Below are 69,420 nucleotides of genomic sequence, written 5' to 3'. Positions count from 1 at the left end.
CCAAGAGCTTAGGCCTAAGCTCTTATTTTTCGCAAGCAACACTGTGGGATGCCCATGAAAATATGATTATGGAATCCTCTCCATAAAAACAAAGTAGCAAGACCTTCAGGTGCTTCTCACTCTTATTCATGAATAGCCCCTTTTTCTTTCTGTTGACATGGAGTCAAGCAAGTGATTTCAGGGACATCTCAATGAATCACTGACCGGGTAGAGACTTGTTTCAGGAGCAGGCTTCCTAGGGGCAGGATGTGTGCAGGGCGGGCAGGAAATGAATGGGCAACGAGAACGGCATCTGGTCAATGGCACAACCATCTTTTTCTTCTGTTACTTCTCTTTAGAGCATTTGCTCATTCAGCAAGAAAGTAGAGAACAGCTGCCGCATCTTCAGGGCTTCCTGGTTATGCTGCAAAGTGACTAGGGTCATTCAAAATGGGTCCCTGCCCTTAAGAAACTTATGCTCTATACAGAATCCCAGACATGTTTCAAGGACTTGAGAAATAATTACAAGGTAACTCACAATGTCTCTTCCTTTGAGGAAAAGATCAAAAGGGCTGTAGTACAATGAATCATCATGTTGGTGCCTGTTTGGATTGCCTAAGTGTTCCAGGGAGGCATTTGGACTGGAGGTGAACAGGAGCCAGGACTAGATTTGAGAGGCTCTTGACTTTCCCACTCCCTGCCCTGGATCTGATTCCTCCCCAGGAGCCTGGGAATTACAGTGTTGGTTCTCTGACTCACTAGGATGTCATAAAGATGGTGAGACATTGTCTGTCCTGCTCCTTCCGCCCTTTGACAGAAAGGCACCTCTAGAGATGAATACAGGGTGTTAATGCTGATTATAGCAGTTTCGATTTGCATTTCCATACACTAGACGACCTAATCCACTCTGTCTAAACATGGAAATCCCATAACTCTGCCCAACTCATCACTCCATTAATCCACTTAACCCCTGGCCAATACATAATCTAAATATTTAATCATGTCTATTTGTTATCTGTGTTTATTCCATGTTCATTCATGGTCTGAGTCTCCTCTCTGTTTATCCATCTCAGTAGAATCTAGTCTAAACCAGGAGAATCCCAAGGAGAGGAGGAAGAGTGTCTTATCCATTTTATTCTTTTCTGGCACATAGTACTGAACTTGGCACGTAGTAGGTGTTTGATGTTAACTGGCAACAATCTCTCAGAATAATTTTTTTTTTTTTTGCATCTTCAGAGAAATATTTTATTATCACTATCGGAGAATCTTACTGTTTCCAATGCCCACCACAATGCCTGGCACATACTGTTTAATGAGAAGTTGGATAATTAATCTTGGGTCATACAATGGGAGCAGGAGAATGCGAAAAAGCAGAACTGGTCTAGAAGGGAGAAGACTTAGAATCTGTTTTTGGTTCTGCAATAGGCTAGTATATGAGGTTGGTCAAGTCTTTTGAAGGCTCTGGGCCCTGGCTTTCTTGTTAGTCGTGTGGATGGATAGGATTAGAACCCCAATCTGCTTTGGCTCCAATATTTTGCCTAGATCTGAGGGCTATGGTATAGAAAAAGGCACAAGGAGGCGGGGGTTCATCAAATGTCAGAATGAGCGCTTCTTCCCACCATTACCACTGCCACTTAAGGACCAGGAAAATGGGCTGGAAACCAGGGCATCTGTTTCCCTCTACGCCTCCTCTTCACCCTCACTGGCTGTCCCTCACAGCCTGGGGTGGGGGGACTGCAGACATCTGCTCATTCCATCTGCATCAGCTAATGTTTATGCAGTGCCCCTGGATGCACGGGCCTGGAGTCACCTGGGGGAGGGCGTGCATGTGTGCAGAGGGCGGGAGGTGGGTCCTGATCACGCCAAAGCCTCCATATGGACTGTATTTTTCCCCATGCAAAACGCAAGTATGTGGGAGGTAGAAGGAGAGTGAAGGAGATCATAATTTATTGCTCAGTCATGTTTATTTTCACTCTTGGCTGGTTTAGGGCATTTTTCTTAATGTATTAGGGTCACAATTTTATCGACTTCAAGGATGCCTGAAAGCTCCGTGTCTGTGTGTGTGTGTGTGTGTGTGTGTGTGTGAGAGAGAGAGTGAGACAGAGAGAAAGACACAGAAAGAAAGAGAGAGAGACAGAGACAGAGAGACTGTGTTAAGATGACTTGGGTTTCTCTTTTTTTGAAAATTTTTCCACTAAACACTGAATTTGAACCTAAAGCATTAGCCATCCCTTCAAAAATATGATTTCCTTCTCACAGACTACTCACTATGTCTATCACCATCCTGTCATGATCACTTTAATTGGCTTAGATAAAAAAATCAAGATCTGACTCAGCTATTTTTTTTTTAAGAGATGGCGGTCTCACTATGTTGCCCAGGCTGGTCTCAAACTCCTAGGCTCAAGTGATCCTCCTACCTCGGCCTCCCAAAGTCCTGGGAGTAGAGACATGAGCTGTGAGCCATCACACCCAGCCATTTTTTTTTTTTTTTTGAGATGGAGTCTTGCTCTGTTGCCCAGGCTGGAGTGCAATGGCGTGATCTCAGCTTACTGCAACCTTCGCCTCCTGGGTTCAAGCAATGCTCCTGCCTCAGCCTCCCGAGTAGCTGGGACTACAGGCACACACCAGTACGCTCACCTAATTTTTGTATTTTTAGTAGAGATGGGGTTTCACCATGTTGACCAGACTGGTCTTGAACTCCTGACCTCAGGTGATCTGCCCGCCTCGGCCTCCCAAAGTGCTGGGATTACAGGCATTAGCCACTGAGCCCGGCCTCCAGCCATTGTTTCTTACCGATGCTTAATAGATGTACATATTTGTGGGGTACGTGTGATGTTTTGATACATTTATATAATGTGTAATAATCAAATTAGAGTAATTGGAATACCTATCACCTCATACATTTTTCTTTTCTTTATACTGGGCACATTTGAAGTATTCTCTGCTAGCTATTTAAAAATATACAATAGATTATTGTTTATTGTAGCCACTCTACTAATTTATCAAACACTAGGTCTTATTTCTTCTATCTACTGACTTAGCTATTTTTCCTTTTTTTTTTTTTTGAGAAGGAGTCTCACTCTGTTGTCCAGGCTGGACTGTAGTGGTGCCATCTCAGCTCGCTGCAACCTCTGCCTCCTGGGTTCAAGCGATTCTCTATCCTCAGCCTCTCAAGTAGCTGGAATTACAAGCATTCATCACCACACCCGGCTAATTTTTGTATTTTTAGTAGAGATGGGGTTTTACCATGTTGGCCAGGCTGGTCTCGAACTTCTGACCTCAAGTGATCTGCCCGCCACAGCCTCCCAAAGTGATGGGATTACAGGCATGAGCCACCAAGCCCGACCTGATTTAGCTATTTCTAAAAGAGACTTCCTCAACTTCTCCTTTCCTTCACCCATCTGTATTGCTGGGATTCCTTTGTTGTCTTTAATTATAACAGTACTAGCTGCTACTTATTAAGTACTGTTAGGCCCTATGTGAAGTAGTTTATATAACTTGATGTTGGAAAGAAATATTACCCTTTTTACAGATGAGGAAATTACAGTTCAGTGAGGTTAACTGAAATTGAAACACAAGTGTGACTGTATCTGTTCCTCCCCTGCAAATGAAGTTCTGAGAAAACAGGATTTTGTTTTGGTGAGCAAATGTCAGAGTGCCGGCGGGCCTCAGTGGACCGTGGGCCCAACAGGGGGCCCAGGCAAAATTAGGGCTCTGCATTCTTAGGAGGAAAAGCAGCAAAAAGGAGGAGGCGGTGTTGAATGCAAAGAAGGGATTCTAATGTTCCAGTGTTTTCCCAAGGGCTAATCCTTAGTGGTCAACAGAGGCAAGTTCAGGTCTTGGGAAACAGCTGTGATGGCTATTGCTGTCCTGAAAGATCTTTTAGCATTGGGGAAGCTCATCTTCCAGCAGGTGAAACTTTTGATGGTGCTTTAGTTCATTCATCCAGTGTTAGGCCCTGTGCTAGGGACAGTGGTTGCAAGGATGGGTAAGTTCGGCTCCTTGCTGTAGGGACAAGCAGGGAACACTTCTTTGTCCTCTGAAGGTTTGCTGAAAAATCAACTCACAAAAGGCCAATTTATAGGAGAAAAGGCATACTAATTTATTTAATCATAGTTTTTCATGACACAGGAGACTTCAGAATGAAGAACCAAAGATATAGGGGAAATTGCCTATTTTTTTTTTTTTTTTTTTTGAGATGGAGTCTCGCTCAATTGCCCAGGCTGGAGTGCAGTGGCATGACCTCGGTTCACTGCAACCTCTGCTTCCCGAGTTCAAGTGATTCTCCTACCTCAGCCTTCTGAGTACCTGGGATTACAGGCACCCGCCATCATGCCTGGCTAATTTTTGTATTTTTTTGTAAAGACGGGGTTTCACCATGTTGTCCAGGCTGGTCTTGAACTCCTGACCTCAGGTGATCCACCCGCCTCGACCTCCCAAAGTGCTAGGATTATAGACGTGAGTCACCGCGCCCGGCCGAAACTGTCTATTTTTATGCTTGGGCTCAACAAAGTATGCACAGCCATGTCGAAATAATGATTGGCCAGAAGTCATTATAATTAATCTGTGCTAATAGACTGAGTGGGGAAGCCCAGCAGGGCCTGTCTGTTTAGATTCTTCTTGGGTTCTCTATGCAGCATTCCTTCCTTGTGGGAATGGGGCCTGGCTGTCTCTGGAATGGGGGTCTTATGACCTACAGTCAAACAAGATAGGTCAGATAATTTCTTTTGTTTTCTTTCTTTTTTTTTTTTCTGAGACAGAGTTTTGCTCTTGTTGCCCAGGTTGGAGTGCAACGGCGCGATCTCAGCTCACTGCAACCTCTGCCTCCCAGGTTCAAGGGATTCTCCTGCCTCAGCTTCTCAAGTAGCTGGGATTACAGGCACGTGCCACCACACCCAGCTAATTTTTTGTATTTTTAGTAGAGACAGATTTTCACTATGTTGGCCAGGTTGATCTCAAACTCCTGACCTCAGGTGATCTGCCCACCTTGGCCTCCCAAAGTCTTAGGATTACAGGCGTGAGCCACTGCGCCCAGCCCAGATAATTTCTTTATGACCAGTTTTTACACAGAAAGGCAGGGGAAAATTAGAGTAATATTTGTAGGTTTTATGGCTGGTTTGGGGAAAAAGGGGTTCTGGTTTCTATGATCCACTTTGAGGAAGAGAGATTCTAGTTTCTATGGCTAGCCCAGGGGGAGAATGAGGGGCTGGAGACAGGAAGGCAGGAGAAGCTAAGAGAAACTCTTTTGAAGCCTTCATTTGGGGTATTGCTTTCTGAGCCCCAACATTGCCCTTAAGTGGCTCACAGTTTAACTCAGGATTCCTCAGCACCCAGCTGGATTGGGAACTTGGTATCTACTCATGGGCTGTGTGGTCCCCATGGTCCTAAGAGAACCTCAGTTTCCACACAACTATGACCCTAGTTCTCTTTCCAAGCACAGAGTTTTGCCATGGCAGCTAGCCTGTGATTTCAAATATACACAAATGTGAGCCCCCTCCATGGCCCTGTTCAGTGGCCATTCAGTAGTAACTTGTTCTGACACCCTATGACAAAGTTTTTCTTTCTTTCTTCTTCTTCTTCTTCTTCTTTTTTTTTTTTTTTTTTTTGCTTATATTTATTTCTTGAGACAGGGTCTTACTCTGTTGCTCAGACTGGAATGTAGTGGCACGATCTTGGCTCAGTGCAGACTCGACCTCCCCTGGCTCAAGTGATCCTACCTCCTCAGCCTCCCAAGTAGTTGGGACTACAGGCACATGCCACCGTGCCCGGCTAATTTTTTTTGTATTCTTTTTTTTTGAGATGGAGTTTTTGCCCTTGTTGCCCAGGCTGGAGTGCAATGGCACGATCTTGGTTCACAGCAAACTTCGCCTTCCAGGTTCAAGCGATTCTCCTGCCTCAGCCTCCAGAGTAGCTGGGATTACAGGCATGCACCACCACGCCCAGCTAATTTTATATTTTTAGTAGAGACAGGGTTTTTCCACGTTGGTCAGGCTGGTCTCAAACTCCCAACCTCAGGTGATCTGCCCGCCTCGGCCTCCCAAAGTGCTGGGATTACAGGCCTGAGCCACCGCACCCGGCCTTTCTGTATTCTTTGTAGAGATGGGGTTTCACCATGTAGCCCAGGCTGGTCTCAAACTCCTGGGCTCAAGGGATCCTCCCAAGGCACCTCAGCCTACCAAACTGCTGGGATTGTAGACATGAGGCACCATGCACGGCCTGACAATGTTTTTTCTGTATTAAATTTATGCTCTTATGGGAAGGATAATGTCTTCCAAATGATCAAGTTATTGCCAAGGTGGTACTTTTTTTTTTGAGACAGGGTGTCTCTGTGTTGCCCAGGCTGGAGTGCAGTGGAGTGATCCTGGCTCACTGCAACCTCCACCTTTCGTGTTCAAGCAATTCTCATGCTTCAGCCTCCTGAGTAGCTTGGATTAAAGGTGACCACCACCATGTCTGGCTAATTTTTGTAATTTTAGTAGAGATAGGGTCTCACTATGTTGCCCAGGCTGGTCTCAAACTCCTGAGCTCAAGTGATCAGCCTGCCTTGGCCTCCCAAAGTACTGGGATTATAGGCATGAGCCACCGTGCTCAGCCCTGATACTTTTAAAAATCACTTTTTGGAGTGGGCGCAGTGGCTCACGCCTGTAAATCCCAGCACTTTGGGAGGTCGAGGCAGGCAAATCACCTGAGGTCAGGAGTTTGAGACCAGCCTGGCCAACATGGTGAAACCCCATCTCTACTAAAAATACAAAAATTAGCCAGGCGTGATGGCACGCACCTGTAATCCCAGCTACTTGGGAAGCAGAGGCAGGAGAACTGCTTCAACCTGGGAGGCGGAGGTTGCAGTGAGCTGAGATGGTGCCACTGCACTTCAGCCTGGGCAACAGTGTGAGACTCCCTCAAAAAAAAAAAAAAAGGAAGGAAGAAAGGAAGGAAGGAGGGAAGGAGGGAAGGAAAAAAGGAAGAAAGAAAGAAAGGAAAGAAAGAAAGAAAGAGAGAGAAAGAAAGAGAAAGAAAGAAAGGAAGGAAAAGAAAAGGAAGAAAGAAAGGAAGGAAGGAAAGAAAGAAAGGAGAGAAGGAAGGAAGGAAGGAAAGAAAGAAAGAAAGAAAGAAAGAAAGAAAGAAAGAAAGAAAGAAAGAAAGAATCACTTTTTTTTTTTTTTGAGATGGAGTCTGGCTCTGTCGCCCAGGCTGGAGTGCAGTGGTGCAATCTCGGCTCACTGCAAGCTCCACCTCCTGGGTTCACGCCATTCTCCTGCCTCAGCCTCCGGAGTAGCTGGGACTACAGTCGCCCGCCACCACGCCCAGCTAATTTTTTTTCTGTATTTTTAGTAGAGACGGTGTTTCACCATGTTAGCCAGTATGGTCTCGATCTCCTGACTTCGTGATCCGAAAAATCACTTTTTGGGGTGGGAATGGTGGCTTACGCTTGTAATCCCAGCACTTTGGGAGGCTAAGGTGGGAGAATTGCTTGAGCTCAAGAGGTCGAGACTAGCCTGGACAACATGATGAGACCCCATCCCTAAAAAAATTTAGAAATTAGCTACAGGTGGTAATGCACCACTGTAGTCTCAGCTACTTAGGAGGCTGATATGGGAGGATCACTTTAGCCCAGGAGGTCAAGGCTGCAGTGAGTTGTGATGGAGCCATTGCAGTCCAGTCTGGGCAATCCAGTCTGGGCAACAAGACAGACTCTGTCTCAAAAAACAAAACGGAAAACCAAAAAACTTGGCCGGGTGCGGTGGCTCACGCCTGTAATCCCAGCACTTTGGGAGGCTGAGGTCGGCGGATCATGAGGTCAAGAGATTGAGACCATTCTGGCTAACATGGTGAAACCCCGTCTCTACTAAAAGTACAAAAATTAGCTGTGCGTGGTGGCGCTCACCTGTAGTCCCAGCTACTCCGGAGGCTGAGGCAGGAGAATTGCTTGAACCCGGGAGGCGGAGGTTGCAGTGAGCCGAGATGCGCCACTGCACTCCAGCCTGGTGACAGAGCGAGACTCCGTCTCAAAAAAAAAAAAAAAACCAAAAAACCAAAAAACTCCACTTTCTGATCATGGAAAAGATGTCAAACTTTCCTAAATCTTGAACTGTCCCCTTCATTCTTTTTACTACCAATCCTTTCTCTCTTACTCCTTGAAAACAGCAGGAGAGAAAGAGTGTTAGGGTAGCAATTTCAGGGTGATAAAGATGTAGCCGCATGTATAGCAAGGGACATTTGGGCATTTACATTAGCAATAATTCTGAAACATCAGTCAAACTACTTATTAATTCTAATATTATAGGGTTTTTTTCACAGTTGAATTTAATCAGGAAAGGTGAGCATAATTTAACTTTTGGTCCTTCCAGATTTATATAGAGGATATTATTTCCCTTTCTTTCTTTCTTTCTTTCTTTCTTTCTTTCTTTCTTTCTTTCTTTCTTTCTTTCTTTTCTTTCTTTCTTTCTTTTCTTTCTTTCTTTCTTTTTCTTTCTTTCTTCCTTCCTTCCTTTCTTTCTCTCTCTCTCTTTCTCTCTCTATCTCTTTCTTTCTTCCTTTCTTCCTTCCTTCCTTTCTTCCTTCCTTCCTCCTTTCTTTCTTTCCCTTCCTTCCTTCCTTCCTTCCTTCCTTCCTTCCTTCCTTCCTTTCTTTCTTTTTCTTTCTTTCTTCCTTTCTTTCTTAGATAGGTTCTTGCTGTGTCACCGAGGCTGGAGTGCAGTGGCGTGATCACAGCTCACTGCAGCCTCGAACTCCTGGGGTCAAGTTTTCCTCCTCCCTAGTAGCTGGGACTACAGGTGTGCACCAGTACACTGGCTAATTTTTTTATTTTTTGCAGAGCTAGGGTTTTAGGTTCTGCCTTGAACTCCTGGGCTCAAGCGATCTACCTGCCTTGGCTTCCCAAAGTGCTGGGGTTACAAGGCATGAACCACTGCGACTGGCTGGATCTTGTTTCATGACCCCTGTGCATAAGCATGTAGAACAAGCTTGTCCAACCTGTGGCCTGCAGGCCGCATGTGGCCCAGGAATGCTTTGAATGGGACTTGACACAAATTTGTAAACATTATTTAAAAATTATGTGTCTTTTTGAGATTTTTTTAAAAGCTCGTCAGCTATTGTTAGTGTTAATGTATTAAAGTAAATTAAATTAAGTCATTAATTAATTACTATTTTTTTGAGATGGAGTATTGCTCTGTTGCCTAGGCTGGAGTACAGTGGCGTGATCGTGGTACACTGCAACCTCTGCCTCCGAGGTTCAAGCAATTCTCCTGCCTCAGCATCCCAAGTAGCTGGGATTACAGGCCCCCGCCACCATGCCAGCTAATTTTATATTTTTAGGAGACACGGGGTTGCATCATGTTGGCCAGGCTGGTCTCGAACTCCTGACCTCAAGTGATCCTCCCACCTCAGCCTCCCAAAGTGCTGGGATTACAGGTGGGAGCCACTGCACCTGGCCAATTAATTAGTTTTTAGACACAGAGTCTTGCCCTGTAGCCCAGGCTAGAGTGTAGTGGTGTGATCTCTGCTCACTGCAACCTCCACCTCTTGGGTTCAAGTGATCCTTCTGCCTCAGCCTCCAGAGTAGCTGGGATTACAGGCATGCGCCACCGCACCCAGCTAATTTTTGTATTTTAGTAGAGATGAAGTTTTGCCGTGTTGCGCAGGATGGTCTCAAACTCCTGAGCTCAAGTGATCCACCTGCCTCAGCTTCCCAAAGTGCTAGGATTACAGGTGTGAGCCACTGCACCCAGCCATTAGTGTATTTTATGTGTGGCCCAAGATAATTATTCTTCCAATGTGGCCCAAGGAAGTAAAAAGATTGGACACCCCTGAGTAGAGAGTAAGTCCCTATGGGTGATATTAAAAACTAGTTCTAAGACATTGGATGGGACATTTACTGGGACTATATTTAGAGGTTTATTTTGGTTTTGTGTATATGTAGAGAGTTCTGAGGAAAACTTGGTCAGAGAAAACTGACTCATATTTCTTTTGGTATAGGACATGCTATGAGACCATGCAGATACTGCTCCACCACAAGAATGGAGTTTGGCCAGGCGTGGTGGCTCACGCCTGTAATCCCAACACTTTGGAAGCCTGAGGTGGGTGGATCACAAGGTCAAGGGTTCGAGACCAGCCTGGCTAACATGGTGAAACCCCGTCTCTACTAAAAATACAAAAATAGCCAGGTGTGGTGGCAGGCGCCTGTAATCCCAGCTACTTGGGAGGCTGAGGCAGGAGAATCGCTTGAACCCAGGGGGTGGAGGTTGCAGTGAGCTGAGATCGTGCCGTTGCACTCTAGCCTGGGCAACAAGAGCAGGACTCCATTTAAGAAAAAAAAAATGGGGCTTATTGGGTACAGTGTACACCACTATAGAATTCATACATGCAACCAAAAACCACTTGTATTTCTAAAGCTATTGACATAAAAAAAATTAAAAGAAAAAAAGAATAGGCCTAATGAGAGAAGGGGCCTGGGGCCCACTGAAGAAACATTGATTAAGGAATTGCTGTGTGCCAGATTATGACAAATTATTAAATAGTTGTTAGGTTGAATAACACATTTTCCTCCTCAGTTCTTCCTATGTGTCCATCAATGAGAGATGAAACAGGACTACACTAGTGTTTAGTTTCAATGAATGATAGTCACAAAGTACTTTTGAGGTTTCTTTGCTTATTCAAAGACTTCTGAATCTTGCTTTGGAAAACCAAAATGCAAAGGTATACATCTGTATTAGTCCGTTTTCATGCTGCTGATAAAGCCATACCCAAGACTGGGAAGAAAAAGAGGTTTAACTGGACTTACAGTTCCACATGGCTGGGGAGGCTTCAGAATCATGGTGGGAGGTGAAAGGCACCTCTTACATGGCAGCGGCAAGAGAAAATGAGGAAGATGCAAAAGCGGAAACCCCTGATAAACCATCAGATTAGCCGGGTGTTGTGGCTCATGCCTGTAATCCCAGCACTTTGGGAGGCTGAGGCAGGCAGATCACCTGAGGTCAGGAGTTCAAGACCAGCCCGGCTAAATGGTGAAACCCAGTCTCTACTAAAAATACAAAAATTAGCCAGGCGTGGTGGTGGGCGCCTCTAATCCCAGGTACTCAGAAGGCTGAGGCAGAACAATCAGTTGAACCCAGGAGGCAGAGGTTGCAGTGACAGGAGATTGAGCCATTGCCCTCCAGCCTGGGCGACAAGAGCGAAACTCCCTCTAAAAAAAAAAGAAAGACAAAAAACCGTCAGATATCATGAGACTCATTCAGTATCACAAGAACAACGTTAGGAAAGCCCCGCTCCCATGATTCAATCACCTCCCACCCGGTTCAAACTGTGGAAGTTACAATTCAAGATGAGATTTGGGTGGGGACACAGCCAAACCATATCAATGTCAAAGTCAAATTTTTGTATACCTCTTGACTCAGCAATTTTGCTACTGTAACTTATCCTGAGGAGATAACTGTGGATGTCCCCAAAGTTTTAGCTGCAAGGATGTCCATCTTAGTATTGTTTATAATAATGAAAGTTTGAAACAACTTAAAGGCTCAGCCACAGAGGGTTGGTTAAATAACACACAGTAAGTCCGTATAGTGGGATGCCAAAGCATCATTTAAAATAGTGCTGAGGAAGGACATTTTCATGACATGGAAAAATGCTGACACTATGCTGTTATTAAAATTAAAAAAAAAAAAAAGGTTAAGCCAGGCATAGTGTCTCACGCCTGTAATCCCAGCACTTTGGGAGGCCAAAGTGGGCAGATCACTTGAGGTTAGGAGGCAGAGGTTGCAGTGAGCTGAGATAGTGCCATTGAAACCCACCCTGGGCAACAGAGCCAGACCTTGTCTCAAAAAAGAAAAAAAAAATTCAAAAAAGGTTAAATACACGTATGCATATGATTGTATTATTGTTAAAGAATGCATATTCTTGCATAGGAAGAAAAAGACTAAGTATCTGTGGCAAAAATACTAATGGCTATCTTCGGTTGGTGAGGTTATGAAAAAAATTGTCTTATTTTTGAATGTTTATAATGATTACATCTTTCTTTCTGAGGCTGAGGTGGGAGGATCACTTGAGCCCAGGAATTAGAGGTTACAGTGAACTGTGATAGCACCACTGCACTCCAACATGGGCAACAGGATGAGACTCTGTCTCTAAAAAAATGAATGCAAAACCAAAAAACAAACAAACCAAAAAAACCACAAAACACTGCATAGAAAAGCATCAGATGAGAAGCTCCTTTTGGTTGGAAGCTGGATCTATAGTAACCTCCAGTAACCCAAATTGATTGTAACTTGAATGGTAATAACATATGTTGAGGGAAGATGTTTGACCTCAGGGCCTCTATATGTTCTAAAATTCAGAGTTTTGTGTTAATATTTTAAAAATATGTTACTTAGATACAGTTTTTTTGTGTTTGTTTTTTACTTCTGTACAACTCTGAGAAGCACCCAGGGATGAACTCTATTACAATGAGGCAGGCAAAGGGTCATGTCTGTGACCTTGGTGGGCATAGCAAGTGCAAGCAGGGTGTAGGTAATAAGACAAATGGTAACGATGAGGGATACAAGGATGCTTTTTTAGAACAAATATGCTATTTTATTTCTTTTGTTTGCAAGATATGAGATGACAATCCTGGTAAGAACTAAGCAGTGAGTTTTTTGAGTCTATCACATGATTCTGATGGTGGGTTTTTATTAAAAAAATATTTGAGCACATGTCAACTGCTAAGCCAGCATTAAGGGATTTATGGTGAAGACGTATCTTTTGTACAAGCTCTTTTGTGGGGAGCTACTTTTTGTTTCTCTCAATGGGGCATCCTCATGGTAAGAGGGGTGCAGAGGCGGCAGACGTTTCCAGTAGGATTGGGGGTGTTTCCCCCACTGCCCACACGTCACCCTAGTTAAGGTTTCTTCTTTTTTTTTTTTTTTTTTTTGAGATGGAGGTTTGCTCTTGTTGCCCAGGCTGGAGTGCAATGACACAATCTCCGGCTCACCACAACCTCCGCCTCCTGGGTTCAAGTGATTCTCCTGCCTCGGCCTCCCAAGTAGCTGGGATTACAGGCATGTGCCACCACAACCTGCTAATTTTGTACTTTTAGTAGAGACGGGGTTTCTCCATGTTGGTCAGGGTGGTCTTGAACTCCCAACCTCAGGTGATCCGCCTGCCTCGGCCTCCCAAAGTGCTGGGATTATAGGCGTGAGCCACCATGCCCGGTGGTTAAGGTTAGTTCTGGTTCTTGACTAGCTGGCTAGACTGTAATACCAAAGTGCTGGGATTACAGGTGTGAGCCGCCAGGCTTTCTTTTAAATTTTTCATAGTACAGGGTCTCACTATGTTGTCCAGGCTGCCCTGGAACTCCTGGCCTCAAGAAATCCTCCTGCCTCAGCCTTCCAATATTCTCTCTAATAGAGAATATTTCCACAGCGTCTTTGCTTCTGCTTGCATTATTACATTCAATCCTCTTTGCAGTATTGTGATTATTATGATTTAGAAATGAGGAAAACAAGTTAACCCAATATGGAGGTCTGTGAGTGACACAGCTGAGGTTTGAACCCACGTCTCTGACATCAGATCTTATTCTTTTCTATAATTTTCTGCTGGCTGACGTCTCAGGGACAAAATACTATGTAATATTTGGCCAGCAATTTTCTAGCTTAAGTTGACATGGTTAGCTTTTATAGGTCGAAAAATAATAAAATATATCTTTTATCTGGTATATTTTAAATAAATATTTTAGTTCTTTTTCAAATGCTTATTTCATATTGTCTACAAAATTTTACATTGTGATATAATATAAACCTGATAATATAAACGTACTTTGTATTTATAGCATCCCTAAAAAATTGCAAACATTCTCAATGGAGTGAATTTTTAATCCATTTTTGCATCTTGAGAATCTGAGACTGGACAAATAGATAAGACTCTGATGACAGACATGGAAATAGAAGACATAAATCTTGACCAGGTGCAGTGGCTCATGCCTGTAATCCCAGCACTTTGGGAGGCTGAGGCAGGCGGATCACGTGAGGTCAGCAGTTCGAGACCAGCCTGGTCAACATGGCAAAACCCCGTCTCTACTAAAAATACAAAAATTAGCTGGGTGTGGTGGCAGGGGCCTGTCATCCCAGCTACTCAGGAGGCTGACGCAGGAGAATCGCTTGAACCTGGGAGATGGAGGTTGCGGTGAGCCGAGATCACACCATTGCACTCTAGCCTGGGCAACAAGAGTGAAACTCAGTCTCAAAAAAACCCCCAAAAGACCCCATAAATCTTGAGAACCTAATTCTATGTAAGAAATTATCCATTTGCTTCACTTGCAATAGCTTTTCTGTGATTAGAAAATCCGTTTGGATACGTATTTGGCAAGTGATGTGTTAATTGGAGTGGCGGGCTATAATTGGAGTTCTTGGGAAAACTCGACATCATTAAGGTAACATTGTTTTTTGAAATGAATGTCTCTAGGGAATGGGCACATATTATCCCACTACTCCTAAAATGACCTTTGTGGGCTAGCTATTCCATGTGTGCCCCTTATTGCCATCACTGGGACTGATGATGGTGTTAAGGGGAAACTGAGGCCTTGCATTGAGAAGTGAGGTGGGCTGGGTGCAGTGCCTGTCTGTAATCCCAGCACTTTGGGAGGCTGAGATGGGAGGATTTCTTGAACCCAGAAGTTTGAGACTAACCTGGGCAGCATAGCGAGACCTCCGTCTCTATTTTTGTAAAAAAATAAAAATAAAAATTAAATTAAAAATAAAAGAGAAGTGGGGTGGGGGGAGGGGGAGGGATAGCATTGGGAGATATACCTAATGCTAGATGACGAGTTAGTGGGTGCAGCGCACCAGCATGGCACATGTATACATATGTAACTAACCTGCACAATGTGCACATGTACCCTAAAACTTAAAAGTATAATAATAATAAAGAAAAGTTAAAAAATAAATAAATAAATAAAAGAGAAGCGAGGTGTCTGAGGCCCCCTGGAGAGTGAAGGCTCCTGACCACATACTCTGAGTGAGGATGTATAGGACCTAGATGGGAGATAACTTAAGCACTCAAGCCTTAAGAGTCAAAGGCAGACTAGAGTAATGGCCTCAAACTTTATGAGGGTGAGGACCCCTTGTTAATATCAAAGAGTTTAATGAGCCTCATGTGATAGTCGTTATACTTTTAATTACCTTATTGCTGGAAACTACTGAGTATGGATTTGCAACCTCATTGCAATTAACCCGTAGGGATCTGTGTCCTACAGGGTAGGAACCAATGGCAAGGAGCAAGGGGCCCTGGATTTTTGGTACCCAGCCTGGATACTAACATCCCCAATTCCTTTACTTTCAACTGGCTCTCCTTGGTTTTCCTATCCTATTTGCTCTGAGCATGTATAATCAGGATTATGTGAGTGAGCTCTCTGGGGAACCTTCCATTTTGTACATGTGGATATAACCTCCCAGAAAACTCCAGTGGAGTCCATCGCACTAGATACAGTTGCTCTTAGTAAGTTCATAGGGAGATAGTTTGGGCTGATTAATTTTTGTTCTTCTTTGTATGAATGAACTTTTTGATAATCACCAAGAAGCTGGATCTTGTTAACTTATCTTCTGAAATAAAATTATGCAGAAATATATATTGGTTTCCTGACCTGGAAACATATTCCCCTCCATCTGTGTTTATTATTATTATTATTTTGAGACAGGGTCTCTCTGTTGCCCAGGCTGGAGTATGATGGCACCATCATAGCTCACTGTTACCTTAAATTCCTGGGCTCAAGTATCCTGTTGTCTCAGCCTCCCGAGCAGCTAGGACTACAGCAGGTGCATGCCACAACGCCTGGTTAATTTTTTTAAAAAATTATTTATTTATTTATTTATTTGAGACAGGGTCTGGCTCTGTCACCCAGGCTGGAGTACAGTGGTGTGATCTCAGTTCACTGCAACTTCTGCCTCCCAAGCTCAACCCAACCTCCCACCTCAGCCTCCCTAGTGGCTGGGGCTATAGGCACACACCAGCATACCTGGCTAATTTTTATCTTTTTTCTAGGGACGAGGTCTTACTATGTTGCTCAGGCTGGTCTCAAACTCCTGAGCTCAAACGATCTGCCCGCTTCAACCTCCCAAAATGCTGGGATTACAGGCATGAGCCACCATGCTTGGCCCTGGCTAACTTTTAAGTTTTTTTCTAGTACAGGATCTCATTATGTTGCACACGCTGCTCTTGAACTCCTGGCCTCAAGCAATCCTCCTGCCTCAGCCTTTCAAAGTGCTGGGATTATAGGCATGCGCCACTGTGTCTGCCCCCCATCTGTGTTTTCTAAATTTTCCATCATCATATGTATTTATTTGAGGAATACAATGAATTTAAAAGCATACCAGCTTTAATTTCTGCACTTGGGACTCTGTGGATTTGTTCTCCCCTGCCATTCTTATTCTTCTCTACTGACACTAATAGAAGCAAGCACACTACGAATCATGATGTCGGTCTAAGACCACAGTGGCCTGGTAAAGGACTGTGCACCCTTGGGGTATGCTTGGATCCAAGCGGGTAGGACTAGAGACCGTGTTCGTGGGTGGGTGGATGTTTTGGAAACCATCTACTGAATGATCTGTATTGTGTATAAAAACAATAATTTTCCAGGCAGGGCTTTTTGTTGTTGTTATTGTTATTGTCTGTCAAGCTCAGTAGTGGCTCAGCGTGAGCTCGGTGATGACAGGAGCAGTTGACAATTGGGATGGAAAAGGGAATGGCTCACCTCTGAAACGCCGGCTCCATGGGAGGCTGGGGGTTTGTATAGCAGTGACATGATAATCAGAAGTGCAATTTCGCCCCAGCAATATAGATACTGTACCCAGGTCTGGCTGGGTCTTCTCTCTTTGAAGGATAAATTAAGCTGTTTACTCCTGTGCTGTTTATTAACTGCCTGACCTGATTTCCATTACCCAGCATCTGGAAACTTGGTGTCTTAAGTTCCCCGGCTGAGGCATCACCATGTCCTGAAATAAACGTTATTTCACACTAGTCTTTATTCTATAGGGAAATATCATGACATAGGGAGCTTTTTATTATTTTTTTAAAATTCATGGCACTTCAGAACAGAGCACAGAGGGAGATAGAAATGCCAGTGAACTTACTTTTTAGGTCAAATTCCATCTATCCTGGTCTTTTCCAGCCAGGAACAAATTCTACTGTTTGGTTTTCTAGGAGAAAAACTTTTAGTCTCAAGAGAGGCTAGCGCAGGCCAGACGTGGTAGCTCACGCCTGTAATCCCAGCACTTTGGGGGGCTGAGGCAGGCGGATCACCTGAGGTTGGGAGTTTGAGACCAGCCTGGCCAATGTGGTGAAACCCCATCTCTACTAAAAATACAAAAATTAGCCAGATATGGTGGTGTGCGCTTGTAATCCCAGCTACTTGGGAGGCTGAGACAGGAGAATCGCTTGAACCCGGGAGGCGGAGGTTGCGGGGAGCAGAGATGGCGCCACTGTACTCCAGCCTAGGCAACAAGAGTGAAACTCCATCTAAAAAAAAAAGAGAGAGAGAGAGACAGAGGCTAGCACCAGATAATGCTTCCAAGTTTTCAACACTACAATCTAGCCTAAACTGCAGTTGGTGTCCATTCACCTGACTAACCTGAGCATCTGCGGGTCTCGCTGGCTGGCGGTGACGGAGTAAATTCTGCTGGTGCAGTCATCCTGCCTTGCCTCACAGCCATTCCTCTTGGATGTTCTCTGTCCTTCCAGTTCCTTGGTGGGTGCCTTGCTTGTAACCCCTGATGGCGCCTGTTCCTTGCCATCAGCGTCTCCAGGGATGCTGCCTTATTTGCTTATTATCTTGCTTGCTGCTATTGCTTGGACCACGCTAGGGGCTACGATGTGTTCCTGCCACGTTGGGCTGGTCTTCCAGGGACACTAGCATTTCCTTGGTGGGCTGCTTTCGGGTGTAGTTATGGCACACCATTGCCCAGACCCCTTGACGCGCTATGTGTGCTGCTCCTGGTGCTGTTGTGTTGACAGGTTCTCTCTCTCCTCGTGCACTTCTGCTCCTTCTAAATGTTGACACTGTACCTGCCACGTACCAGGAAGCGGTGCTGTAATTGTAATAGGTTTGTTACCCAAAGCACACAGCAGGTCAACATGCTGAGACACTCAGTTGCAGCAGAGAAAGAGGGTTAATGGTAGGGCTGCCAAGTGGAAATAGGAGGAAACCATCTATCCAAGGAGTCTGGGGCAAGGGTTTTGGAATGGGCCAAAGTGTGGAGATGATTGACTGGTGGGAGTGTGCAGGGTAAAATCAAGGACTAGGGAGAGGAAGAAGCTGTATTCTCATGCTGATCCCATTCCTCTGTGGGGGTCTTCGAACTAGTTGCTGGAATTCTGGGTCTGAAAAACATCATAAGTCATCCTTAAACAAAAGCCGTATGACCCTAGTATCAGAGATCCTGTCTCTAGGAACAAGGCGGATGCAAATGGTCACTATCTAGTGCTACATGACTTTTAGCAACAAGGAAGTGGGCCACAGTGCAGCCTGATTAATGCTTCATAATAACTCTACTTCTTTTTTTTTTTGAGACAGAGTCTTGCTGCGATGCCCAGGCTGGAGTGCAATGGTGCGATCTCGGCTCACTGCAACCTCTGTCTCCTGGGTTCAAGCTATTCTCCTGTCTCAGCCTCCCAAGTAGCTGGGACTACAGGCGTGAGCCACCATGCCCAGCTAATTTTTGTATTTTTTATTAGAGATGGGGTTTCACCATGTTGGCCATTCTGGTCTCAAACTCCTGACCTCAAGTGATCCGCCTGCATCGGCCTCCCAAAGTTCTGAGATTACAGGCATGAGCCACCATGCCTGGCCTATAACTCTATTTCTGTCCAGACCTGGCATGCAATTCTTTTCAACTCTATGGGGACAGTTTCAGCACCCTGATGTTCCCTTGGGCCATCGCCATGTCCCTTCCTCCTCAGCCTCGGGAGTATGTCCGGAGAATGTGGCACACTCAGGGCAAGACAATAGCAGGGTGCTTAGTGGCCGGGCCCAGGAGCCACTGCCTGCCTGGGTTTTAATCCCAGCTCTGCCATATTTTATTTTATTTTGTTTTGTTTTATTTTATTTTGAGATGGAGTTTCACTTTGTCACCCAGGCTGGAGTGCAGGGGAGTGACCTCAGCTCACTGCAACCTCTGCCTCCCGGGACCAAGCAATTCTCCTGCCTCAGCCTCCTGGGTAGCTGGGATTACAGGTGCCACCACCATGCCCAGCTAATTTTTTGTACTTTTAGTAGAGATGGGGTTTCACCACGTTGACCAGGCTGGTCTCAAACTGCTGACCTCAAGTGATCTGCCCACCTCGCTTCCCAAAGTGCTGGGATTACAGGCGTGAGCCACTGTGAGGCCCCAGCTCTGCCATCTACCATCTGTGTGTCCTTGTGCAGTTTACTCCCTCTCTGTGCTTGTCTCCTCATCTGTGAAATGAGGCTAGCACCAGCGAATCTCCTCCACAGAGCTGTGAGAAAGAATAGTGCTTGGCACATGGTCAATTTTTTTTTTTTTTCTGAGACAAGGTCAGGCTGGCTCTACTGCCCAGGCTGAAGTGCAGTGGCACAATCTTGGCTTACTGCAACCTCCGCCTCCTGGGCTCAAGTGATCCTCCCACCTCAGCCTTACTAAGTAGCTGGGACTACAGGTGTGTGCCACCATGCCCAGATAATTATTGTATTTTTTGAAGAGATGGGGATTTTACCATGTTGTCCAGGCTGGTCTTCAACTCCTGAGCTCAAGAGATCTGCTTGCCTCGGCCTCCCAAAGTGCTGGGATTATAGGTGAGGCACTGTGCCCAACCATGGTAAGTTTTTAAGACACAATTAACTATTGTTATTATCCTGCTCTTCACGTTATTGAACACTTTTTCCTGCAGTTCTAGGTTTCCAGTGATTGCTTTGGTCTCACCAATACAGACATGACCTTCCCTTTCCTTTTGTTGTATTTTCTTGAAAGGGCTCCCCCAGCAGACAGACCAGGGCTCTAATGATGCTGCAGTTTTAGTTTTTTCTCCACAGATCTTTTTTCCTCTAGAGTAGCACTGTCCAGTTCAGTAGCCACATGTGATCAGTGGCTACTGAGTCCTTGCAATGTAGCTAGTCATATCTGAACTGTGCTGTTAGTGTAAAATGCACACTGGAATTCAAAGACATAGTATGAGAAAAAGAATGTGTGTATGTGTGCATATGTGGAGATATATATATATATATATATATATATATATATATATGAGACAGGGTCTTGCTGTGTTGCCCAGGCTGGAGTGCAGTGGCACAATCATAGCTTACTGCAGCCTCAACCTCCTGGGCTCGAGCGATTCTCCCACCTCAGCCTCACAAGTAGCTGGGACCACAGGCGCGCACGACCATGCTTGGCTAATTTTTGTATTTTTTGTAGAGATGGGTTTTTGCAGTGTTGCCTAGGCTGGTCTTGAACTCCTGGGCTGAAGTGATCCACCTGCCTTGAACTCCCAAAGTGCTGGGATTATAGGTGTAACTCACTGCACCTGACCAAAATAGATATATTTTAAAATTTTTTATTCTAATAGAGACAGGGTCTGGCTATGTTGCCCAGTCTAGAGTGCAGTGGCTACTCACTCCCACTACTAATCAGCATAGGAGTTTTGGCCTGCTCCACTTCTGACCTGGGCTGGTTCACCCCTCCTTAGGCAACATGGAGGCCACCATAGTGATGCTGAACTTAGTGCGGACACCTCATCGGCATCATGTGTGACAGTTCAGAACTCCTAGGCTCAAGTGGTCCTCCCACCTCAGCCTCCCAGGTAGCTGGGACTACAGGCACGTGGTTATTAATAATAACAATATCAATAATAATATTGATTGCCTGTTGAAATGATGTTTTGAATATATTGGGCCAAGGGAGATATATTATTAACATGAATTACTGCTGTTTGTAATTATCCTTTTTTTTCTTTTGAAACGGAGTCTCGCTCTGTCACTTAGGCTGGAATGCAGTGGTGCAGTCTCGGCTCACTGCAACCTCTGCCTCCAAAATTCAAGCAATTCTCCTGCCTCAGCCTCCCAAGTAGCTGAGATTACAGGTGTGCGCCATCACGCCCAGCTAATTTTTTTTTTTTTTTTTTGTATTTTTGTATTTTTAGTAGAGACAGGGTTTCACTACGTTGGTCAGGCTGGTCTCGAACTCCCCACCTCAAATGATCTGCCCGCCTCGGCCTGCCAAAGTGCTGGGATTACAAGTGTAAGTCACCACGCCCAGGCTGTTTATAATTATTCTTAATGTGGCCACTAAAACAATTTTTAAAATTACAGTAAAATATATATAATATAAAGTTTGCCATTTTAGTCTGGGTGCGGTGGCTCACGCCTGTAATCCCAGCACTTTGGGAGGCTGAGGCAGGGTGGATTACCTGAGGTCAGGAGTTCAAGACCAGCCTGGCCAACATGGTGAGACCCCTGCCTCTACTAACAATACAAAAAAATTAGTTGGGCATGGTGGCGCACATCTGTAATCCCAGCTACTGTGGAGGCTGAGGCATGAGTATCACTTGAACCTGGGAGGCAGTATTACTTTGGGCTAAGGTTCTTTGATTTCTGGAAATGTTTCATAGCCCACGGTGGTCACAATTAAATGTGGTCAGAACTACATGGGGAGCCCAATATTATTCTAATTGCTGTGTGAATGAGGGCTGAAATCACAGCCCAGCCTGACAAATCCTCTTTGGTTTCAGGGACTTTAACAAATCTTTATAGATAAATGTGCGTGGCTCGCTCTCTCTCTCTTTTTTTTTTTTTTGGAGAGATGAAGATCTAGCTATGTGCCCAGGCTGGTCTCGAACTCCTGGCCTCAAGAGATCTGCCTGCCTCAGCCTCCCAAAGTGTTGAGATTATAGATATGAGCCACTATGGCTGGCCCTGGCCCAATAACATTTGCCCTTCCTTCCTTCCTTCCTTCCTTCCTTCCTTCCTTCCTTCCTTCCTTCCTTCCTTCCTTCCTCTCTCTCTCTCTCTGTCTGTCTCTCTCTCTCTTTCTTTCTGTCTGTCTTTCTTTCCTTTTTGAGACAGGGGCCTAGCTCTGTCACCAGGTGGTGTGATCATATCTCACTGTAGCCTCAACCTCATGGGCTGAAGCAATCCTCCCACCTCAGCTTCTTGAGTAGCTGGGACTACAGGTGCATGCTCTGCACTCAGCTAATTTTTGTATTTTTAGTAGACATGGGGTTTCATCATGTTGCCCAGGCTGGTCTCGAACTAATAATCTCAGGTGATCTGCCTGCCTTGACCTTCCAAGTGCTGGGATTATAGACATGAACCACTGAGCCCAAAAACATTTCTAATATGAAGAAGTAGAGTCTAACCTAAATACACCTGTCTTTCACTATGAAAATATTGCTCATTTCTTTTTTTTGAACTCTTCAAACATTTTTGCTTGCCCAGTTGGGAATTCTCAGTATATGTATATTTACTAGTTTTACTCTCAAATTGCATAACACATTAGTAAAATTAATGTAATTTTTTTTTTACAGAATATAATAGAATACAGTAAATAAAATAGAGGTCTAACTCTGCCCTTTCTGGGTCTCAATGGGTCATCTTGCACACAGTCTGGGGTTTAAGAACCCTACTTTGGAAACTATTGCATCATGCTTCTTCCATTGGAAAGATGCAAAATCCCAAGAATGGAATTTGTTCTTCTCTTATTAGTGGTAGGGCAGAATTATTATTACAGTCAAAACTGTCCATCTACTTACACCAAAACCTACAACAAAGTTTTGGCAATACTGTAATATTGTATGAGAATGATCCACAGCTGGGTTTTTCTTCCCAGATGAGCAGGACACTGGCACAGGGACAAGATGTTGACGACATAGACTGTTTTCATTGTGTTTTTCTGTGTAAACTCATTTACTGTCATTAGTAATCATCACTGTATGAGAACTTCCAGGCTGGCAATGTTACAAACAGTAAGGCACAGAAGACTTTCTCTCAGGCTCTGTTTGATGGAAAACACACAAACCATGGGCCAAAATGGCAGGATCTGCTGGGCACAGTGGCTCAATCCTGTAATCCCAGCACTTTGGAAGGTTGGGTTGGGCGGATCACTTGAGGTTAGGAGTTTGAGACCAGCCTGACCAACATGGTGAAACCCCGTCTCTACTAAAAATACAAAAATTAGCCAGGCATGGTGGCAGGTGTCTGTAATCCCAGCTACTCAGGAAGGTGAGACATGAGAATCACTTGAACCCAGGAGGCGGAGGTTGCAGTGAGCCAAGATCACGCCATTGCACTCCGGCCTGGACAACAGAGCAACACTCCATCTCAAAAAACAAAAAAAGGCTGGGTGTGATGGCTCATGTCTGTATTCTCAGCTCTTTGGGAGGGTGAGGTGGGTGGATCACTTGGTCAGGAGATTGAGACCATCCTGCCTAACATGGTGAAACCCTGCCTCTACTAAAAATACAAAAAAAAATTAGCCAGGCGTAGTGGCAGAAGCCTGTAGTCCCAGCTACTCAGGAGACTGAGGCAGGAGAATGGCGTGAAACTAGGAGGTGGAGCTTGCAGTGAGCTGAGATCGCGCCACTGCACTCCAGCCTGGGAGACAGAGCGAGACTCCATCTCAAAACAAAAACAAAACAAAACAAAAAACCAAAATGGCAGGATCGAGGTATATGTGAGTTACTAGCAAGACACTGAATACATAATTCCCACACAGAAGAAGATATTGAAACCTTTGTGTATTATGCCTGACATTAATTATTTGTGCTTTAAAAATATGTGTGTGTGTATATATGTATACATATACGTATACATGAATACGTACACGTATACATGAATACGTACACGTATACATGAATACGTACACGTATACATGAATATCTATACCTATACGTATACATGTATATCTATACCTATACGTATACATGTATATCTATACCTATACGTATACATGTATACACATACATATATGTGTATACACATATATGTACATGTGTATATATACACACACATATTTGTGTATACATACATATACACATGTGTATACATATATATGTATATGTGTATATGTATATACACACACATATTTTTACATACATATATATATGACTTTCCTAGGAATGTTAGATTTCGGAAGTTTCTAGATGCAGCCCTCAGCAGGCAGACCTCCCCAGACCAGGACAGGATGTGCTTAGATGGCGAGTTACACAACTGGAAGTGGCCTCTCTCTGCTGCTCCCTGTGTGTTGCAAGGATTAGTTTAATTAGAGCCTGTGCTTGTACAGCACTTTGACATTCTCAGACAAAAAGTGCTAGATGAGCACAAAATTTTATAACTGTAATGGAATCCAAGCAAATAGCATTGTAATAAATGGGTCTTGCTGCTGATACTGCATTTAAGAGTCCCCTCTTTATAATTGCATGTTTACTCTATGTGATGAACTGAGGTGATTAATAACAATGATAATAATTACTCCTACAGCATTTTATGCTTTCAAAGGGCTTTACAACTTGTTTATTATTAATCTTTAATCTTCCCAGTTGCTGCTCTGCTAAGTCAGTGTTGTTTTTGTTTTTAAAATTTTCATAGAAATGGAGAAATCAGAGGACTAGAGAGCGGGGCTGAGGTTTTGAAGTTCCCACGGCAAGTCAATGTGAGGAGCTGCTGGATTTTGATTTGGAAAGGAGAGATGTTGAATGAGCTGGAAGAGAGGGTGAGGCAGGTCGGGGAGAAGACAGGTGGAGCTCACCGTGGTAACCTTGCAGGGTTCGGTGGCAGATTGCTATGATCTGGGTGTGAGGAACCAAAGCAAGGGTGCTTGGCGAGTCTAAAGCAAAGGCAACTTGATGCAGAATGCGTAGGTGGAGGTTCCCACCTCAACACCCGCTCTGCTTAGGCCGGGTGCTCCAGTGGCATTTGTGCTATCGCCTGCGTTCATTCAGCTGGTACTTAACACCTGGTCAAGGTTGATCAAGGGGAGTAGGGCTTTGTGTCACAGCTAATTGGGTGCTATAAGGAAAAGACCCCCAAACTGTAGTGTAAGCAACTGGCATTGCATAATCAGCTGCTTCGAATACCCACTGGGGGATTAGACTGCGATAAGCAAGTGCTGTAGGTATCTGCGAGACAAGCAGTGTGTCAATTACACTGTGGATGGCCAGATTTATGTGCTTTTTGGCAGTGCTGCTGAACTATTAATCATATCTCATGAACAGGCCCCATGTAAACCAATAGCAAATGGCACATCTTAAGGAGCATCCCAGCAAAAAATGTCCCATTTCCCTTATATCTTCTGCTGATGTCTAAGGTACTGAAAATGAGAATGAATACACAGAGCCATCAAGCAATAATCAAGAGCCAAGCTACCCTTCCCCCCTTCCTTCCTTCCTTCCTTCCTTCCTTCCTTCCTTCCCTCCTTCCCTCCTTCCTTTCTCACTTCCTTTCTTTTGAAAAATAAAAACCTAATCATGTTTTCTGAGCCAGCGAGACCGGATTTCCAATCAGCATCTGGAAATGGCATATTTCACATAAAAACACACCCGTTAAACATTTTCTTTTAATGACAAAGTGAGGATTTCATGACTTTCCTCTACTTTTATTTCATGGTGGTTTAGATGGGCCATCCATATAGATTTCTTATTCCTTGCTAAGTTACATATCTCCTGAAGTGCGATACATCTACTGTCATAATTAAATGTCGTCAAGCTGATGTGTATGAGTGTTTTGAGCGTTATCACTAATTGCTGTGTTAGCATGAATTAGACAGTAAAGTAATTAGAGGCCCAAATGCAGCTGTGTCCTATGTGGTGCAGTTTCTGGGTTGGGCTGTGTGTTTGTGTCTGTGTGAGTGAGGGTGCGGTTGTGTGAACCAGCTCTGTACTCTTCCCCTTATACCTGGATTATCTCAAGGTGCTTGCTAGTCTCTCTTGTTTGTGCGGAAGTCTCTGAAATGATGTCCGGAATGGAAGCCATTGTCTGCAAGAGAGAGTCCAGGTTTCTTTAAATAAGCAATTTTCTGTAATCAGTCAGCAGGGAAAGCTTCACTCTCCAGACTAGCATTAATGGAAGACAGGTTTTAGAGTTTAGAAAAAGCATGTTTATCTTCAAGACAGATTAGTTGGGGTTGGGGTATATAAGTGTGTGGTGAGAGGGGCTGGGAGTTTTGTAAAGAAAATGGGAAGACATTTGTTTTTGTTTTTAGCCCAAGATCTTTTCTAATCTTCCCACATTTGTCAAACCCATAAGGACTCGTTCTGCTGATCGTGTGATGACTGGTCTGGACTTTTCCTCCACCTCCTCTCCCCAGTTCCCCACCCCAACTCCTCCCTGCTTTAGTACTAAACAGGAGTCAGAGGAGAGGCCAGCAAAACTCATGTTCTGGCTTCTGGCTGTCACAGTTCTCCCCATGAAGCTAAAGGCACATGACCAAGTCTTCATCACTGTGGCCTTGGGTTCAAGGGAGCCCCTGTGACCCTCCCCGGCCTCTCTCCACCCCAGGGCTCTCTGGGCATTCCCCTAGTCATCCACGCCTTTTCTTTTTAGGGTGTAACTGTATCCACGATGCAGCTGATTTTAATCTCTATGGGTTTCTGCATCATGGAGCTGAGGAAGACAGCGTAACCGCCTCAGAAAAAAGTCTGTCCTCGGATAACTTATCTGACAGAGAAGCGATTACCACCTGCTTGATTTCTCAGGCAATTTTAATTCACTGCTGCTTGGCGATAGGGATTCGAAAGAGAGAGAGAGGGAGAGTGAGAATCCTTCACTCTATTGAGTTACTCCATAAGCTGTTTCCACAGCTCCAAGATATACTGTGTGCCCGGCCTGTATCTGTTTTATTCATCCAGATTTAAAAAATAGATGTGATGGATTTATGTGTGTGCCCTGCTAATGTGTAAGCAGCTTTCACGGTAGTTTTAGCTCTTGTCCTTGAAGGACTGGCATGGCCCCTGGAGTTGCTCCTCTCCTGTGATAGAAACAGGAAAATGAGAAAGACTCTGCTTCTGTCTGGCGGTTTTGACAAACCTGGTCAAATTCCCATTCCCAGAGGTGCCTTGTGCCCATTAGGAAGCTGATTGCTTACGGGAGAGCCTTTGAATTCCAACAGAGACAAGATCAAGGCCTAATGTGCCACATGTACGTGGGTCTCCCTTTCCTTGACCAACAGATTTTGACAGAATGGCTTGTCAACAAATAGGCCTGGGGTAAGAAGATAAAGAGTTGTCATTTAGAAATAAACACTATCATTTCTCTTCACAATTCGTAACTGCTTTTTCAACTTTTTCCTTCCATCCTCCCTCCTCCTCCTGAATCCCTACATTTTGCATGCCACCAAAATGCTCGTACAGCCTCATCTGGAAGCCTCACTCACTGGTTCTTGCTCCTGGTGGGAGCCTGTGGCTTTTTACCTTCCAAAACATCTCCCTCCTGCTTTTAAAAAAAAGTCTGGTTGGGTGTGGTGGCTCACACCTGTAATCCCAGCACTTTGGGAGGCTGAGATGGGAGGATCACTTGAAGTCAGGAGTTCAAGACCAGCCTGGCAAATATGGTGAAACTCTGTCTCTACTAAAAATACAAAAATTAGCTGGGTGTAGTGGCAGGTGCCTGAGTCCCAGCCACTTGGAAGGCTGAGGCAGGAGAATCACTTGAATCTGGGAGGTGGAGGTTGCAGTAAGCCTAGATCACACCACTGCACTCCAGCCTGGGTGACAGAGCGAGACTCCATCTCGAAAAAAAAAAAAAATTCCTAAGCACATCTGAGGCAAATCAAATGATGCGTATCTCTAAAATGGGCAAGAGTTACCTTTAATTCCTCCCTGTTTTTGCTTGATGGGTTATGTTCACCATTCCTTGTATATTTGGTAATTTTTAATTTAAATCATTTATATTTAATACAATTTTATGAAGTCTTCACTTGGCTCTTCATCTTTCAGGTCTCAGTGTGGTTCCTATATGCTCTTGTATTATTCTGTACTCCTCCAATTAGAGTACTTACCACTTTGTGCTGTTATTGACTGTTTTCCTATCTATATCCTCCATATGATTACAAGCTTCACAAGGGCAGGGGTGCGCCTATCTTGTTCATCATTGCATGCCATTCTCTCGCATTAGGCTTGGTGCAAAAAAGATGCTCAGTAAATATTTGTTGAATGAATGCATGAAGGAATGTGTAGTTTGCTATGTATATGATACTGTGCCAAGTTACTGCAAGACTGACTCTGGGCCAGGCACGGTGGCTCATGCCTGTAATCCCAGCACTTTGGGAGGCCAAGGTGGGTGGATCAAGAGGTCAGGAGTTTAAGACCAGCCTGGCCAACACGGTGAAATCCCGTCTCTACTAAAGATACAAAAAAAAAAAGAAAAAATTTAGCAGGGCATGGTGGCATGCACCTGTAATCCCAGCTACTTGGGAGGCTGGGGCAGGAGAATCACTTGAACCTGGGAGGCAGAGATTGCAGTGAGCCGAGATCATGTCATTGCACTCTAGCCTGGGCAACAGGGCAAGCCTCTGTCTCAAAAAAATAAAATAAAGACTGACTCTGATCTTTAAAAAGTTAGAATGTGGTAGGGTCAATGAGACCCAGAAACACAAATCCTGGAAGTAAATCGCAGAGTGTACTGATTAATATTAGGTGTATTATATTAATATTGGATTGAGGGATGCCTAGATGGCTGGTTCCTGGGTGTGCCTGTGAAGGTGTTGCCAGAGGAGATTGACATTTAAGTTAGGGGATTGGGAGAGGAAGACCCACCCTCAATGTTGTGGACGGGGCACCATCCAATGGGCTGCCAGCGCAGCTAGAACAAAGCAGGCAGAAGGGGGATTAGCTTGCTTGTTGATTCTTCCAGCTCTTTCTCTCTTCCAGTGCCGGACACTTGCTTCTGCTCCTCCTAACCTTGTACATCAGACTCCAGGCTCCTTGGCATTGGACTCAGACTCTGAGAGCCTCCTGAGGGCTCTCAGGCTTTCACTGAGAGCTGCACTGATGACTTTTCTGGTTTTGAGGCTTTTGGACTTGGACTGAGCCACGCTACCAGCCTCTCTCTCCCACCAGCTTGCAGATGGCCTATTGTGGGGACTTTGCCTTATAATCACGTGAGCCAATTCTCCCTAATATAAGCTCCCTTATATATACCTCCTATTGGTTCTGTCTCTCTGGAGAACCCTGACTAATACACAAAGTGAGAGAATTGTCATATGAGATAATACAACAAATTATTCTGATGGTGGTGGTGAAGAGGAAGGAGGGGATTTGGACAAATTCTTTGGAAGAGGCTGAGTTTAGATTTGGCCTTGAGAGGATGGGTGGGGTCTTGATAGATCAAGATGGAGCAGAGTGGAGGCTTGGGAGAGAAAGACAATGTGGTGGTCATTTACTGTTTTGGGACACCCAGATCCATTCACCCTACTTTTAGTAAGAGCTCTTGATTTGTTTTGGAAGCCCACCGCAATGCTCACCTTGGGTCCAAAGGACCTGAAATGAGGACTTAGATGTGGCCGGGGATCAGGGCTTGCCTATGGGACTCAGGACTAAATATTAAAGAAGAGTTGGACAGATATTTCACAAAAGAAGGCGTAACAATGGGAAATAAGTACATAAAAATATGCTGGATTGATTATAGACTGGAAGCCAGGACCTTAGCTCTCTCTCCCATCTTGCAAGAAAAAGATGAGAAGCCCGATACCAAGGAGGTGAAACCTGAAGGCAAGAAGGTTGATGCAGGTGGCAAGGTGGAAAAGGGTAACCTGACTCAAGGCTGAAAAAAACCAACAAGGGGAAGCCCCACTGCAGACAAAATCCTGTCCTCTTCAGAGGAATTGGCAGGTATTCCCAATCTGCTGTGCATTCCAGAAAGACCATGTACAAGAGGAAGTACTCAACTGCTCAATCCAGGGTTGAAAAGCAAGAGGACTGTTCTTGTCACTGTTAATAAACCAGTTGCTGGTGACAAGCATGATGGTACCTGCGTGGTTAAAATTTGCAAATTGCCTAGGTACTGTCCTCTTGATGATAAGCCTGGGGAGCTGTTGAACCAGGGCAGAAGCCCTACCAGCCAGCACGTGAGAAAACGGGGCCAGCCTCTCTCCCAGGACCACTCTGCTCATCCTCACTGGGCACTGCAGAGGCAAGACAGTGGTTTTCCCGAAGCGACTGGGCACTGGCTTGTTACTTTTTACTGAACCTCTGATTCTCAATTGAGTTCCTCTGGGAAGAGCACACCAGAAATTTGTTGTTTCCACCTCCTCAAAAATTGATATCAGCAATGTGAAAATCCCAAAATAGCTCACTGATGCTTACTTCAAGAAGAGGCAGCTGTGGAAGCCCAGACACCAGGAAGGTGCGATCTTCAACACAGAAAAAGAGAAATGTGAGATTACAGAGCAGAGCAAGCCCTGGTCCCCGGCCACCTCCAAGAAAGCTGTGGACTCAAAAATTTTGGCCAGGCATGGTGGCTGACACCTGTAATTCCAGCACTTTGGGAGGCCAAGGGCAGGAGTTCAAGACCAGCCTGGCCAACATAGAGAAACCTCGTCTCTACTAAAAAAAAAAAATATATATATATATATATATATATATGTCAGCCAGGTGTGGTGGCAGGTGCCTGTAGTCCCAACTCCTTGGGAGGCTGAGGCATGAGAATCTCTTGAACCTGGGAGGTGGAGGTTGCAGTGAGCCAAGATTGTGCTACTACACTCCAGCTGGGGTGACAGAAGGAAACTCTGTCTCAAAAAAAAAAAAAAAAAAAAAAAGCTATTCTTCAGCTCCAGGGCTACCTGTGATCCAAGTTTGTCCTGGAGAATGGAGTTTATCTTTTAAAATTGGTGTTTCAAGTTTCTTACAACTAGATGCAGTAGCTCACACCTGTAATCCCAGCACTTTTGGAGGCTGAGGCAGGTAGATTGCTTGAACCCAGGAGTTCAAGACCAGCCTGGGCAATATTGCGAGACCTCACCTCTAAAAAAAATACCAAAAAAAAAAAAAAAATTGGAAGGGCACAGTGGCTCACACCTGTAATCCCAGTATTTCGGTAGGCCAAGGCGGGTGGATCACGAGGTCAGGAGTTCGAGATCAGCCTGGCCAACATAGTGAAACCCCCGTCTCTACTAAAAATACAAAAATTAGCCAGGCATGTTGGCGTGCACCTGTAGTCTCAGCTACTTGGGAGGCTGAGGCAGAAGAATCGCTTAAACCCAGGAGGTGGAGGTTGTGGTGAGCCGAGATCACACCACTGCACTCCAGCTTGGGTGACAAAGCGAGACTTTGTCTCAAAAAAAAAAATTAGCCAGGGTAGTAGCACATGCCTGTAGACCCAGCTGCTTGGGAGGCTGAGATGGAAGAATCACATGAGCCTGGGGAAGTTGAGGCTGCAGTGAGCTGTGATTGCGCCAGAGCACTGTAGACTGGATGAAGAAAAGCCCTAAAAAACAAAAATGAGTTTCTTGGAATGAAACTAATTAAAGAACAAACACATTTTATTTTTTATTATTATGATTTTTGAGACAGAGTCTCACTCTGTTGCCCAGAATGGAATGCAGTGGCATGATCTCGGCTTACTGCAACCTGTGCCTCCCGGGTTCAAGTGATTCTCCTGCCTCAGCCTCCCGAGTAGCTGGGATTACAGGCGCATGCCACCAGGCCCAGCTAATTATTTTATTTTTAGTAGAGACAGGGTCTCACCGTGTTGGCCAGGCTGGTCTTGAACTTCTGACCTCAAATGATCCACCTGCCTTGGCCTCCCAAAGTGTTGGGATTACAGGTGTGATCCACTGAGCTCAGAGAACAAATAAAGAAAGGAAGGAAGGAAGGAAGGAAGGAAGGAAGGAAGGAAGGAAGGAAAGAAAGAAAGAAAGAAAGAAAGAAAGAAAGAAAGAAAGAAAGAAAGAAAGACAGGAAGGAAGGAGAGAAAGCAAGCAAGCCGCACGCGGTGGCTCACGCTCTTTGAGAGTCCGAGGCAGGTAGATCATCTGAGGTCAGGATTTCAAGACCAGCCTGGCCAACATGGTGAAACCCCGTCTCTACTTTTAAGTACAAAAGTACTTTTAAATACAAAAATTAGCTGGGTGTGGTGGCGGGCGCCTGTAATCCCAGCTAGTCAGGAGGCTGAGTCAGGGAGAGTTGCTTGAACCCAAAGGTGGAGCTTGCAGTGAGCCGAGAACGTGCCACTGCACTCCAGCCTAGGTGACAGAGCGAGATTCCATCTCAAAAAAAAAAAAAAAGAAAAAAGAAAATATGCATATTGAGGAAATGCAAATTAAAATGAATGAGGTAGCCTGGACAACATGGCAAAAACCCCTCTCTACAAAAAAAAAAAAAAAAATACAAAAATTAGCCAGGCATAGTGGCGTGCACCTATAGTCCCAGCTATTCAGGAGACTGAGGCAGGAGAATTGCTTGAGCCTGGGAGGTTTAGGTTGCAGTGCGCTGAGATTGCGCCATTGTACTCGAGCCCACGTGATAGAGAGAGATCTTGTTTCAAAAAAAAAAAAAAACGAGGTGCTGTCATACCCCCACTAGAACAGCAAAAATTTCAAAGGCAACAATACCAAATGCTGGAGAGTATGTGGAGCAGCTGGAACTCTCATAGTCATACTTTGATGATTGAGGTACAAAATGGTACAACCGGTTTGAAAAATTGTTGGCAGTTGAATTCATATATACATGTAAAATAATCCAGGATTTCCCCTCTTAGATATTTACTCAAAAGAAATATATATATTATATCTATATATATCTACAAGAATGTTCATTGCAGCTTTATTCCTATGGCAAAACATTGGAAACAACCCAAATAAAATGATGGTTTTGATGAACAAAATGTGTCGTGTCCATCCAATGCAATACTACTCAATAATAAAAAGAAATTCGACAACTTGGATGAATCATTAAAACATTTTGAGTGAAAGAAGCCACACACAAAAGATTACACACTTGATTCCATTTATATAAAGTTCAAGAACAGACAAAACTAATGTAAGGAGATAGAAATAAGAATAATGGTTGCCTGTGTGCTCAGAAGTGGATCAATAAGAAAGGAGCCTTAGAGATTTTGATTTGGGATATTGTTGTACATATTTGTTAAAATTCATTGTACACTTAAGATCTGTGCACTTTTCTATATGTAAATAATACCTCGATTTTAAAAACCAGAAAATTTAGAAAAAGTTAAAAGAAGAAGCCGGGCGTGGTGGCTCACGCCTGTAATTCCAGTACTTTGGGAGGCCGAGGCGGGCAGATTACTTGAGGTCAGGAGTTTGAGATGGTTTGGCCAACATGGTGAAACCCCATCTCTGCTAAAAATACAAAAATTAGCCAGACATGGTGGCGGGTGCCTGTAATCCCAGCTACTCTGGAGGCTGAGATAGGAGAATCACTTGAACCTGGGAGGTGGAGGTTGCAGTGAGCTGAGATCGCACCACTGCACTCCAGCCTGGGCGACAGAGCAAGACTTCATCTCAAAAAAAAAAAAAAAGAAAAATTTAAAAGAAGAAAAACTCTCCCACTCAAAGAAAATCACTATTGATATTTTGGCATAGTTCCCTGTTGTATTTTTATTTTATGTATGCTGATTTTAAAAAGTAGAGATGATGCAGGGCGCGGTGGCTCATGCCTGTAATCCCAGCACTTTGGGAGGCCAAGGCAGGCAGATCAAGAGGTCAGGAGATCAAGACCATCCTGGCTAACACGGTGAAACCCCATCTCTACTAAAAAATAAAATAAATACAAATAAATAGATAATAATAATAATAAATAAAAATAAAAAAGTAGAGATGTAATCATCCTTATATTTAATATTTTGTCCCTTTTCAGTTAATATTATAGGCATTTCCCATGCTATAACATGGATTACAGAAAACATTGTTTTTAATGGCTGTGTATTCACCTGAGTGGCTGTACTATGGCTCACTTTGTCACCATCTGTTCTTGCCTGTGGCAGTGTCCTGACAATAATGTCCAGGTTTCTAGCTTAAGCCACTGAATTATTCCCTTAGGAAAAATTCCCAGCTATAGAATGAATGGGGCTGGGCATGGTGGCTCATGCCTGTAATCCCAGCACTTTGGGAGGCTGAGGCAGGCTGATCATGAGGTCAGGAGTTCGACACCAGCCTGGCCAACGTGGTGAAACCCTGTCTCTGCTAAAAATACAAGAAAATTAGCCAGGCGTGATGGCGCATGCCTGTGACCCCAGCTACTCGGGAGGCTGAGGCAGGAGAATCGCTTGAACCCGGGAGGCGGAGGTTGCAGTGAGCCGAGATCACGCCATTGCACTCCAGCCTGGGCAACAGAGTGAGACTCTGTCTTAAAAAAACAAAAACAAAAACAATGAACGAGTCAAACAGAATGAGCACTTTTATGTTTCTTGATACATATGCAGTATAAACAGTGTAAACATTGGTTTTAGTGACTTAGAAAGAGGCAAGCACATATGTATAAAGTGGTAACAGCAAACGCCAGCCATTCTGTAGTTTTAAAAGTGCATATTCTAGCCAGGCGCGGTGGCTCACGCCTGTAATCCCAGCTCTTTGTGAGGCTCTTTGGGAGGCCGAGGCAGGCGGATCACGAGGTCAGGAGATCAAGACCATCCTGGCTAACATGATGCAACCCCGTCTCCACTAAAAATACAAAAAAATTAGCCAGGCGTGGTGGTGGGTGCCTGTAGTCCCAGCTATTTGGGAGGCTGAGGCAGGAGAATGGCGTGAACCCAGGAGGCAGAGCTTGCAGTGAGTCAAGATTGTGCCACTGCACTCCAGCTTGGGGGACAGAGCGAGACTCCGTCTCAAAAAAAAAAAAAGTGCGTATTCTGTATTACCCATAAGCCCAAATCCACTTCTGGGGTCCCCAGTCTCTAGTTTGCTGTGTGTTTTCTACGGGAGTCAAAGAGACATATACTTCCAATGAAGCAAACTATTCATTGCCACCTGTGGGGATAGCACAAATGTTCTCACAAATGGTGTCAATCTCCTTTGAATTTTTTTTCTTTTGAGAAAGGGTATTGCTTTGTTGCCTAGGCTGGAGTAAAGTGGTGTGATCATGGCTCACTGCAGACTCAAACTTTTGGGCTCAATTGATCCTCCTATCTCAGCCTCCTGAGTACCTGAGATTACAGGCATGTGCCACCACACCTGGTTAATTTTTTACTTTTTGTAAAGATGGGTATTGCTCTGTTGCCTAGGCTGGTCTTGAACTCCTGAGCTAAGCCATCCTCCCACCTCAGCCTCCCAAAGCACTGGGATTACAGGTGTGAGCCACCACACCTGGCCCTACTTTTAATTTGTGGAATTAAAAAAACATTTTTATATGTCAAAATTGTTAGATTTACATTCACAAGTCCACATTTGTCTAAGAGCTGCAGGCTTAGTAGCTTATTGTTTAGCTCAATTCCCCTCTTCCTGAAATGTTGTACCTCCAGTTACCGACTCATTCCAGGAAAAGACTGTGACCTTGAAACGGACTCTTTCTTGTCTAGGATTCTTCTTATTATTTTTTTAATTTTCTTCTTTTAATTAATTATTATCATTATTATTTTTTTGAGACAAAGTCTTCCTCACCCAGGCTGGAATGCAGTGGCGCGATCTCTGCTCACTGCAACCTCCGCCACCCGGGTCAAGCAATTCTCTTGCCTCCACCTCCCGAGTAGCTAGGATTACAGGCACAGGCCACCACACCAGCTAATTTTTGTATTTTTATAGTACAGATGGGGTTTCACCATGTTGGCCAGGCTGGTATCAAATTCCTGACCTCAAGAGAGCCACCCATCTTGGCCTCCCAAAGTGCTGGGATTACAGGCGTGAGCCATCTAGGCCTTGTCTAGGATTCTTTGCCTGCTTGTCCTCTCAGCACCAGTTTTTCCCCGTCTTGGGACTCCTCACTCAGTATCGTCTATGGAGAAGGCTATGAAAAAAGCCAGGAGGAGAAGGAGGTGATTGGCCTGTGTCAAACACTTTACATACATTTTCTCATTTAATTATCACAACTGTCCTCTGACGTGGATATTGTTATTCCTATCTCTTTTTTTTTGTTTTTTTTTGGAGATGGAGTATTGCTGTGTCGCCCAGGCTGAAGTGCAATGGTGTGATCTTGGCTCACTGCAAACTCCGCCTCCCGGGTTCAGGCGATTCTCCTGCCTCAGCCTCCCGAGTACCTGGGATTACAGGCACACGCCACCACACCTGGTTAATTTTTGTATTTTTAGTAGAAATGGGGTTTCACCATGTTGGCCAGGCGGGTCTTGAACTCCTGACCTCAGGTAATGCACTCACCTCAGCGTCCCAAAGTGCTGGGATTATAGGCGTGAGCCACTGTGCCTGGCTGTTATTCCTATCTTACAGAAGAGGAAACTGAGGCTTAGAGAGTTAGGGTAACCTGGTTATCGTAGAAATGGTTGCTCAAATAATAGATGTTTGTGGTCTGAAGACAAAACAGCAAGTTAGTTCTTGTGCTTACTCCCCAGGATAGCAGCCCCTCCCTGGAAAGTCCCTGGGGCTCCGGGAGATGGAGATAAGGATGCCACAGTTTCCAGGAAGAGGCTGAGGCATACTCGCATGCATTAGCAACAGCAATGTCAAACGCCAGTTGTCTAGTAGGTCAGTTTTGAAGAATAAAATATTGGTGGGGCGGCTGAGAATTAGGTCACATCTACACGAGTCACTCCAGTGCACACATTGTTTTACCCTTCAGCCAAACTGTGGTTCCATCAGGATGGTTGGAGTTGAACTAAATGAAAATTCACTTTAAACCAAAAAAATAAAATGACTGACTCTCATGCTGCAAATGCTGCCATATTTCTTCCTTTGAGCTGCACCTTCGTGTCTAAGTGATAGATATATTTTTTCCAACCAGGAAGTTAGAATGGTAGAGGGCTTTAGAGAGTCAAGGCCTACTCTGGGAGGGGAAGGAACATACAGGGAGTTTAGTGACAGTTCCAGGTCTAGATTTTCAGACTCTTTTTTTTTTTTTTTTTTGAGACGGAGTCTTGCTCTGTCACCCAGGCTGGAGTGCAATGGCGTGATCTTGGCTCACTGCATCCTCCGCCTCCTGGGTTCAAGCAATTCCCTTGCCTCAGCCTCCTGACTAGCTGGGATTATAGGCACGCACCACCACGTCTGGCTAATTTTTGTATTTTTAGTAGAGACGGGGTTTCACCATATTGGCCTGGCTGGTCTTGAACTCCTGACCTCGTGATCCGCCTGCCTCGGCCTCCCAAAGTGCGCCACCGCGCCCGTCCTGGACTCTTTTTTTTTGATTTTTCATTTGAGATGGAGTCTTGCTCTGTTGCCCAGGCTGGAGTGCAATGGCACGATCTTGGCTCACTGCAACCTCCGCCTCCAGGGTTCAAGCGATTCTTGTACTTCAGCCTCCCAAGTAGCTGGGATTACAGGCGTGCGCTACCACACCTGGATAATTTTTCGTATTTTTAGTAGAGATGGAGTTTCACCATGTTGTCCAGACTGGTCTCGAACTCCTTCTCTCAAGTGATCTGCCCGCCTCGGCCTCCCAAAGTGCTGGGATTACAGGTGTGGGCCACCATGCCCGGCCAATTTTTGGACTCTTCTATGCCATATTTCTCCTAGAGGAGAAACATATATGGACACCTTGGGTCTTCTGGGGAGTGTTTCAAGGCATACCTCTGCCACATGGTTTTTCTGCCCAACGTTTGCCTCCCGACTTGAGACAGAGCTTCCTAATCGTTCTCCTGGGGAGGTCCATATAGAGATGATAATATTGGTAAGGGCTGCTGTTGGCTGGAGGTGACAGACCAGGAACTGAGGTCACCCCAGCTCTGGCTGCCCTGATGTTTGAAGGGATCAGTATCCTCACTAGGACCCATGATCTTGGCACACTGTTTTAGAAACTCTGCCTAAAGTACCAGCAGAGACATGAAAGTACTACTTTAGCCTTAGAGTAAATGTTTTCAGTACAGATGTCAAGGATAAACTCTTGAGGTTAAGGAATACGTCTTTGTAATTTCTCTCCCTCTCTCTCTTGGCTTCTCTCTCTTTACCTAGTATATTAAATAGAAAAAAAAAATCTTGGATTTACAATCTCATCTTTACATTGATGAGGACACTATGAAGTCATGGCGGGGGTCAGCAGGAAGGGATGGAGAAAGACAGAAACAGGAAGTGGAAGACAGATGGAGAGAGAAATTGCGTTTCACCAGTAATATTCAGAATCACTCACCCATGGATCGCAAACCATTGAAAATTTGCCTGAAACAGTCCAGCCTTAAATAATGTTCTGGGGCCGGGCACGGTGGTTCACGCCTGTAATCCCAGCACTTTGGGAGGCTGAGGCGGGCGGATCACGAGGTCAGGAGATCGAGACCATCCTGGCTAACGTGGTGAAACCCTGTCTGTACTAAAAAATACAAAAAAATTAGCCGGGTGTGGTGGTGGGCGCCTGTAATCCCAGCTACTCAGGAGGCTGAGGAAGGAGAATGGCATGAACCCGGGAGGCGGAGCTTGCAGTGAGCTGAGATTGCGCCACTGCACTCCAGCCTGGGCGACAGAGCGAGACTCCAACTCAAAATAATTAATAATAATAATAATAATAATGTTCTGGGTACTCTTAATACAATTCCAGTATCTAAATTCATTATGAAATTAGGTAACAACATGAAACAATATATAAAGTAGGGTTTTCGGAGTCAATGAGACCTGGATATGAATCTCAGCTATGCCGGCTGTTGGTTCTGTGACCATGGGGGTTGTCGAAGCTTTCTGTACAGTGGGAATAAAAATATCAACCTTTTGATGCCATTCTATTAATTGAGTGAGATAAGGCCTGTGAAAGTATGAAGCGCATACATTTAATTGGCTGCTCAACCCACTTTAATTCTCTGCACGGTAGCTTTGTTCCAATATCGTCTCATGCTGTGGCACCAGCTCACAGTGAATTTCTCTGAGCACTTTGGAATTGCCATAGTCCTTAAAATGGTGTCCAGAACAGATCCATCTCACCATGAATTTTATGGTTTAACAATCAGTGTTTAATAAAGTTCAATTTGACGGTGTAAGAGGCCAGGAGGTAAAGGTGTTATATTTGTAAATGCGGGCAAAACATGCATCTGTTCATTCAGTGTATTCATACAGTAACCCCTGAAAGGGCTCTCCAGGAGTTATTGCCTCTCACGATAGTGCTGTGAAGTGGGTATGCTTAGTTCCATGTTACAGAATGAGAAACTGAGGCTGGGAGATTAAAGTGTCCAAAGTGACTCTGCTAGTAAGCTAGGATTACAGGTCAGTTTTTTTTTTTGTTTTTTTTTTTTTTTTTTTGAGATGTAGTTTTGCTCTTGTTGCCCAGGCTGGAGTGCAATGGCACGATCTTAGCTCACTGCAACCTCAGCCTCCTGGGTTCAAGCGATTCTCCTGCCTCAGCCTCCCAAGTAGCTGGGATTACAAGTGCCTGCCACCACGCCCTGCTAATTTTTTTGTATTTTTAGTAGAGACGGGGTTTCACTACGTTGGCCAGGTTGGCCTCGAACTCCTGACCTCAGGTGATCCACCTGCCTCGGCCTCTCAAAGTGTTGAGATTACAAGTGTGAGCCACTGTGCCCAGCCACAAATCAGTTCTTTGTGACTCCAACCCTCCCCCATCCCCATTTCTCAGGTTTATGGACACACAATTTGAATACAACGAAATAATGAGATGATCCTTGCATTTTATTGTAAATGTGAATGACAGTATCTGGGAGTCAGGTGATGTCTTACCCCATGCATGCTCTTTGGATATGATCGATACTTAACCTGAAAGTTGAGCATCTAATACAATGTTTTGGTGTGAGTTGAAATGGAGCTCTAGGGCAATAAGGAAGAAGAATAAGGTTAACAACATCACTCAACCATCACCACGATTGTTTTTGTCCACAAACGTTTTTGCTGTTGTTTTTTGAGACAGAGTCTCACTCTGTCACCCAGGCTGGAGTGCGGTGGCACGATCTCAGCTCACTGCAAGCTCCGCCTCCCAGGTTCAAGCCATTCTCCTGCCTCAGCCTCCCGAGTAGCTGGGACCACAGGCCACCACGCCACCATGCCTGGCTAATTTTTTGCATTTTTAGTAGAGACGGGGTTTTGCCGTGTTAGCCGGGATGGTCTCGATCTCCTGACCTCGTGATCCGCCCGCCTCGGCCTCCCAAAGTGCTGGGATTACAGGTGTGAGCCACTACGGCCGGCAAAATTTATTTTATAATTTTTTTTTTTAGAGACAGGGTCTCTGGGTGTGGCTGCACGCCTGTAATCCCATCACTTTGGGAGGCTGAGGCGGGCAGATCACCTGAGGTCAGGAGTTTGAGACCAGCCTGGCCAATATGGTGAAACCCCATCTCTACTAAAAATAGAAAAATTAGCCAGGCATAGTGGTGCATGCCTGTAGTCCCAGCTACTCAGGAGGCTGAGGCAGGAGAATTGCTTGAACTCGGGAGGTAGAGGTTGCAGTCAACCGAGATTGTGCCACTGCACTCCAGCCTGGGTGACAGAGTGAGACTCCATCTCAAAAAAAAAAAAAAAAAGAGAGACAGGGTCTCATTTTATCACCTGGCTGGAGTGCAGTGGTGAGATCATAGCTCACTGGAGCCCTGAATGTCTGTGCTCAGTTCTCCCACCTCAGCCTCACAAATAGCTAGGACCACAGGCATGCACCACCATGCCTGGCTAATTTTTAATTTTTAATTAATTAATTAATTAATTTTATTTATTTATTTTTTTTTAGCAATGGGGTCTCGCCATGTTGCCCAGGCTGGTCTTCAACTTCTGGCCTCAAGCGATTCTCCTGTCTTGGCTTCCTGGCATGCTGGGATCATGGGCATGGGTCACTGTGCCCAGCCCCACAAATTTATTTAATGTAAGTTTTATGAAACACAGTAGCTTTCAGAAATGAAAAGCCAAAGGAACAGGGAAACCTGTGTATTTGTGTGCTTAGGTTTGGTGAAGAGAGGATGGTTGTAGAGAAATGTGATTGGACGACGTGGGTTGACTCTAACGGTGACAAACTGGGGGTGTCTAGCAGATCCTGTTTGTTCAGATTCTTCTCTGTGCTCCTACGTCGATAAGGAAGCTCCTTTCCTCCAGGTGTAGGGAGAGCACCTCTGGAGTGAAGGTCTTATGATCTGCTTCAGCAGGGAGGGCAAGGGGAAAGAGAGAGTGACCTTTCTGCCTCTGATGTGCCAAGGTGCCATATTGTGTGATAGCGTGTCCTGAACCCCATCATTACCAAGGAGAAGTGGGACAATATGTATGCCGGAATCTTATGAGCTTCTTCCTTCTTGAACCATGGCTGGTTTTCAACCTATAGTGATTGAAAACCTTCCTAGTGCTCTCTTTTACTTCACCAAACCTCCAACCTTCAACTCCTCTGACTTCTCCTTCTGTCCGGCTGCGCCGGCACGTGCTCCTCTTCTCCACATAGGCAGCAATTTGTGGTCTTTGTTCACAACAGATTCTCCTTCCCTGGCATCCCTGAAGACCTAAAGGCTGGAATTCCAACCTGCCCAGGGATCATTTCCTCTGGACATTTCCTAGGAATTTTCTTTTGTAAGCCCTGGAAGCATACAATATATTTTAGAAAAATTCCATTTTGTCAGGGCGTGATGGCTCACGCCTGTAATCCTAGCACTTTGGGAGGCCAAGGTGGGCAGATCACCTGAGGTCAGGCGTTTGAGACCAGCCTGACCAACATGGAGAAACCCTGTCTCTACTAAGAATACAAAATTAGCTGGGCGTAGTGGTGCACTCCTGTAATCCTAGCTACTTGGGAGGCTGAGGCAGGAAAATCACTTGAACCCGGGAGGCGGAGGTTGCGGTGAGCCAAGATCGTGCCATTGCACTCCAGCCTGGGCAACAAGAGCGAAATTCCGTCTCAAAAAAAAAAAATCCATTTCAAATGAATTACAAATTTAAAAAGAATACTTCTCTAGGCTGGGCGTGATGGCTCATGCCTGTAATCCCAGCACTTTGGGAGGCCAAGGTGGGCAGATCACCTGAGGTCAGAAGTTCAAGACCAGCTTGACCAACATGGTGAAACTCCATCTCTACTAAAAATACAAAAATTAGCTGGGCATGGTGGTGTGCGCCTGTAATCCCAGCTACTCGGAAGACTGAGGCAGGAGAATCGCTTGAACCTGGGAGGCGGAAGTTGCAGGGAGGCAGAAGTTGCAGTGAGCCAAGATTGTGCCACTGCACTCTAGCTTGGGTGACACAGCAAGATTCAGTCTCAAGTAAAAAAAGAACACTTCTCTATCATAGGCTGGGACATATTAGGCATGTCCCTTAGCTCGTCTATTCCTCCAGTTTTAAGGTGAGACAACAATATGGATCTCACAGGGTTATTGAAGGATTAAATGAGGTGGTCACCGTAGAGCTCTTCTTGTAGTATCAGGCCCCAGAAACTGCTCAAAAAACAGTATTTTATTTATTTATCTAGTTTTGAGATAGGGCCTCCTTCTTTCACCCATGCTGGAGTGCAGTGGCACGACCACAGCTCACTGTAGTCTCTGAGTTCCTGGACTCAAGTGATCCTCCTGCCTCAGCCTTCCAAGTGGCTGGGAGGACAGGTGCACGCCACCATGCCCAATTAATTTTTTCTATTTTTTGTAGAGACAGGGGTCTTACTGTGTTGCCCAGGCTGATCTCAAATTCCTGGGCTCAAGTGATCCTCCCGCCTCAGCCTTCTGAAGTGCTGGGATTACATGTGTGAACCACTGCACCTGGCCAGAGCACAGTATTTGTTATTAGTGAAGTAATATTTAATCATAGCCGGGCTTGGTGGCAGGTGCCTGTAATCACAGCTACTCGGGAGGCTGAGGCAGGATAATTGCTTGAATCCGGGAGATGGAGGTTGCAGTGAGCCGAGATCATGCCGCTGCATTCCAGCCTGGGTAACAAGAGTGAAACTCCATCTCAAAAACAACAACAACAACAAAACAAACAAAAAAACGTAAGCAGAGAAAGTAATTCAGAAGAGGAGACTGGACATTTTCTCTTGCTACAAAATACTTGGATCTAAGTATCTGAAATGATAATTTTTCATTATGTACCTCTCCCTGGAGCCTAGCTGTACGTGTCTTAAATTTGTGCTGAAGAAAGGACGCGGAAGAGTTAAACAGAGATACAATTTTTACCGTGTTTTGGAGGTTTTCCTCTTTGTTTAACATCAAAGCAGTCTGTAGTCCCTTTTGCCAGTTTATACATATTGTTGTACTCAAAGAAGGGCTGAAGGAGCTGAGCGGGCTGCTTGATTAGCTGTGACTCCCTTCCAGCCTGGCTTAAGAGACCAAATGGATTCTACCTCTTTAAGGTTTTAATGATAAGGAGGGGAATAAGAGGCTCCCTCCCTTTTCGAATGTAACTTTGTTGAGGCCCCGATAATAAATCATTTGTTCCCTCTAAATGCACTCTGGCATTCACACAGGCACACACTCTGATGGTTCCCACTTGAAATTGCTCATCAAGTGCAAATAGCTCCCAGCCTGGATGGCTGAGCTGCTCTCCAGCCTCCTCTCTCTGGAGTAAGAAGATTTCAGCTTGTGACCTGCCCTCGGGACTTGTGGGTGTACAAAGCCTGTGACCCAGGAAACAAAGTCAACGGCTCACTTTGTCCCCACCCCACCCTACCCCGTCTCCCTCCTACTAAATGCTGAATCTCACGAGAGAAGAAAACCAGCCACATAAAGGATTTGAAAGCTCAACTTGCTTTCCCACTCTGTTATCCCTGGAGTTGGCTTGGATTCACCCTGAAGCCTTCCCCCTCCCGGGGAAAGTTGCTTCACGTTGCAGCTCAGCAGGTTTGTCCAGCTACATAGGCTCCAGAAAACAAGAAGCAAGACTGGAAAGCTGGGGATGATTGTACGCCCTCGCCTGAATCTTACGTGGTTCCTCCTTCTTCCACCTGGCCAGTGCAGAGCCGTGGGTGCCACGTGGCCACTTCTGGATTGGGTTCCCCTTGGCCTGCCACCCTGTCCTTCTGCTTTCCCACTTTGCCAGCCAGAGTCAATTTGAGGACGCCAAGTTCTCCTCTCCATACAGGTGTGCAGCTGGGATAACCAATGATTAATGCATGTGTCTGGCAGGGCCTTCAGGGTAATTTGATTTGCTTGATATCTAGAGTGATCACCCCTCGTTCCATTCTCCTCCCTTTCTTTTCCTGAGTTTGTGGCAGTGTTTACCTTAGTTGGCGGTTTAAGTTGATGAATGACACTTGTTTCTGGTGTTTGTTTCTGCCCAAGTTTTAATTAAATTTTGCAAGAGGCTTCTGCAATTATGGCTCTAGGTCTCTCTCTCCCTCATCTTACCTCTGAAAAGTTATTGAGCATTCAGAACTTTTCCCAGTTTTCCTTTCTCTCCTCCTCACCGTCAAACTCCCGTGCTGATGGGCCGGCAGGAGGCCGCCATCACTGCAGCCATTACTCCTGGGTTTTATGGCCCGTGATGGCAAAAGCCACATCCTGCCCCTGACAGAATCCATTAGGCTGAGGAGGGAACAGACTCCCAGAAAGCAGAGCTTTTCTGCTGGAGGAGAGCTGTATTATGCCGTAGCTAATGGGACATTTGCAAAATAACCTTTCTAAGTAGATCCTGTAGGCACTCTCAAGGGGCTCTGATTCTATAAGGGAAGAGGTAGAAGCTGTGTTTGCTTGCTTTCCCTTTCTTGCTTTTTTGCTTTCTTGCTTTTTCTCAGTTTCTTGCTTTCTTGCTTTTTCTCTCTTTCTTGCTTTGTTGCTTTTAAGCTTTTGGAGGAGAAAGCAGCCTCTGTATGTTCCAACTGAAAGAATGCCCACACGGCTGAGACAGCAAGAGCAGTGGATTAATGGACTAGGAAATAGATGAACTAAACCAACCCTGGGTTACAATCTGCCTGCAAAGTTGAGATAACATTAGAACAAGTGTATCTGGTTCAATTTATGGTGGGACCACAGTTAGTTCCAAGAAGTAAATGGAACATGCTTCTGAGGTTGCAAAAATTGAATTGGCTAAGTTTCTTCAGGTACATTACCCACCTCCTTTTGTTTTGGTTTGCTTAACGTACTTTTAGAAAACTCATAAGAAAGGTATTCTGTATTAAAAGAGGAGAAAAACGTTTTATTCTTAAGAAAAATTTCGGCTGGGCATGGTGGCTCACGCCTGTAATCCCAGCACTTTGAGAGGCCAAGGTGGGCGATCGCCTGAGGTCAGGAGTTCGAGACCAGCCTGGCCAACGTGGCAAAGCCCTGTCTCTACTAAAAATACAAAAAATTAGCTGGGCATGGTGGTGGGCACCTGTAGTCCTGGCTACTTGGGAGGCTGGGGCAGGGAGAATCGCTTGAACCCAGGAAGTGGAGGTTGCATTGAGCTAAGATCGTGCCATTGTACTCCAGCCTGGGGACAAGAGCGAGACTCCATCTCAAAAAAAAAAAAAAAAAAAAAAAAAGAAAGAAAAATTTCAACACTGGGTGCCGTGGCTCATGCCTGTAATCCCAGCAATTTGGGAGGCCAAGGCAGGCAGATCACCTGAGGCCAGGAATTTGAGACTGGCCTGGCCAACATGGTGAAACCCTGTCTCTACTAAAAATACAAAAATTAGTCCAGTGTGGTGGTGTGCGCCTGTAGTCCCAACTACCTGGGAGGCTGAGACATGAGAATCTCTTGAACCCCGGAGGCAGGGGTTGCAGTGAGCCAAGATCGTACCACTGGACTTCAGAGTGAGACTCTCTCTCAAAAAAAAAAAAGAAAAGAAAAAAAAGAAAAAGAAAAGTTTCGGTTCCTAGTGGGTAAAGGAAAGACCTAGAAATATTTTTATGGTTTCAACATAGATTTACTAAGACATTGCTGGATGTTGTCAGGATACAAGCGACTTAAGATGTAGTCCTTGCCTGCCCTAATATAGCTTCAAAACTCTGCCAGGGACAAGACTAACACATTTAAAATAGCTGAATAGAGGCAACCTGGTGTTAAAGAAAGAGAATAAAGTAGAAATGGGTTTGTGGCTTCTATTCCTTCCCCTGCCATTAATGAGTGCTGGGACCTTGGGCCAGTAATCGCTCAGGCCTGGTTTCCTCGCCTCAAATTAAGGGTGTTGAACAAAATAATCTCTTAAAGTTCCTTAGAGCTTTAATCTTCAGAATCTAATTAACAACATAGGTAGATCTGTTGTATAACCAAGCAATAAAGGGACTGGTACAGAGGATGAATGCTGTGAGACAGGATTCAGAAAGGACATGCATCCCTATGAATGGGAATGGCTTCACGGAGGAGCATGGAGGAACACGGAGGAGCCAGGGCTCAGGTTGGACTTTGAAAGGTGAGCAAGAGATCCAGTAAAGAGTAATTGCGAGGTGTCTTTGGAGAACAGGAAATTGGCTAAACCGTTGGAGCAGTTTGTAGAGGGGCTAGAGAGAGGGAAGGTAGGAAGTTAGACTGAGGCCTAATTGGAGGGGGTCTTGAATTCTATCCTAAGGAGTTAGAACTTGAGCTTGTTTATTGTCTCTAGGAATTGGCTAATCCTGGGAGGAGTAGTCCCTTCAGAGTCAGCAAGGCCCCAGATCTCAAAGCATCAAGATACAAAAAGTAAAACACACGGTTAGTACAGTAATATCTCTGGTCCCACATTGCCAGAACCTTGCTACTCCCTCATCAAGAGTTCGGCTGGGTGCAGTGGCTCATGCCTGCAGTCCCAGCACTTTGGGAGGCCAAGGCTGGTGGATCGCCTGAAGTCAGGAGTTCGAGCCCAGCCTGGACGACATGGTGAAACTCCATCTCTACTAAAAAAATACAAAACTTAGCTGGGCATGAGGACGGACGCCTGTAATCTCAGCTACTCGGGAGGCAGAGGCAGGAGAATGGTTTGAACCCAGGAGGTAGAGGTTGCAGTGAGCCGAGATCATGCCCCTATACTCTAGCCTGGGCAACAGAGTGAGACGCTGTCTGAAAAAAGAAAAAAAAAAAAGAGTTGGAGTTTATTTCCTCTTACTGTGAACTTGGGAGGACCTTTGGGACTTCCTTGATGAATAGATAGTAGAGGAAGTAACACCAGGTGGCTTCTGAGACCAGGTCATAAAAGGTGATATGGCTTGTTCTTGGCTCTTTTTCTGTTCGGACATTTGCCCTTGGAGCTCAGCCATCATGTCACGAGAGAGCCCAGGATACACGAAGAGGCTGTGTGTCTGTGTTCTGGCCAGGAGCCCCAGCTAAGGTCTCAATTGATAGCCTGCATCAAGCACCAGGCATGTGAGTGAATATGGCTTTAGATCCATTCCCCAGCCTTTGAGCCACTTGGGCTGTTACCATCTAGAGCAAAGAAAAGTCATTCTCACAGAGCCTGCCCAAACTGTTGATTCTTGAGCAAAATAAAAGGTATGGTTGTTTTAAGCCACTACTCTTGGGGTGGTCTGTTACACAGCAGTAGATAACCAGGACACAGTATGATAAGATGATGCTGGCGGCAAGATGGAGGCATGGGGATGGGTGGAGGAGCAGCACGGGATGTTTTGGGTACATGTGGGAACATGGGGGTTAGTGATATGTTTGGAGACAGGTCAGAAAAGCCATCCCAGATATAATAAAAGCCCAATTTTAAGAGCTTACTTTGTGCCCAGGCAGTGTTGTAAGCACTTTATGTGTATTAACTCATTGAATTCTCACAACGATCCTACTATGGACATACTATTCCTACTTAAGATGAGGAAACGAAGCTCAGAGGCACTCAGGAACACAGAGAGTGTAGAACTGGGAATGCAGTCAGGCAGCCTGACTTCCGAGCTCATCCTTTTAACTGCTAAATTTTGGTTTATTTATTTATTTAGAGACGAAGTTTCGCTCTTGTTGCCCAGGCTGGAGTGCAATGGCACGATCTCAGCTCAATGCAACCTCTGGCTCCCGGGTTCAAGTGATTCTCCTGTCTCAGCGTCCCAAGTAGCTGGGATTACAGGTGCGTGCCACCACACTCGGCTGATTTTTGTGTTTTTAGTAGAGATAGGATTACATCATATTGGTCAGACTGGTCTTGAACTCCTGACCTCAGGCGATCCACCCACCTTGGCCTCCCAAAGTGCTGGGATTACAGGCGTGAGCCACTGTGCCCAGCTATTTATTTTTATTTTATTTTATTATTTTTTTTGAGACAGAGTCTTGCTCTGTCGCCAGGCTGGAGTGCAGTGATGTGATCTTGGCTTGCTGCAACCTCTGACTCCCTGGTTCAAGCAATTCTCCTGCCTCAGCCTCCTGAGTAGCTGGGATTACAGGCATGCGCCACCACGCCCAGCTAAGTTTTGTATTTTCAGTAAAGACGGGGTTTCACCATGTTGGCCAGGATAGTCTTGATTTCTTGACCCCGTGGTCCACCCACCTCAGCCTCCCAAAGTACTGGGATTACAGGCATGAGCCACTGTGCCCAGCCTTTGCTGGTTTATTAATTCTTTATCACATAAATAACAGGGACCATTCATTTGCCCATTCATCAAACATTTATTGAGGGCCTATTTGGTGCTGAGTGATGATGAGCGGGCTGATTTTGAAGAATGAGGAAGGTCTAGAAAGTATGTATGAGAATGCTAATGTTCTCAGAAAAGAGAGAAAGACATGAGAGACTTGGCACATTTTATTTTAATAATTTTTTTTTTTTTTGAGACAAGGTCTTTCTCTCACCCAGGCTGGGGTGCAGTGGCATGATCCCAGCTCACTGAATCCTTGACTTCGACCTGTAGTTCCCAAGTAGCTGAGACAACAGGCACGTACCACCACACCTGACTAATTTTTGTATTTTCTGTACAGGCGGAGTTTCGCCATGTTGCCCAGACTGGTCTTGAACTTCTGGGCTCGGGCAATCTGCCCGCCTCAGCCTCCCAAAGTGCTGGGATTGCAGACTTGGGCCACCACACTCAGCCAATCATTTTATTTTGAAATAATGGTAGAGTCACAGGAAGTTGTAAAAAAAATATATATATATACAGGGAGGTGCTAGGCACCCATCCTCCATCCTCTCCCAATGTGGCATCTTGCATAACTACGTTACAACATCAATACCATGAAACAGACATTGTTAACTACCACTGTGGTCAAGGTGCAGAACTGTTGGTCACCACATGCCCGGCATGTTGAGTGTGACTGCAACATGGAGTTGGTGGAGTAATGATGAACTGGCAGGAGAAGCAAACTGGAGTGCCTTCCTTCTTTCCTTCCTTCTTTCTTTTTTCTTTCTTTCTTTCTTTCTTTCTTTCTTTCTTTCTTTCTTTCTTTCTTTCTTTCTTTCTTTCTCTCTCTCCTTTCTTTCTTTCTTTCTTTCTTTCTTTCTTTCTTTCTTTCTTTCTTTCTTTCTTTCCTTCTTTCTTTCTTTCTTTCTTTTCTTTCTTTCTTTTTTTGAGATGGAGTCTCGCTGGAGTGCAGTGGTGCCATCTCGGCTCACTGCAATCTCCGCCTCCTGGGTTCAAGCAATTCTCCTGCCTCAGCCTCCCGAGTAGCTGGGACTACAGTCGCAAGCCCGGCTAATTTTTTTTTTTTTTGTATTTTAGTAGAGACAGTGCTTCACCATGTTGTTCAGGCTGGTCTCAAACTCCAGAGCTCAGGCAATCCACCCGGCTCAGCCTCCCAGAGTGCTAGGATTACAGGCATGAGCCACCGTGCCCAGCCGGGAGTGCTTTCTTACATTAGGGGGCTTGAGATTTTTTTTTTAAGATAGGGTCTTGCTTTGTTCCCCAGGTCAGTGGCATGATCATGGTTCACTGCAGGCTTGAACTCCTGGGCTCAAGCAATCCTCCCGCCTTGGCCTCCCAATGTGTCATTGGTATTGCAGGCAGGAGCCACTGTGCTTGGCCAGAGGGCTTGAATTTTGAATTTTGTACTAAAGGTTTTAAACTAGGCTTGTCCAATCCACAGCGCGCAGGCCACATATGGCCCAGGATGGCTTTGAATGGGGCCCAACACAAATTCGTAAATTTTCTTAAAACGTTATGAAATTTTGTTGCAGTTTTTTTTTAAGCTCATCAGCTATCATTAGTGTATTTTATGTGTGGCCCAAGACAATTCTTCTTCCAGTATGGTCCAGGGAAGCCAAAAGATTGGACACGTCTGTATTTAAACAGTGATAAGGGTAAAAATGGAAATACCTTTAGAGAGAGGCAGTGGAGTGTCTTACATCCACCTTGAGGCTTAAATGACTTCTGTCAGAACCTTTCCTAAGAGTTGGCCGGGCATGGTGGCTCACATCTATAATCCCAGCACTTCGGGAGGCTGAGGCGGGTAGATCACTTGAGGTCAGGAGTTCAAGACCAACCTGTCCAACATGGCGAAACCCCATCTCTACAAAAAATATAAAAATTAACTGGGCGTTGTGGCGCAAGCCTGTAATCCCAGCTACTCGGGAGGCTGAGGCAGGACAGTCACTTGAACCCTGGAGGCAGAGGTTGCAGCGAGCAGAGATCGCGCCATTGCACTCCAGCCTGGGGGATAGATTGAGACTCTGTCTCTAAATAAAGAAATAAATAAAAATAAAACCTTTCGGCCAGGCACGGTGGCTCATGCGTGTAATCCCAGCACTTTGGGAGGCTGAGACGGGCAGATCACCTGAGGTCAGGAGTTTGACACCAGCTTGACCAACATGGAGAAACCCTATCTCTACTAAAAATACAAAATTAGCCAGGTGTGGTGGCACATGCCTGTAATCCCAGCTACTCGGGAGGCTCAGGCAGGAGAATCGCTTGAACCTGGGAGGTGGAGGTTGCAGTGAGCCGAGATCGCGCCATTACACTCTAGCCTGGGCAACCAGATCGAAACTCCGTCTCAAAAGAAAAATAAATAAAAATTAAAAATAAAAATAGAACCTTTCCTAAGAGAAGGAGCTGAGAGGGAAGAGAGTGGACAGTGGGTGTCTGTGTATGGACATAGGTGGCGTGAGGGTAGGGTGATGGCCACCCTGACCTATGGCTGGCCCTTTGCCAAGCTCCCCCTGCCCCTTGTGCTTGGTAACTCTCTCTCTCTGGAGCTGCCCTCTGATCACCAACTTGCTGGCTTTGCCAATTCCTTCACTCCACGATTCTCTGGCCCATGTGACACCAGGAACAACCGCAAAGGATTATTGTGTTTTGGGTTTTTACATAAATATGGAATGAAATATGGAGACCTTTACAGTTTGTCTAATTTCCTTCCTGTCGCCAAAGCAAAGTGTTATGAACAGTAAGTCATTTTGCAGTTGCTACAGCTGCTACTGAATATAGATTGGAAAAATGATTTGCTTGAGCAAAGTGGTGATCAGATAAATCTTATAAATTTGTCTCTTAAAAAACTGTGTTTGTAGCCAGGCGTGGTGGCTCCTGACTGTAATTGCAGCACTCTGGGAAACTGAGGCTGAAGAATCGCTTGAGACCAGGAGTTCAAGACCAGCCTGGGCAACATGATGAGACCCCCATTGGTACAAAAAGAAAAAATTTAAAAATTAGCCAGGCGTGTTGGCGCATGCCTGTGGTCTTCGCTATTTGGGAAGGTGAGGTGGGAGGATTGCTTGAGCACAGACATTCAAGGCTGCAGTGAGCTATGATCACACCACTGCACTTGAGGCCAGACTTTCTTTTTTTTTTTTTTGAGACGGAGTCTCGCTCTGTCACCCAGGCTGGAGTGCAGTGGCACGATCTCGGCTCACTGCAAGCTCCGCCTCCCGGGTTCATGCCATTCTCCTGCCTCAGCCTCCCGAGTAGCTAGGACTACAGGCTCCCGCCACCACGCCTGGCTAATTTTTTGTATATTTAGTAGAGACGGGGTTTCACCATGTTGGCCAGGATGGTCTCGATCTCTTGACCTCGTGATCCACCCGCCTCGGCCTCCGAAAGTGCTGGGATTACAGGCGTGAGCCACCACGCCAAGCCTAAGGCCAGACTTTCAAGACCAGCCTGAGCGGCATGGCAAGACCATGTCTCTAAATAAATAAATAAATAAATATGTTAGAGAAAGAGAGGGCTGCTGCCTTGTTCTTTGAGGTGGTGAGGTCAGGAGACTACGGCTTCATTTGGAAGGAGCTTGTCAGCTTCTAATCACCAACTTAAGAGAACCGTTGGAATAATAAGAATTTTGAAGGTGTTCAGTTCTTTAGCATCTGATAAAACTCCTCCCCTTTCCATGATCTCACTTAATCCTTGCAAACAGCACTGTGGGGTGCATAGGGTACAGTAGGGGTTGTGTTATCTCCAGTTAATAAATAAAGAGAACAGGAGATAACCTACAACTGTACAGCTGATAAGATGAAGGCATATCTTGCAATTTCTAAATCTACACAGAAGCCTATGCTTTTTGGATGAATATATGTGGTCCAACTGAATTTTAGGTGAGAGTCACTGCTTTGAAAAAAAGCAAGGGAGGCTGGGCTTGGTGGCTAACACCAGTAATCCCAGTACTTTGGGAGACCAAGCGGGGAGGATTGCTTGAGCCCAGGAGTTTGAGACCAGCCTGGGCAACCAAGTGAGACATCATTTCTACAAAAAAATGCAAAAATTAACCGGTTGTGGTGGTGCATGCTCGTGGTCCTAGATACTTGGAAGGCTGAGGTGGGAGGATTGCTTGAGTCCAGGAGGTGGAGGCTGCAGTGAGCCATGTTTGTGCCACTGCACTCCAGCCTGGGTGACAAAGCAAGACCCTGTCTCCAAAAAAAAAAAAAAAAAAAAAAGCAGGAAAAGACAGTTGCCATTTATTTTGTGTTCATTTTGTGTCAGGACAGGGTGGGGTGGCTTACATTTGTTATCTCATTTAAGCAAGACTTAAGAACACCAGAACCCAAAACAAACAAAAGCATTCTCCAGGGCTGGCTTTCAACAAAACACTAAATGAGCACAGTTGATTCTGGTGGCCTGGGGTTCCCTTTGACTAAGTCTTCCTCCTCCCTCTGGGCTGTCTCCCGCTTGCTCCTGGGAGGTAGATGCCCCATTCTTTAATTTTTTTTTTTTTTTTTTTGAGATGGAGTCTCACTCTGTTGCCCAGGCTGGAGTGCAGTGGCATGATCTAGGTTCACTGCAACCTCGACCCCCTGTAAAGCAATTCTCCTGCCTCCCGAGTAGCTGGGATTATAGGCATGCACTACCACGCCCGGCTAATTTTTGTATTTTGAGTAGAGATGGGGGTTTCACCATGTTGGCCAGGCTGGTTTTGAACTCCTGACCTCAAGTGATCCACTTGCCTTGGCCTCCCAAAGTGCTGAGATTACAGGTGTGAGCCACTGTGCTTGGCCAGATGCTGCGTTCTTGCTGCGGTTATTGGGTCAGGGCTGGGGCAAGGATCTAAGTCAGTCATCGTATGTGCCCTGTGGCCTGTGTCTGTCTCCCAGGCTTTTGTAGCCAGTGGTGGACATGGATCTCTGTTACTGCAGCCACTGAAATGTCATGGGCCATTGTCCTCGCAGGTTCACCGGGACCACTGGTCCCCTAAGCAATCTCCACTAGGTATTTCTTTTCCTTTTTTTTTTTTTTTTTGAGATGGAGTTTTGCTCTTGTTGCCCAGGCTGGAGTGCAATGGTGTGATCTCAGCTCACCGCCACTTCCGCCTCCCGGGTTCAAGCGATTCTTCTGCCTCAGCCTCCCGAGTAGCTGCGATTACAAGCATGTGCCACCATGCCCGGCTAATTTTGTATTTTTAGTAGAGACGGGGTTTCTCCATGTTGGTCAGGCTGGTCTCGAACTCCCAACCTCAGGTGATCCACCCGCCTCGGCCTCCCAAAGTGCTGGGATTACAGGCATAAGCCACCGCACCCAATCCTCCATTAGGTATTTCTAAGAAGGCTCATTCTTGTCCTCCAGCCACTACCCACAAGCCTGTCTTTACTCAGTGACAGCTCTGCCTTGTCGCCACTAAGGTGCCAAGGCCCCCGGGTGTCCATGCTTTGCCGCTCTCTGTGGAGAAGGTGGAGGTAGGTACCTGGCCTCCTCCATGCTCTATCCTCTTGTAGGGTGCCCAATCTGGGCAGCTAGTGCCCCTGTGTTTCTTAGAATTTCAGCAAAAAAACCTTTCTCGGCTTCTTACAGAGCTCCTGGTCTCCTTGTAACTTGTAACTCCTGGGCACAGTTACAAGTGCTGAATTCTTGCGAGGATGAACTCAAGATACAAAATATGCTTGGCAACTCACCCCTGAGTGGCCACAGGCACACGCAGGAGTCGAACCCACCCACCTCTGCTGACAGTCATGGGTCAAGCTCAAAGTCCTGGCTGCTTCTCTGCTCAAGGTGGGTTCTTTCACTATAACAGCCCATGAGGAGAGTGTCCATTATTTATCAGCCCCCTGCCCTCCACTTCTATACTAAAATGTGAGTGACTGATAAAAACAAGGCAGCAATTGTTGATTATCAACAGTATGTCAGCCAGTGTGCTGGAAGCTCAATGTATGTTATCTCCTTTTAAGCCCAGGACAACTCTGACACAGCACAATTTAAGTCCGTGGGGTCGGAGGTCAGTAGGAAACAGAATGCTTATTGCCCAGCGTAAGTGACTTCACCTTTCTGCTCCTGAGTCCCTCATTTATAAAATGAGGCAGTTAGATCGGATGTTTTAACAATTCCTTTCTGACTCTAAAATTCACTTCTGTTGCCTTTCTCACAAATATTTGCAACCTAACAAAATTCAAAATGTCAAGCCCCAAAAAGATGGAGCACTGATTGTAGAAATACATACAGATTTATATCTCTATGTCAAGCAGGTTAGTATTCCGAGGCAGGAGTTGTTTAAAATGATCAGTTAAGGTTGTTTTTATTTTTTATTTTTATTTTTGGAGACAGAGTCTCGCTCTATCCCCCAGGGTGGAGTGCAGTGGCACCATCTGGGCTCACTGCAACCTCCGCCTCCCGGGTTCAAGCGATTCTCCTTCCTCAGCCTCCTGAGTAGCTGGGATTACAGGCACCTGCCACCATGCCCGGCTAATTTTTTTTTTTTTTTTTTTTTTTTTTTTTTTTTGATAACGAGTCTCACCCTGTGGCTCAGGCTGGAGTGCAGTGGTGCGATCTCGGCTCACTGCAACCTCTGCCTCCTGGAGTAAAGCAATTCTCCTGCCTCAGCCTTCTGAGTAGCTGGGATTACAGGCGCCCAGCACCACGCCTGGCTAATTTTTGTATTTTCAGTGGAGACGAGGTTTCACCATGTTGGCCAGTCTGGTCTCAAACTCCTGACCTCAGGTGATCCGCCTGCCTCAGCCTCCCGAAGTGCCTGGCAGGTTGTTTTTAAAATTTCAAGTAGGCTCATGCCTGTGACCCCAGCACTTTGGGAGGCTGACGTGGGAAGATCACTTGAGCCCAGGAGTTCTAGAGCAGCCTGGGCAACATGGTGAAACCCCATCTCTACAAAAAATTCAAAAATTATCCAGGTGTGGTGGCACGCACCTGTTGTCCCAGCTACCCAGGAGGCTGAAACAGGAGGATCGCTTGGGCCTGGGAGGTTGAGGGTACAGTGAGCAGCGATTGTACCACTGCACTCCAGGCTGAGTGACAGAGCAAGACCCTGTCTCAAAATAAATAAAATAAAATAAAAAATTAAATTTCAAGTAACGGAAATCTTACTTCAGTCTGGCTTAGAGAATTAAGGGCCATTACTGGTTCCTTTCTGAAAGGTCCACAACTGACTGTGGGCTTCAGGCAGGGCTCTGTGTGTCTACAATTTGCAGACTGCCCCCACCCCCCTCCACCACCTGTGGTTCACCTTTGTTTTCAGCAGGCTTCCTTCCTCTGCAAGATCATCGCCTGCAGCAACTGGGGCTTACCCTGAAAGGGGAGAAAGCGCTGCTCTCCATAATCGGCCAACAGTTTGTACTTGGTCACTGATGGGCTCATCCCTGAAGCAAATACTACAAGTTAATTGGTTTGGGTCTAGATTATTATCCATACATGAACCAATTACTGCGGCAGAGGAGGAGGTAACTTTAAATTGATTGATATATGCCAATTAGGGTCCATCCCTCAGAGCTAGGATAGATTTATTCCTACTCAAGACTGAATGAGGGGTTGGACGCGGTGGCTCATGCATGTAATACAGCACTTTGGGAGGCCCGGGGTGGGTAGATCATTTGAGATCAGGAGTTCGAGACCAGCCTGGCCAACATGGCAAAACCCCGTCTCTACTAAAAAAACAAAAATTAGCTGGGCGTAGTGGCATGTCCCTGTAGTCCCAGCTACTTGAGAGGCTGAGGCAGGAGAATCTCTTGAACCGAGGAGGCAGAGGTTGCAATGAGCTGAGATCATGTCACTGCACTCTAGCCTGGGTGACAGGGTCTCAACAAACAAAAAGAGACTGAATGAAGAAATTCTAGGTAGTGTATCCATCAGGATAGAATAGGTTATGCTGTGGCAATAAACAAATTCAACATCTCAGTGGTTTAAAACCGTATAGACACTTCTAGCTCATCTTTGATGCTGGTCAACAGGAAAGCTCAGTTCATGGTGTCACTCCGGGCACCAGACTGCCAGAGGTTCCGTCTCAATATAAGCTTTCACTATTACTGCATGGCAGGGGAAGAAAGCTGGAGAGACCAGCAGTCAAATGTTTCTACCTGGAAGTGACACACATGAGTTCTGCCCACATTTCATTGGTGCAAGCAAGTGAGACGCCACGCCTGACTTTAAGTGGGGCAGAAAATCAGACCTCTGCATGCCTGGAAGGAGAGGGGAGCTGTATCAGTGACCAGCAATGATGTCTAACACAGCAAGAATGGCTGCTAATCAGCAAATAGTCGTGGCTATGCTTCTGAAATCATTACAAGAGAATGGAGTAGCTCTGGTGAACTGGAAAGACCACTATCTCTGAGTCAGAACATCTAGGATGGAGTGTGATTGAAATTTACTAGCTATGAATCTCTAAGCAAGGAATCTTAAAAAAAAAAAATTTTTTTTTTTAGATAGTGTCTCACTATGTTGCCCAGGTTGGATTCGAACTCCTGTGCTCAAATGATCTTCCCCTACCTCCAGGGTAAGTGCTGGGGCCTCTGCCCTCCCAGACAACCTGATGATACCTCTGTCTCTTAGCAGCTCTGACCCTGCATGCAGTTTTCCCTTATGGTTTTGCTGGAGAAGGGCTTTTGCTAAGCCTCACTGGGATGTGGTGAGGGCTAATTAGATAATGCCTGTGAAGCCCTTGGAGCTCCTTGGAGATGGGCTCTCTCTCTATGTATTATTAATAGTGGTAGAACACAGTGTTTCCAAACTGAGGACCGTGTGGGGAAGGAAGGGCAGTAAAGGGCTGCAGAGGAGACGGTGCCAAAGGAGCCCGTTTTTGGAGAAGGCTGTCAGCCTTCAGCCTTGTCATGTGATCTGGGGGGCTGGGGTAAAGGACAGGGACCGCCATTAAGAAGTAGAAACGTGGGTGTCCCCTCCACAGACAGTACGTGCATGAACAACATGAGTGGGCAAAGGACGGTTCCTGTTAAACCTGTCTGTGGCCCTGATGTGGGAGCCGAGGAGAGACATCAGTTAGGCTGAGTCCCAGCTGGACTGTGCCCTCCCAGGCTTTTTCCAATCTGGGAACTGTGCTGGCTTTTAGGACCACTTCCTGGCCTGGCCAGCATTACCCCCAAGAGAGCTCTCTGCTAACTAGCCAGCTTTTGTTTTCTAAGGGAGGAGGGCAAATGACCACCCTGACTAACCCTCTCCGCCTGTGTGAAGGTTGTTTGGGAAGTGCCTCATGCAAATTTCAGTATCAAATGGCCAAGTCATTAGAGGACTAATTTGGGGGTGTCTAATCCTGTGGGAACAGTTGGGTCTCTCCTCCCACTGTTTCCTGTCACTGGAGGATGTAGCTGGTAGACCTGGCACCTCTGTCCCTGTTGACTGCCCTGTATCTTCTTGGGTGGGTGGGTGGCTGTCCCTCAAAAGATATGTTGAAGTCTGTTATGAACCAAATGTTTGCGTCCCCCCAAAATTCCCACATTGAAGCCTTAACCCCCAGCGTGTTGTAATTTGGAGGTGGGGCCTTTGGGAGATAATTAGGCTTAGATGAGGTCATAAGGGTGCGGCCCTCATGCCGGGAGCAGTGCCCTTGTTTTTGTTTTGTTTTGAGATGGAGTTTCACTCTGTCACCCAGGCTGGAGTGCAGTGGTGCGATCTTGGCTCATTGTAACCTTCTCCTCCCGGGTCCAAGCGATTCTCCTGCCTCAGCCTCCCGAGTAGCTGGGATTACAGGCGCCCGCCACCACACCCAGCTAATTTTTGCACTTTTAGTAGAGATGGGATTTCCCCATGTTGGCCAGGCTGGTCTTGAACTCCTGACCTCGAGTAATCCTTCCACCTCAGCCTCCCAAAGTGCTGGGATTACAGGCGTGAGCCACTGAGCCTGGCCAGAGCAGTGCTCTTGTAAGAAGAGACGTCTGAGCATTCTTTCTCATGCTCTCTTGCTCTCTCTGAAATTGACCCTGCTGACACCTTGATCTTAGGCTTCCCAGCCTCCAGAACTGTGAGAAAACAAACTTCTGTTGTTTAAACCACCTGGCCTATGGTATTTTGTTATGGCAGCCTGAGCAGACTAAGACATAGTCTTGACCCCCAGTAACTCAGAATGTGACCTTATTTGGAAATAGGGTTGTTGCAGTAGTAATCAGGTAAGATGAAGTCATACTAATGTGGATGGGTCCCCTAGTCCAAAGCATCTGGTGTCCTTATAAGAAGAGACATGGGAAGGGATGGGCACAGAGGGAAGACAATGTGAAAACACACAAGGAGAAGGCCGTGTGACAACAGAGACAGAGCTGGGAGCCACGTGTCACAAGCCAGGCACGGTGAAGGATGGCCAGCAACACCAGGGGGCAAGGGAAAGGCATGGAGCAGGGGTCCCCAAGCCCTGGTCCATGGCCTATTAGGAACTGGGCCACACAGCAGGAGGTGAGCGGCGGGCGGTGGAGCGAAGCTTCATCTGTATTTACAGCTGCTCCCCATGGCCCATGTTACCGCCTGAGCTCTACCTCCTGTCAGATCAGTGGCAGCACTGGGTACTCTATGAGTGTGAACCCTATTGTGAACGGTGCATGTGAGGGATCTAGGTTGCGTGTTCCTTATGAGAATCTAATGCCTGATGACCTGTCACTGTCTCTCACCCCCACCAGATGGGACCATCTAGTTGCAGGAAAACAAGCTCAGGGCTCCCACTGATTCTACATTATGATGAGTCATATAATTATTTCATTATATATTATATTACAACGTAATAATAATAGAAATAACGTGCACAATAAATGTAATGTGCTTCAATCCTCCTGAAACGACCCCCACCCTCCATCTGTGGAAAAATTATCTCCCACAAAACTGGTCGCTGGTGCCAAAAAGGTTGGGGACCGCCGGCTTAGAGCCTTCAGAACGCGAGGAGCCCTGCCGACACCTTGATTTCCGACTTCTTATTTTCAGAACTGTGATAGAATGATTTCCTATAGCTTTAAAGCACCCAGTTTTGGTACTTTGTTACAGCAGCCCTAGGAAGCTGGCACTCCAGGGTCTGAGGTTTTTCCATTGCCCTTTCGATCAGCCCGCAAACACCTCCATTGATGTAGAAAGCCAGCCAAGCCGTGTAGGCCTCAGCTCTCTTTGTTTCCCTGTTTCGGGAAGTCTGTGCACTTGGGCTCCCAGGTTCTCCCATTGAAGCCAGGCCTTCTGCTGCCAAGTTCTCAGACAAAAATGTTCAAAGGCACAAAAGAGCTTAGAAACCCGGCGGCTCCAGAGCTGTAGGAAAGCACAGCCGTCTTCCTGTTTCGGGAAAGGATAAGTGTTTCTGAATATCAAAAATCACAAGTCGTTATTTTCCCTCGTATATCATCACGTGACATTTTATTATGGGACACCCAAACTCATCACAGGTTAGTCCCATAAATTAGCATGGGGACACGGGCAGGTTTGGTACGAATTAGTGAAAATCCCAACACACTGGATGACCTGGCAGGCTCCGGCATGGAAACATCTTTGCTGTGCCTGTCAGCCACCCTCAGGCCTTGAAGGGTGGACATTAGAAAGCCACTACTGTCCCCCTGCCCCCGTCCCCCAATAATTCCAAATCACAGGGCCTAAAATAGGTATCTTTTAGGCACATAAACCTCAGCTTCTGTTTGTCATGTGTATGAACAAACCCAATAAAATATATCATGTTACCAAAGCCAGTTGTACCATGTTATTTAAACTAGTAATTAAGAGTCTTAAAGCTGGCTTTTCTACAGTCACTGAACCATCAGCATCCCCTGGCTGGTTCTAGGCAGAGAAAGCACAGTGGGGAAATTTGGACCACAGATACCTGGCATTTATCTTAGGTTAGATCATCTTTCAGAATAAGCAGAAACCTTCAGCAACCTCAAGTCTAGACTCAGCCTCTAGAAGGCCTGCTCAAAATAGCGCCTGAGGCTTTGCCTGTGGGGAATGCCCTCCCCAACTGGCATCTTCCCATTGCTGGGAGGGGTTGGTACCATTAACCCAGGAAATAAAGCTTTCTTTGTCAGCGAGCTGCCCAGTTGACTCAGACCAACCAAGGGTTTCTGCTTCCCCGTGTATTTACATTGAAAAAAGATACAGAGGCTGGGTGTGGTGGCTCATGCCTGTAATCCTAGCACTTTGGGAGGCCGAGGTGGGCAAATCACCTGAGGTCAAGAGTTCGAGACCAGCGGGGCCAACATGGTGAAACCCCGCCTCCACTAAAAACATAGAAATTAGCCAGGCATGGTGGTGCGTGCCTGTTATCACAGCTACTCTGGAGGCTGAGGCAGGAGAATTGCTGGAACCCAGGAGGCAGAGGCTGCAGTGAGCTGAGATCATGCCACTGCACTCTAGCCTAGGCAACAGAGTGAGACTCCATCTCAAAAAAAAGAAAAGAGATAGAAACTTGTGTGTAAGTAACTAATGTTTCAATTTGGGTTACTTCTGAAAGCAAAATGGTGCTAAAGATATGGCTTCTGGCTATTAAAAATGTTCTCAGGGGCTGGGCACGGTGGCTCATGCCTATAATCCTCTTAGCACTTTGGGAGGCCAAACCAAACCAGGAGAATTACCCAGTTGGCTGGGGGATGAAAATATGAACTTGACTTTGGGTAGCTTGCTTTGGGACATTCTGGTTTCATTCTGTTTTGTTTTTTTTTTTTTTTTTTTTTCCATGCATTATCTCAGTTAACCCTCACAAAAATCCTAGACTCCAGGATTATTTCTTAGGGTTCGTATGAGACAGCTTATATGTGACCTTTCTAGGGAGACTTTCTGTCACCAGCGTGCCACCAAGATCTGGGAATGAGTCTTACTGGTAGATATTAAGACACTGTGTGTGTCAGGAAACTTGCGTGATTCCCATCACAATCTCGTACTGTGGTTGGTGACTGGGTCTGCTTGTATTTTTCCCCCAGAGACACTCAGTGCCAAGGTATACAATTTGTTCTCGCTACTTTCCTTCTGATTTACCATTTGCAGCTCTGTGGGATTGAACACATTAGGTTCTTTCCAGAAAGCAGGGCATGAAAAGCTGAGAGGAAAATGGGGGAGGCCAGGAAATACCAAGTAGGACGGTGTGTTGATGGGAGCAGACAGGTGGGAAAATGTCCCATCAGTCGAGGAAAAGGGCCCAGGATAGGGATACAAGACCACCTGCCCTCCAACATCCCCATAGTGAACAGGGCTGGCCCTGTGGCCATAATGTCAGTGAGTGGAGTGCACCCAGGGCCCTGTTCAACAGAAGAAGGAGCGCAGAGAGAGATGAGCATGTTTCTTCTGGAGCAGCAGGGTCACCCTCCCGTGGTGCGTGTGCTTTGGGACAGTTCGGCACTACTTGGTCTATTTGAGCTGACTTTTTGCATATCTGCTCTAGAGTGCTCTGGCTGTCCAGGAGGGTGAGGAAAAGTATATGGAGGTGGAAGGACTGGGAAAGCATGTTACTCCCAAAGGGCCACATCTAGAAATGCTGCCTGGGCTTTGGACAGAAAATCTGTATTTGCGTGTGTGCATGTGTGTGTGTATGAGTGTGTGTGTGTGTGTATGAAAAAAGGAGTAGCTCTTCATCAATCAACCACTTGTCCTGATTAGAAGGGGCAGGAGCAGGGACAACTGAAGGCTTATTAAATAAAAGGTCCAGTTTCCTTCATATATAAAAAGAAACATCATGCTTTGTAAAGACTTCAACCCTAATACACACAAAGTAGATAGTAAAGTCACAGCTCGTCTCCCTCTACCCAAGGATAGCCACTAAACTTACTTTGAAGTGGGGAGTGAGTACTTTGCCTCTTACATTCTGTGATTTCAGGTAACTTAGGAGTCCTCTGAATGTAATAAAAACAAACGCCCATGCAATGGAATTAAATTTGGTGTAGTGGAAAGGGTGCTGGACTGAGTAAGATCTCAGTGCTTAACTAGATTCTGCTACTAACATGCTGTGTCACACGGTCTTTCATTTAGGACTCCAGCCTGGGCCTATCAGGATGGGGTGAAATTGCCATGTGGGAGCCCGGTGACTGGGAGATCCACCCTGGCCCATCCCTGCTCCACCTTCAAGGTGTCTGCTTCCAGCCCTGTCTAACTAGCCTTTTGTTCCGGCTTTGACATTTTTCTGCCTCTCGGATCTTGGTCCTTGTGTCATCAGCCTTCCTGACTCAATGACCTGACTTTTGCCCTGGCCTTCTCTCTGGTTTGATGCATTTAGACTAATCCACAGACCATTCAGAGGAAGTCTATGTTAACTTGGGCAAATAATCTATAACATGAGTGGTTAGATAATCATAGTGCCCATTGATTAAGCATTGATTAAGCACTTATATGATGCAGGCATTATGCTAAGCACTTCATATCAAATTTATTCCTCCCAACATACCTAAGAGATAGGATTTAAAGAGCCTAACAGTGAGGTTGTTTTTGGCTGCAAGTAATGGAAAACCCAACTCAAACTGGCTTAAATGAGAAGGACGTTTATTGGCTCACATAGCTCACAGGAAATCCAAAGGCAGAATAGGCTTTAAAGTTGGTGGATAGTTGGTCTATAAGAAGGACTTCAGGCTCTTTCCATCTTTCTGCTCTGCCATAGGCAGTGTGGACTGCATCCTAAGCCTAGCTCTCCTCATGGTTGAGGAGTGGCTGTCAACAGTAGTCAAAGTTCTTTGCTTTCTTTTCCATGGTAAGCCTAAGAGAGGGAATTACTTCTGGAAATTCTCTTAGAGGAACTGTCCTAGAAACTCTTGGGAAAATCCCCCTGTATGTGTCTTCCTGGACTGATATGTCTCACATTTCAATAGCTGAAGAGGAGGATAAGCCTGCTTTGATTGGTTTAGATAAATCAAGACTCATTCCTGGCACTAGAGAAATAGCTTTCTCTAGTGGCATGGAGGAGAACGAAATCAGGGCTTCACTAGGAGAGAGGAAGGAGGGAGATGAATGTTGGGTAGGCCACTGTATTAGTCCTTTCTCACACTGCTATAAAGAAATACCTGAGACTGGGTAATGTATAAAGAAAAGAGGTTTAATTGGCTCATGGTGCCACAGGCTGTACAGAAAGCATGGCTGGGGAGGCTTCAAGGAAATTTACATTCACAATCATGGCAGAAAGGGAAAGGGAAGCAGGCACATCTTCACTGGCCAGAACAGGAGGAAGAGAGAGGCGGGAGGTGCTACACACTTTTAAACAACCAGATCTCATGAGAACTCACTCACTATGGCGAGAGCAGCAAGGGGGAAATCCATGCCCCCATGATCCAGTCACCTCCCACCAGGCCTCTCCTCCAACATCGAGGATTACAATTTGACAAAAGATTTGAGTGGCGACACAGACCCAAATCATATCAGCACCAACAAGACCTACGAAAATGAAGTTAAGATAGAACTTGGGCAAGTTAACCTTGTTCTTAACTGCTGTACCTCATTGCCTGATGTCTGTTCTCTCTCAAATATTCCACGTGTCTAATCAATTAGAAACATTTCAACCAGTATAAGAGTATATGTAAACTAGTATAAGAGTATAAATAAATGCTGTCTTAATCGCTAGACACATTCAGCTTCTCTATATAGCCTTTTTCAAAGGATATTTTGTAAGTACCAATTAATATTGAAGAAGATTTTGGTCTAAGATATCTGATTGTCAGTTTACGAGTGAAGCGTTTTAGTTTCAAAGCTCCAGATCTCTTTCTGATTCCCTAATATGCAAGTATACAAGATTTCATTCCATAATTAAATTAAAATAGTTTATCCACAATAAAATCTGGGAAAATCAAACAATGTTTATCTTCTCCTGGGTTTATTTATTAAGACAAACTCCTCTAAGGGAGGTGGAGCAAGATAGCCAAATAGATCCCTCCAGCAATCACCCCCACTGCCCTTGCAGGAATACCAGATTGCAGAACTATCCACACAAGAAAGCACCTTCATAAGAATTAAAAATCAGGCATCCTCTCCACCCCACAGCCACTACCGCTGTGGCATGGTCAAAACCAAAACCAAAGCCAAGGCCGGGTGTGGTGGGCCACACCTGTAATCCCAGCACTCTTTGAGAGACCAAGGTGGGCAGATTGCTTGAGGCCAAGAGTTCAAGACCAGCCTGGCCAACATGGTAAAACCTCATCTCTTCTAAAACTACAAAAATTAGTTGGGCATGATGGTGCACGCCTGCAATCCCAGCTACTTGGGAAGCCAAAGCAGGAGAATCGCTTGAACCCAGGAGGCAGAAGTTGCAGGTTGCAGTGAGCTGAGATCGTGCTACTGCACTCCAGCCTGGGCGACAGAGTGAGACTATCTCAAAAAAAAAAAAAAAGAAAAAAGAAAAAAGAAAAAACAAACAAACAAACAAACAAACAAAACCAAAAAAAAAAAACCAAGTGTCATTTTATGAGACAGATCTCAATAATGGAACTTACAGCTCATCAGGGTAGGGACACAACTCGGCACAGTAAAAATGAACCCCAGGCACCGTCTCCAGCATTTCCTGAGGTTTTCAGGAGTGAGACCAACCCTAAGTAAATTCTGACTGTCTCCAATGCTCCAGGAATCTAACTGAGCCCATAACCTTTTTTTGGTAGTGTTACGGTGAATTTTATTTTCACTATGCAATTTTTGTTATATTCTGGTGATTGCTAGAATTATGTATTCACTGTTATATCATAATAAGACTCTTTATGCATGTATGATTTTTCACAAATACCTTTTATTAATAAAATTTCCTAATTTTACATGGTTAAAAGTGAAAGTGGCAGATCTGTAGTCTCATGATCCTCTGCTATGATTTATTGGTGAATTGCAAAAGTTAATGTAATTTAAAGTTGGCTCAACAAGGGGGTATTGTACTATTAGAGTCCATATTTCCAATGTGGCCTCAAATATATATAGTGACATTTGAAATGAAATATATTAAACTTAACAAAAAAGAGACAAACTCCTTTAATTCACCTTAAGTTGGGAAAAAGAATCAGAACCAGTGTATCAGTTAGGCAGCTTTCAGTTTTAACAACAGCTCAAATTGATTTACACAATAAATGGAACATAAACAGGCACGGTGGCTCAAGCCTGTAATTCCAACACTTTGGGAGGCCAAAGCAGGCGCATCACCTGAGGCCAGGAGTTCAAGACCAACCTGGCCAACATGGTGAAACCCCATCTCTACTAAAAATACAAAAATTAGCCAGGCGTGGTGGTGTATGCCTGTAGTCCCAGCTACTGGGGCAGCTGAGGTGGGAGAACTGCTTGAACCCAGGAGGTGGAGGCTGCAGTGAGCCGACATCGCTGCATTCCAGCCTGGGCGACTGAGCAAGAATCTGTTGCTAAATAAAGAAATGAATGAGCTGGGCGCAGTGGCTCATGCCTATAATCCCAGCACTTTGGGAGGCCAAGGCTGGTGGATCATGAGGTCAGGAGATCGAGACCATCCTGGCTAACACAGTGAATCCCCATCTCTATTAAAAATACAGAAAAATGGGGCCGGGCACGGTGGCTCATGCCTGTAATCCCAGCACTTTGGGGGGCCGAGACGGGCGGATCACGAGGTCAGGAGATCAAGACCATCCTGGCTAACACGGTGAAACCCCGTCTCTACTAAAAATACAAAAAAATTATCTGGGCACGGTGTCGGGCACCTATAGTCCCAGCTACTCGGGAGGCTGAGGCAGGAGAATGGTGTGAACCCGGGAGGTGGAGCTTGCAGTGAGCCGAGATCGCTCCACTGCACTCCAGCCTGGGCGACAGAGCGAGACTCTGTCTCAAAAAAAAAAAAAATACAAAAAAATACAAAAAAATTAGCTGGGCATGGTGGCGGGAGCCTGTAATCCCAGCTACTCAGGAGGCTGAGGCAGGAGAATCGCTTGAACCGAGGAGAAGAACTTGCAGTGAGCCGAGATCGCGCCACTGCACTCCAGCCTGGGCAGGAGAGTGAGACTCCCTCTCTAAAGAAAGAAATGAATGAATGAATGAATGAATGGATGGGTGGAATATATTGGCTTGCATCTACTGGAAAACCCAGAGCTAGGGCAGGCTTCTTGTAGCTCAGGGATGTCTCCGAAGATCCTGTTTCTCTCATTCTCTCCTCTCTGCCTTTGGTGGCTCTGCTCCATCCCCGCTCATCTCAGGGTCACAAGATGGCTGCCGGTAACTCCTGGACTACATGCTCCCTGTTGATATGTGTTGACAAAGGAGTCACTCAAAGACTAGGAAACTTCCTTCCTGAAGTCCCCAGCAATGTCTGCTTGTTGACCTAATCCAGTCTCTGGCTAGGGGAAAGGAATAGGCTGATCGGCTTCCTCTGTATCATATACCTCAGTCCTGGCGTTGACCCTCAATGACCAACAGAGACCAGGGCCTGCAGGAAAGGGAAGGGGAAATGACGCTGGGAACGGACCGCATTCAAAGTTTAACTGCAGCAGCTTACAGGTTCTTGATGGCGGATTCCTCACAGACTTCCCAGAAACATTGCGCATGGCGGTTGAGAGAAAAGGGTCAGTGAGAGGGGAACGGAGAGAAAGAGAACAGAAATCACACTGTAGGCACACGTTGTCAGGATTTAGCAATAATTCTCTAACCAACCCAAAGTGTCCGTGGGTGGAAAGTTGAAAATCATGTCCTGACAAAGCTGGCTGAGTCATCCCTACCCTCCAAGGCCTTCTTCCTCCTCCCTATTTATAGGACACTCTTCCAAGCCGCTGAGAGCTTCACCCTCTATTTAATTTTTCTTATGTTTATCTGACACTCTAGCCGTGGGCTAGTACCTCCCCACACAATGAGGGGTGGATCCTCCCAGAAGAACCTCCTTTAGGAGACCACCATTGCACTTAGTTCTCAACAGTGAGGGGATTGGCCTGGGATGATCTTTAAGCAGTCTCAGCCTCATTTATTCGACTTCATTCATTCGTTCGTTCATTCACTCACTCATTTTGCAAGTATTTATTGAGTGCCTATCACGTGCCAAGCATTATTCTATGCACTGGGTTGACAGAATTAAATAAAACTCTCAAAGTCTCCATCAACGGGAGCTTTCATAATAGAGGAGAAGATAGGAATCAAAAAAATATATTTACACTATAAAGTTAGGAAATGATAAATGCTATGAAGAAAAATAAAACAGGATTAGGAGCAGAGAATGTGGGCGAGGGGTTATTGACTGTGTTAAGGTGGTAAGGGAGGTCCTTCCTGAGGAAGAACCAACACACACAACCTCACAGTGACAGAGAAGAATCCCTGAATAATTAATTCATTAACTGATTGAATAGACCCAGAGCTGGGGACTCCCTCAGCCCTTTTCCCAGAAGAAGGCCTGTTTAGTTCAGTCCAGATTAAGTATAAACTCTTTGGTCTCCAAAAGAGGGATGAAACAAGCCATTCTACCTTAAAATTGAAAGGGCAAAAATGCAGAGGAGTAAGTATATAAATACTAGCTTGCCTTTAAATTCTTTGCACATTTGCAGAGAGCTTTATGAGTGGAGGGGTGGTCCTTAGAGTAAATCTGCCTTTTGGCAAATGAGCATTTTCTCCAAATGGGCCCAGATGGACTATCTTCCCCTCACTCGAGGGCTGGTTGGTGACGCCCATGTGGATGCAGGGGATGAAAGCACCAATTTGACCCAGGCATTCTTTGACCTACATGTTTATGTGGGGATTAGGAGTAGAATGAGTTGTCACTGAAAATATGTGCTTTGTGTATTTAGAAGATAAGTATTTTTTTTTATTGCTAATTAGTGTTGGGCTCACACACATTTGTCATGTTGCTATGTCAGATTCATTTGTCCTTTCAAACCCAACTGCCTTAATTAATCTTTCTCCATCCACTCTCTGTTACAGTCCGGCTATAACTCAGACTGCTGGGCTCTACCCTAATGGGATTTCTACTCAGGAAACCTTGAATTTTAAAGCTAAATCTGGTGTTCAAGAACATCTCATTGGGTCCATCCAAGCCCTAGCGTCACCCTGCCATAGTGAACTCCTGAAATGGGGAAATAGGTGAATTGTCTTGCTCACATTTTCTAAGACTTGGCCTTGGTGTCATTTTTTTTCCATGAAGCATTTCCTAAATCCACCCAAGAATTGCAGAACCCTACTTTCTTGGCACTCACAGAAGAAAGACCTTTACCTGTAGATTTCAGTGTCTCTGTTTTAGTTGGAATTTTATTGCAAATGCTTGTGATATGGTTTGGCTTTGTGTCCTCACCCAAATCTCATCTTGAATTGTAAAACCCACGTGTCGAGGAAGGGACCTGGTGGGAGGTGATTGGATCATGGGGGAGGTCACCCTCATGCTGTTCTCGTGACAGTTGATAGTGAATGGGCTCACACCTGGCCAAGTACTTAATAATTTTATCAAATCTCATCCGACTTATATGTTTCTTAAAAGACAAGTGGAATCCAACCCCAATAGAAAAACCTAACTGACGGTAAATCTAGAAAATTCTGGTAAATCTGGTAAATGCTGGTAAATCTTAGAAAATTCTTTTTTTTTTTTTTTTGAGGCGGAGTCTCACTCTTTTGCCCAGGCTGGAGTGCAGTGGCGCAATCTTGGCTCACTGCAAGCAAGCTCCGCCTCCGGGGTTCACGCCATTCTCCTGCCTCAGCCTCCCAAGTAGCTGGGACAACAGGCGCCCACCACCACACCCGGCTAATTTTTTGTATTTTTAGTAGAGACGGGGTTTCACTGTGTTAGCCTGGATGGTCTCGATCTCCTGACCTCGTGATCCGCCTGCCTCGGCCTCCCAAAGTGCTGGGATTACAGGCGTGAGCCACCGCGCCCAGCCAAATCTTAGAAAATTCTGTCATTGATTTTATTTTTTCCTGAAAAGTGAAAAAAGACTCTGACTGCTCAATTTTAATAGCGGAGTATCTTTTGAAACAATAACGTGATAATAAATTTGCAGCTGCGTGTGGTGGCTCATGCCTGGAATCCAAGCAATTTGGGAGGCTGAGGTGGGAGGATTGCTTGAGCCCAGGAGTTTGAGACCAGCCTGGGCAACATAGGGAGACCCTGTCTCTATATTGAAAAAATTTTTATTTTAAATATAAAAAAAATAAGTAAGGGCTGGACTCAGTGGCTCATGCCTGTAATCCCAGGACTTTGGGAGGCAGAGGTGGGTGGGTTGCTTGAGTGCAGGAGTTCAAGACCA

At 45.5% G+C, this 69,420-nt stretch overlaps 2 pseudogenes, besides 5 other annotated features; one reads left to right on the top strand and one right to left on the bottom strand.

Annotated features, from left to right (window-relative positions):
* Positions 115-1,314: an enhancer, noted in NCBI's record as "CDK7 strongly-dependent group 2 enhancer chr6:15132654-15133853 (GRCh37/hg19 assembly coordinates)". NCBI's record gives its function as "activates an origin of replication core promoter dependent on BRD2, BRD4, P300/CBP, MED14 and CDK7 cofactors, with strong dependence on CDK7, by STARR-seq in HCT116 cells {active_cell/tissue: HCT116}" and the evidence as "EXISTENCE:reporter gene assay evidence [ECO:0000049][PMID:35650434]".
* On the bottom strand, positions 20,516-20,769 carry RN7SL332P (RNA, 7SL, cytoplasmic 332, pseudogene; annotated as a pseudogene).
* Positions 28,868-29,070: a silencer, noted in NCBI's record as "fragment chr6:15104898-15105100 (GRCh37/hg19 assembly coordinates)". NCBI's record gives its function as "represses an EF-1alpha promoter that drives an FKBP-Casp9 reporter gene in an ReSE screen in HepG2 liver carcinoma cells {active_cell/tissue: HepG2}" and the evidence as "EXISTENCE:reporter gene assay evidence [ECO:0000049][PMID:32094911]".
* On the top strand, positions 29,526-30,791 carry RPL6P17 (ribosomal protein L6 pseudogene 17; annotated as a pseudogene).
* Positions 37,229-37,466: a silencer, noted in NCBI's record as "fragment chr6:15096502-15096739 (GRCh37/hg19 assembly coordinates)". NCBI's record gives its function as "represses an EF-1alpha promoter that drives an FKBP-Casp9 reporter gene in an ReSE screen in HepG2 liver carcinoma cells {active_cell/tissue: HepG2}" and the evidence as "EXISTENCE:reporter gene assay evidence [ECO:0000049][PMID:32094911]".
* Positions 55,512-56,043: an enhancer, noted in NCBI's record as "OCT4-NANOG-H3K27ac-H3K4me1 hESC enhancer chr6:15077925-15078456 (GRCh37/hg19 assembly coordinates)". NCBI's record gives its function as "activates a minimal SCP1, AML or CMV promoter by ChIP-STARR-seq in naive and primed H9 embryonic stem cells {active_cell/tissue: H9 hESC(naive and primed)}" and the evidence as "EXISTENCE:reporter gene assay evidence [ECO:0000049][PMID:30033119]".
* Positions 66,290-67,489: an enhancer, noted in NCBI's record as "MED14-independent group 3 enhancer chr6:15066479-15067678 (GRCh37/hg19 assembly coordinates)". NCBI's record gives its function as "activates an origin of replication core promoter dependent on BRD2, BRD4, P300/CBP and CDK7 cofactors, and independent of MED14, by STARR-seq in HCT116 cells {active_cell/tissue: HCT116}" and the evidence as "EXISTENCE:reporter gene assay evidence [ECO:0000049][PMID:35650434]".

The sequence above is a fragment of the Homo sapiens genome, chromosome 6 (assembly GCF_000001405.40).
Source record: "Homo sapiens chromosome 6, GRCh38.p14 Primary Assembly".
Lineage (NCBI taxonomy): Eukaryota > Metazoa > Chordata > Mammalia > Primates > Hominidae > Homo > Homo sapiens.
This window is presented reverse-complemented; position numbering and strand designations above follow the sequence as displayed.